Source organism: Saccostrea cucullata, unplaced genomic scaffold (assembly GCF_032062105.1).
Source record: "Saccostrea cucullata isolate Sc308-1 unplaced genomic scaffold, CSIRO_AGI_Scuc_v1 ctg1971, whole genome shotgun sequence".
Taxonomy (NCBI): Eukaryota; Metazoa; Mollusca; class Bivalvia; order Ostreida; family Ostreidae; genus Saccostrea; species Saccostrea cuccullata.
This window is the reverse complement of record NW_026937613.1, coordinates 1-72,089: the sequence shown is the minus strand read 5'-3', so window position 1 is coordinate 72,089 and position 72,089 is coordinate 1. Positions and strand designations below refer to the sequence as shown.

The 72,089-nt window shown below is 33.0% G+C and overlaps 3 protein-coding genes across 4 annotated transcripts; 1 reads left to right on the top strand and 2 right to left on the bottom strand.

Moving 5' to 3' along the window:
- Window positions 1–5,258: 5,258 nt before the first annotated feature.
- LOC134248492 (uncharacterized) lies at window positions 5,259–32,166 on the bottom strand. 2 transcript variants are annotated; one of them, XM_062730885.1, is made up of 12 exons: window positions 32,102–32,166; window positions 27,210–27,261; window positions 21,900–21,991; window positions 17,057–17,269; window positions 14,987–15,127; window positions 14,711–14,842; window positions 12,422–12,556; window positions 12,101–12,235; window positions 10,777–10,812; window positions 10,393–10,519; window positions 10,168–10,261; window positions 5,259–6,755 (listed from the first exon to the last, which is right to left on the bottom strand). In XM_062730885.1, the coding sequence occupies exons 1-12, from the start codon at window positions 32,133–32,135 to the stop codon at window positions 6,624–6,626; spliced, it is 1,323 nt and encodes a 440-aa protein (XP_062586869.1). In that variant the 5' UTR covers window positions 32,136–32,166; the 3' UTR covers window positions 5,259–6,623. The 2 variants fall into 2 exon arrangements, with proteins under 2 accessions (XP_062586869.1, XP_062586870.1); XM_062730886.1 differs by lacking the exon at window positions 32,102–32,166 and adding an exon at window positions 28,259–28,299.
- A 6,941-nt stretch (window positions 32,167–39,107) lies between these two features.
- LOC134248491 (glycoprotein-N-acetylgalactosamine 3-beta-galactosyltransferase 1-like) lies at window positions 39,108–58,833 on the top strand. The gene is made up of 7 exons (XM_062730884.1): window positions 39,108–39,138; window positions 41,358–41,469; window positions 42,607–42,704; window positions 43,071–43,103; window positions 51,688–51,744; window positions 56,509–57,176; window positions 57,488–58,833. The coding sequence occupies exons 2-7, from the start codon at window positions 41,456–41,458 to the stop codon at window positions 57,722–57,724; spliced, it is 1,107 nt and encodes a 368-aa protein (XP_062586868.1). The 5' UTR covers window positions 39,108–39,138; window positions 41,358–41,455; the 3' UTR covers window positions 57,725–58,833.
- Window positions 58,834–61,296: 2,463 nt separating this feature from the next.
- Window positions 61,297–69,053, bottom strand: LOC134248490 (E3 ubiquitin-protein ligase RNF168-like). Its single transcript, XM_062730883.1, is given in 5 exon segments — window positions 61,297–63,569; window positions 63,571–65,264; window positions 67,499–67,648; window positions 68,493–68,563; window positions 68,745–69,053. Coding segments are annotated over 5 exon segments (2,541 nt in total). The 5' UTR covers window positions 69,034–69,053; the 3' UTR covers window positions 61,297–63,232.
- Between the last annotated feature and the right edge of the window lie 3,036 nt (window positions 69,054–72,089).

Genomic DNA, 72,089 nt, shown 5'->3' with positions numbered 1-72,089 from the left:
TCTAACTTTTCGAATCAATATTGTGAGAATCAATATTGTGGAAAATGATCACCGTCGCAGGAGAAAGTAAATATAAATGTACAAACGCAGGAGTAAATAAGAGAAGTTAGCCATGGGTTTACAGCTGTAAGTCCTTCTGTTTGTCACATAGCTTTTATTATTTATTACACCTTTAGTCAGCAAAACACCCAGATATGAATAGTCCTGCATAAGGAAATACATGCTAAGAAAGTCCTGAATAATGCAAATATTCCTCAAAGGGGAAAGATATTCATCCTGAATAAGGATACGAATGCATGTTGTGCAGTGCTGATGCCATATTGTTTGTTGATTAATATGACAGACTTTCAATAAATTATGTATTAACTACAGTTTGTTTATGGATATATTTACAATACTTTAAGATATAAATTTGGGAATGGATCGAAAACTTTTTATGTTATTCTGTTTTCTCCACCCCTAATGATATACCTTAATATACAACAAATAATATTCATAATTTTTGATCGTTCCTAACACATGCAGTATCTTAACACTCCAGATTCTAATTTTGTAAACATACCTGTTGATATCATAGGAAGAACAGCCAAAATACAAAAGGAGAGAAGGAAGAAACCCTGAAAATTGTATAGAATACAATATCATTGCAAAATACAAAATTACGTTATACTTTCATACTTTTTTCATATATACATCTATACTTTAAAAAATCTAAAATTTCCAATGTTTAACCATAGGATCAAAATGCAAGGATCAATGTCCGACCGCGGAGAGAGATTTTGAACAGGTTGAGGGTATGAAGTGTGTCTTCCAAATTAGGCAAGATTTTGAGAAAAAATACAGGTAAAACACAGGTAAATATGTGTTGGTTAAGTGGAAATAGGGTACAGGTGGAGAACAAAAGAAATAAATTACAGGTAAGTTATAATCTGTTTTAACTATATCCTTAAAAAATAGTAACTCATATAAAAATATTTTGAAATACAGTGTAATTTGTACAATTAATTTTTTTATTTAATTATTATTAAATGTCTTCTTATTTTTAATTTACATTAAATAATTTTTAAAAATTCTTCAAATAATTATATTAAATTTTACATTGATGTAAAATAAAAACTTATTATAAATGCTTACATTAATTAGTTACTTTAATCCCGGAAATATATGATGAGCTAAATCTAATTTGCATACGTTGGTGTTCCACATTGAAAGAACTGACCGAGTATAAGTTTAATCTCAGTACTGTTAAAGGAACATATATTACATTACGGATTGGTTTTCAATTTTAGCTATTTTTTAGACTAACTTTTCTCTTTCGTCTGCTATCCGCCAAAGAATACGCTCAAAGGTCTTTGCTGCCACTTAAATATAAAACAACACTACAACATCTCGACACCAGTATCAGCCAGACGGCACAAGGTCGAGAGCTTATACGAATGTGATATGGAAAAGGGTGTTTTATTAATTCAATTACAAAGTTTACTTAATAATAAAATACAACACACATCAACTTGAGAATAATACAAAGCTTCTTTAAATGAGGCCATCTTTTAAGAATTGTTAGCTTGGCCCGACTCAATACACTATTACTGAGATATAGTTTATCTTATTAACAATTATTTTAAATAAAAAGAATGTGTACCAAAAACAAGTGTTCGTGGTGTACCATGAAAAACTTTGCTAAGAATAATTTGTTCTTGTTTAAAATGCATGTGTAAGAACAAAAAAGAACATCTCTTTACACTAGTTAACGATTATTTGTTAAGACATATATGGTGTATTATGAATTATGAAACTAATTTATTGTTTCATTACAGCATTTCAACCTGAACCAGTCAGTCGCTTTATATGGAGGTTATCAAATATGACGAGAATATGATCAAAAATGGCAAGCATATTCCTTTTACGAATCGTGTTCAGCGTTAAATGTGTATTTCTTAAAATTTAAAAAAAAAATATTGTGCTATGAAAATCATGCCCTGAAATAGAAAGGAATTTTCGGACTCTGACTTTGTTAAGATTTTCGGGTTTGTTTGAATATTTTTTTTTAATTATTCAATAACAAAACAGAAGAAACCCGGGGCACCCCTAGAAAACTCGAATCTTTAAAAATTGATAGAAGAGTCATAGCTCACATATTTTACATGGCTTCGAAGTTGATGTACCAGACTTGAATATCAGTCCGCCTATTATCATGCAATTATCATTTCAGTACTAATTTTGATAAAATTGATTCAGTGCAATATTACTATCTATAAAAAGAAACAAATTAATCTACTTACATTCTAAATATTTAAAAATTTCCATTTGTTTAAGAAAATGCGTGAAACAGGAAAATAAAGCTTCCTTATTTATATTATAGTTCTGTCGAACTCCGAAAACTTGTATGCTAGAAAGACTGCCTCAGAAAACTTAAAATTTGATCCTTGTTGCATGCTCATGAGTGTTTTCAAGTGCCTTACCATATATCAATCCTTATCGAGGCTAAGAGAAGAAATATTTTTAATTAGTATCTTAAGGATTTCAAAACACTTGTATTCCTTTTTGTGTTTTAGGTCACTTGAGTTATTTAATTGACCAATAGCTATCCATTATCGAATAAAGCATTTTCAGTTTCTTCTCCACGGAACCAATTTAAATCAATTTTTGCATACAATATCTATGCTCATTGTCTTTAGGACTGGAGCAAAACCATCAAAATGAATTAATGTTTAAAGATCTTCTTCACATTTTTTGAACATCAAGCAGTCAAATTATTGGCATGATCATAATAAGCATTGATTCTCTATCCAAATTGAAAAATTCATACATTTTGAGAGAGTTCTCTGGAGTTCTGGTGTGGCTCCGATGATCATATACTGCATTTGACGTGCGGGATTCTTTCATGAAGCATTTCACTTTGTGAATTGTTATAGGGAACAAGGGTGCCCTTTTCAAAATTGTGAATTGTATGGCCTCAGGTTAAGAGTTCTTAGTGTGGGTTGTTTATTAAGTGATTTTTTTTTTATTTAACTGTTTTCTTTGCTCCTAGGTATTTAGGAGATAAACCAAGTATTTCTTCGGAATAGCGGTAATGCCTCTGCCAAAAATGGTAATTTTTGGTCCCTGGGTTAGATGTTATGGTTTAAAGGCATAAATGTATTGATAGTATAGTAAAATTGCATTAATTTCTTTCATCTTTTTTTCCTGTATATACATCTGTTAAAAGAATAACTAAGTGCAAAGTTATATTCATCGAGGATTTCTCATCAAAATTATAAACATGACCACAGGATGCAGTCTAGGATTAAGGGGGTGGGTATTGAATGTAGAGTGAAAATGTGTTATTATTTCTTTTTTTAAGTTCGAAATTATTATCCAATTGCTGTTGATATTATGTACGAGTATTAAATCAGATTTGTGTTTGTCAAGCTTTGATTCAACATTTGTTTCATGATGTACCACACTTAGAAACTTATCTAGTTTTTCTGACATTGAAAAGTCAGTTCGTTTGGCCAAAACATTTGTTTCTGAATTACTTTTGCTGACTGTAGCCATTATTATGTGGTTTGTATTTTCAGGCTAAAAATACTGCAGTAAGCGCTTGCGACACTATTGCTCAGATCGTTGTTTTCTTCATATAATAATATAATACAATAAAATACAATACAATACGAAATTTGCCTGACGTTTTAGTTGTCTCACAAATACCGAATCAGTGTCTCGGTGTTCACAACCTTCAGTCGTGTTATGTATGTGGTCTTGTTGAGAATCGCTGCCACAACTACCTTTATCCTTTTATATTTAGGCATTATATGTACAACAGGAACTGTTTGGGTAGAAAGTTAACGATCACTTGTAAAGTATTTGTACCATATTCTATCGTTTATCCCGATAAAAAAAGCATTGGTATCTGCTACAAGTCGTCTGAAAATATAAAAGAAAAAAAGGAAAGGCAGTAACTATTCTAAATGGATGTTGTGGGTGAGTGTTGTAAAATAACAAGAGGGGAATTTTTAAACGACCCAGGTTGATTCTCGAAGATTGAAAAAAGTAAGGTGCAATCAAAGCATCCTCAGATGTTAATGTTAAAAGGGACAATATTGAACTAAAATATTTGACAGGAACGCTAATTCCTAAGAATGAAAAGTTAGACTAAGGTAAGGCATTTATACACTTCCTTCTATAACAGTAGCTAAATCAGATTGAAATAGCTTGGAATAATATCTCGAATGGAATGTTGACAATTAATCAATCTTTCAACGACACTTAACTTTTATTTTTGTTTTATAAAATAATGAAATCTGAGCAAACAAAGGTAGAAAACTACTGTGTACCCTTGAAACTTTGGTTATGGTTACTTATCTATGTATTTTACATATAAACATACAAACAAGAATGAATGAAATGGAAGACAAAAATCTTTTTTTTTTATGGGTCATGCACTTTTACTCGCTATTAATGTTTTATAATCTGCACTTAGATGACACATTGTTAGATAAGAATAAAGTGTACTAGTACACTTTCTAATGGGTGACTAGAATGACCGTTGACTTTTTTAAACGATCATTAGTTGAATGAAATAAAAAGAAGAAATGCTGTAATTTGTAGTTGATAGGGATAAAAAGAATTAAAACGGAAAAAACATCCCTTTAAGGTCATTGAAAGCTTTTATGGGCATATCAAGTTATGTCTATACAATTAATGTGCTTCATGTCAAATAAGCATTTTAAAACGACAAGAAAGATTCCAGATATCAGAAATGATTTAAGTACATACACTTAACAAAACTTCTAAGTGTTCAGATTAATTAATGTATTTTTTTTAGAAACAACATGATAGAATGGTATTGTATTTTTAAATTATTTTAACCAATAAGTCTTCTCAACAATTGTATATAAAAAATCAATTATCAGCGATAAAAACCAATATTTCGCGACGAACCTTAAAAACGATAAATTTATTTTTTGTGGCAAGTGTTTTGTGTAATCAGCATCTTTTTGTGATTTGTCATTTTCAATTTTTGAAAGCAGGAAAAACTAAAAAAAAAAAAACACACACACACAAAGCATTGGCGAAATGACCATTGAGAAAGGATGGAGAACCGTTGGAATGTTAATATCTGGATCATCCTTGAGCCACGTTTTACTCACTTTTATTTTAATGTTTATTTGTCCATGATATTACTTTTAAAAATTAATAACAGTTTTAAACCCCATTTAAACACATTTGTTCTATAGATCGTGAGTCATTTTCATCGCCAACTTGTCACAATGTGAAAGTTTTGGACAAAATTTCATTAAACCGGAATCAAACTTTGATGGTGTGAAAGTGATAAGAAATTGATGCTCGTGGCAGTCTTATATCATCTCAAACAGTTTGAATCTTCCTTAAAGAGGTACACGTGCGTGCAAAACTCCGAAAGATATTGACCAAAAGGTATCTGTGATGATGCACTGTCAAATCCTCGGATCTGAATCCCATTAAATACATTTGTAAGGAATTTCAAAGCCCCCTCTCGATTTTGTCTAAGAACAAAATTTAATCCTTCTGTTGTACAAAATGTTGAAGATAATAAGATATACACAAGTTCAAAATGTCATATTGCATCAAAAGCTAGTACTGTAAATGATGTTTTCTCCAATTTAAATATAATAACTCTTTAACATTTTTAGACAACAATTTAACATTTGACTTAAGTTTCAACCTGTTTTATGATCCTTAGGTCAGATCAATCATTTTATAGTCAAGCCTATCTGAAGAACAATATAACACGAGATACCCATAAAGTCAAGGCGATATAGCTTTTGTGAAGAATTTTAGTAATATTATCCTTATTTATGAAAGTAAAACATATATACAAATTAGTACTGACTTGAGCAAACAGATGCAACTTAACCTTATGTGATGACCTAATTGTGTGTTAATAGCAAATATTAGCAATACAACTTCGTCAAAAATAATACGCCATGTTATCATGATATTACGTTAATGAGAAAAGTACTGAGCGTACAAGTGCCTTTGTGATTTTCTTGGCTTCATAGACTTGCGTCAAAAAGTCTAAAAGGTGATTTGAAAAGAGACTGGAAAGGCATCACTTAATTATGAAAAAATAAATGGCATATTTACAGCAAACAAATTGGTTTAGCTTTATCAAATTTGAAGAAATGAAAATCATACCATAAAATGAATGAACTCGTCGAATGAATTCTCCATGTACTCTGTGACTCAAAGATTACCCAAAACTACGAAAAAAGGGGAATGTTTCCCCTAACATGCCTAATGATTTTCGACCGAAAATATTTTTACTCCCTACACTTGATCTCAAAATATATGCTTTATGCATTTAAAAGGTCTCTAAAGTAAGTCAATGAAAGACAACAAACAGTCTCATAAAATGCTTGACTCAGTCTAATCATAAGAATGTCTTTGCACGATAATTTACAACTTCTTTACTGCTTTTTCTATGAACAGTAATCAACAGGTGGTTCGCGCTCATCATTATCATTATCTTCAGAAGCATAAACATCTGGTGCCATATATCGTCTCCCTGTATTTAGATTACTGTAGTCACTCTCCTCCATTGTGAGATTTATGTTTTCATGGGCGTGGTCGTAAGTTTCATCAATGTCGGAATCTTCTTTTTAATGCAGATGATTATATACGTCATTATTTACGTCATGACTATTCGCCATCGAACTTTTGTTGGTGTACGTGTTTTCCGTTACTGGTAAATCCATAGAATGAGCAAACGGTGGCACATTTACAATTTTTCTCTGGAAAAGAAAATTGATGTTTATTGAAGCATATTTGCTATATGAAATATATAGAGATGACGGACAGTATTCAAGCTCAAAAGTCAATAAAACAATACAAATTAGGAGCGGAGCAAACACGGTCTTCCAAAACAATAGAAGTGGGATCAGGTGCCTTGGAGGAGTGAGTATCCCCTGGAACCGGTCACACCCGCCGTGTTCTACTTGTCATGATCGGGATATTAAGGAAAGAGCCATAGATGTCTTACCGACGACTCGGCCTACTCAAGTATTTAAAAGGAAATCACCTGTTTCTTTTCAAAGATACATGTACCTTTTCAATTCAAAATCAAACTACATGTATGTAATCATTTGTGAACCAGCGTTAAATTTTCATAGTTGCAAGTTTGTTGCATGACAGTAATTTTATTTGTCCAATATAAAACAGGCTAGCAGCTATGACTTTGGATCGTTAAAATAGTTTAAGACCCAAGATACTTTCAATGTGTAATGTTGTATTATATATCTCTTTTAAAAATTATTTCTGCATGTATTATAAGATAATAAAAGAAAACATAGGAAAATGCACACAGAGAAAAAAAAATAAAATCGTAATTAAGTAACACGCACTGTGAGACTCGAACTCACGATTATTATATCTTCAATCCAGCAATCATACCACTACGCCACGAAGTCTTGATAATCAAATGGATAAAATTAAGACAGATTGTTAAATTTTGAAATAATTTTACGAGAAAAATTAAATACATGTTTTCAACATTTTCAATATGAAGACCACCTTTAACCAAAATTATCTAAACGTAATGAAGTGCAGTCATTTCCAAATAAAATTATTCAGAAGTTGTTTTTCTGGTTAAGGATGGTATTTTCCTACAGTTTGTCATTGTTTAGGGGGGTACCTCAGTATTTACTATTTTCTCCATATAAACTGATCGATTTTTATAACTTTCATATGAGGGAATTATTAATAATTGAGAATTATTTTTGTGTGAGTTGCTTTAAGGCATGTATAAACTTACATTGTATGACAAAATTTTCGTTAAAAAAAGTATTTAGAAAATCACTACTAAAGTAGGCGAAAGTGGCTATCAAATGCGCTATGGCTCTTTCAGTGTGTAAATAATAGCCTAAAAATTAGTATGAAAAAGTCATTCAACATTTTACTCAATGGTAAATTGTATTTGCAAACAAGCTTAAGGTTATTGTATCGACCTTCGAACTTACGAAATGATGACATATAAAACGAGACTGTTGATATTCTTGGTTCATCGACTTGTTTGTCATTGTCAATAATTCCTCGTTTTAAAAATTTTGCATATATTTTCATTTATTTTCTTTTTTATTTACTTTTTAAATTCATTTATTGTTTTTTTAAGGTTTCTGGAATTAATTCTTACATGTGAAAAAAGAAACAGTCAATGGTCCAATTTATAATGCTATTTCCAGTTTATATTCTGAGACATTCTCTTGTGTATGTGTAAATGACTTTCGCACAAACTGGTTTGAATGTCCAAACGGTGTACGTCAAGGAGACAACTTGTCACCCACCTTATTCTCCCTTTTCATTAACGATTTAGCAACAGAAATTTCACAACTAAATACAGGAATTCCCTTTGGTGATCAAAAAATAGGCCTTTTATTGTATGCCGACGATATTGCCATTCTAAGGGAAAATGAATCAGATATGCATAAATTTCTTGATACTCTGTCCAACTGGTGTAAACGGTGGAGATTAAATGTGAATTGTGCCAAATCTAATGTCATGCACTTTAGGAAACGCCATGTACCTCAAAGTCTATACAAGTTCAAAATAGAAGAAGAAGAATTACAGTATGTTAATCAATATCGATATCTCGGTATTATCTTTCACGAGAAAGATGGACTTTAACATAGCGGCAGAAACTCTTGGTAAAGCAGGAGGAAGAGCATTGGGGTCAATGATTTCAAAAATTCATGATTATAAAGATGTTGGATTTCATACCTACGAAAAACTTTTTCAGTCTTGTGTGATCCCTATATTAGATTATTGTTCCGGGGTTTGGGGATTCAAAACATATCATTGTTTAGAAGTTGTACAAAATCGTGCTATTCGATATTTTTTAGGACTACATAGATACGCACCCGCAATCGCATTAAACAGCGAGGTTGGATGAATAACCCCGACATACAGGCGCTGGATCAACATGATTAGAAGATGGAATCGATGGAATTAATTGAAATGGACGATGACAGACTCGCCAAAAAGGTTTTCTTATGGAATTATCAAAATAGTGGAATATGGTGTTCCCAAATGAAATAAATCCTATACAAATTAAATATGCAAACCAATATTGATTACCTCCGAATATGTAATTTAAATCAAGTCAAATGTGAATTGTTTGCGCTTTGCGAAGAAGAATGGAAATTCAAAATAGTGTCGTTATCCAAATTGAGAACATTTGTGACCTTTAAAAATAATTTTGAAATGGAACCCTACATAACGATGGACATGAAAAAACAAGAACGTTCCACAATGGCTCAGTTTGGAATTGGTATCCTTCCGTTACGAATCGAAACAGGCCGATTTAGAAACGAACCACCACAAGAACGTTACTGTGTTCTATGTAATGACGAATCAGTAGAGGACGAAAAACATTTTTTATTTCATTGTAAAATCTACGGAAATATTAGAGAAACTTTTTTTCATAATGTTAATTTAAATAGAAATGTAGATCCATTTGAAAATTTAAACATTTTAATGAAAAATCATCAGAGACAAACCGCCAAGTTTTTAAATTTATGTTTTTCACTAAGACAAAAATATTTATATCAATCAAATTAATATAATGTCCATCATGCGCGCTATCTTTAAATGACTATAGTAATACTGTACATATATTAAAGTGACATATAGGTCCAATGGGCCGGGTGTGGTGAATATACGTTTATATTGTATTTACTTGTTGACTATACACATGTAACTATAATAAAATATTTACTTACTTACTTACAGTACAACACCAAAACTACTAAGAGGAAACTTTTTAAGTATTTACACTGTAAAAAAGACTTGTTCTTTGTCTGATCTAGGAAATATAGCAGTTTAAAGGCTATTTGACAGTACTCAAAAAAGTGTCAAAATTAGAAATAATCAGGAATAAGAAATAAAACTTTTAAAATTAAGTAAATGTGTTAGGAATCTTGCAACCCAAGGCTGCGTTAAACAGGTTATCTAAAAAAACTGGGCCCATTCAAGCTGATTTAAGTATATCTTTAAATGAAATGTTTATTTTACAACAAATTATCATTTTTATGAAGATTTTCTTTTGGCCAAAAAAGCACCAATAATGAATTCACAGGTTTTCAAAAAAAAAATGCTATTGTTACTATTTTGCAATTTACATTTATATAATATTTTACATATATTTCTCACCTCATTTGCACGTTGCACAGTAGAGTGGTTCTGATGTGCTTCTCTTTCAGTTTCATAAGAAGTGTTGTTAAAAAATGCAACCGTTTGGTCTTGTCTAAGATAAAAAATAAAATTTGTAATTTTATTTCGACCATCAATTAAGCAATTAAAATAAATGCTAATACACAGAAACAGATTAATATGTTAACATTTTAAATAAGCAAAAACATTGAAAAAGTTTGATACTTTTTTCCAGCCTTGGGTTTCCCATTTCGTATATTTTTGTAGATGATGACCCCAAGAACAGTTAGAACAATGCCTAAGATAAGGCCGCCAAAAACAGCTCCAACTGTCACACTGACAGCATTATCTTCTGCAGTGAAGAAAAAAAACTAATTGTAAGAAATTCCTATAATTCTGTTAAAACATGCCAAATTAAGTATTTCTTCTAAAAGAAAATTAGTTATAATATTGCAAATATATTTATATACACTGTATACACATATGATTTAAGCTATCGTTTACTTATAGCTGCTTCCCACACCTTTTTATACAAGTATTGCTTGAAGGCATTTCTGCACATCAGACTTAACATTATATGGAGAGTAAATACAAGAAGAATTCTATTACCTTTCTGGCCCTGGACACTTGCTTGAGATCTACCACCTGAGGGCGTTGTAAGCAATGATATATTTGTATTTAATATTGTTGAAATCAAATAAAAAGATTACAGCAGTAATTAGTGAAAATCATTATATACTGAAAGGAAAAAGAAACGCAGGGTAAACTTTTGAGGTGAATTAAATTTATTTTTTTTTAATTTTTTCGGTATTCCTATCTAACTTTTAAAAATATCTTCAAAAAGGCACAACCAAAATTCTATTTGATTTTGTCTAATAATTCACGAGTTATTGAAGCTCAAATGACGATACCCCCCAAAAGTGAAAATCGAAAACTCTCATTATCTTCTATGTCTCTTCTGCGCATTTGTCAAAGCCTTATTTCTCCTTTGCATGGAATTCATTAGAGAGCTTATCTTTCAAACCCTGGCTATATTGGGCATGAGTAACCATGCCAAAAAATTAGTCAAACTACGCGTGCATGCGCCAGTGAGAGGAACACAACAGAAAGTTGTCCGGCTCAAATAACCAAATTGCGGAATGTTCCTTTATTTTCCGTGTGAATGTAATGATTATAATAGTCTATTGTATAAATGGCGGTTTTTGTTGTAGTAAGGTGGCGATTTAAAAGATGTCAGGACGAATAACCCGCTCGTAACATGACTCTGTTTCGCGTTAACGTTATCGTCACGGTTGAATGAAAACAGTTCCAGGCCCTCTCTGACAACGGGTAACAAGTTTTATGGGGGAAATTTACAAGACACTGCTTCGTTAACCGTTGTTGCCTTTTTCATTAATTAGGCAATTCGAAAAGAAGATCCCATGGAACTTCCGTAAACTGTACAAAGAATGGAAGAAAATCATATCGTCTATAAATATTGAAAAACGATGTGCATACATCAGGTGCATCACATGGTGTAACAAGATTTGTTGACAAACTCGTCGTCATCAAATTACACGTGTTTTGGGCTTTTTAGCGTTTTCCCTATGTGACGTCATACATTTTACGGTTGAGTAATTCTGAACACTGATTTTGGTGATTAGTAATTAAATTTCTCATCTGACCAATTTTCGTAATTCTCGGTCATAGGGTAAAATTTTTTTTTTTTTGGAATATCATGCCACCCTGCGTTTCCTTTTCCTTTCATTATATATCCCATTCGCAAAAAATTTTTCGAAAAAGCTAATAATTAATACATGCAACAATATATGACTTTTATTCTAATTCAAAAAAAAAACAACAACAATAATTAAACTTACATTTATCTAATATGTAATGTAAAAGGCTTTAAAATTTGTTCAAATACTAGACGATTAAATTCAAATGTTCATACGGAAAGAGCATTCGGAGTCATTGTTAGATGAGACATAGCCTTCTCTACAGGTACATATGTTGTTCTCACAAACAGAGCCAAGTACCATAGAACACTGCTCATTTCGCTGGCACGATTCATGCAGACTTAAATCTCCTGATAAAGAAAAACTACATTGTAGTTAAAAAAAATATATAAAAATAAAAATGTTTCTTTCTTGTAAAAAATGATTTTTAAAAAAAGAATTGAAATCTTTTTAACTTATTTTATTTTCAAAGATTTATAAGTCGCGTACTATTGCAATATTATATTCCAAAAGCGTGGTTAAGAATATACTAGTACCCTTTAGACAATCGTTTCCGAAACCTATGAACCCAGATTTGCAAGCACAAATGCCGACTTGTCCTCTCACTAAACATGATTTAGATTCATCTCTACACTCCTCATCTGACGTACACAAACTATCTGAGATATCAGCTTCAAAAGAAATAATTTGCACATAAACAAGAAGGATACATTGAATGTTCTATTTATAAGACTGTTGAATTAAATATCACTCAAAAATGATTACAATTATTAAAGGTCATGTTACTGAATTGAAAATATCAATTTTAAAATATTAATTATATTGAAAGCCAACAATAAGTCCAACCTTTTACCTAAATTTATTTTATTATTTCTTCTTTATACTGCTTACACATGTATTTGCGCGTGAACGCTGGTTTGCTAAACTTCTAATGACTAAGAAAGAATTAAACTTTATGATAAATGTGTTGAAGTCGGCTATTTTATCTTCAAATTCGCCTACTTTTAGCAATTGATTGAGTATTTTTAGTTCCATAATTGTATATATTATCTTTGTTTATTTAAGCATAGTAACTGAGTATATTTGTCTCCATTATGACTTAATCACTATAAAAAAAACTGCAGAGAATTTAAATCCATTTTTACATAAAGGTTTTGAATAATAATAAAGTACAGCACAATAATGCTATAAGGATATTCTTCAGTCTTCTTCGGACCTTGTCGTAGGTCTTCATCCTAACGCACATTAGTTATTTAATTTGATTAGTTCTGTTGGTTTTCAGGATGTCAGATTTTAGCCTTATCAGTTGTACCTATTTTTAGTATTTATAAAGATTTCATGTTTCAATCTTACTAAATGAAATTCTTCTTTTGGTTATCGACGTCTCTCTCTCTCTCTCTCTCTCTCTCTCTCTCTCTCTCTCTCTCTCTCTCTCTCTCATTTAGAGAAAGGGGATACGGGGATATCCACACATTTAAAGCATTCAATCAAATACAACACTAGTTAAACTTCTGATTTATAGGAGTTTGAAGGTAAAAAAGAAATTCTTCATTTTGTGAATATTTTTGTTATTATTCGCCGACTTGTTTTAATTTTTTTCTATATTAGGACTGTTGTTCAAACAAGAGAATATTTTCTCCCCTAATCATCAAAGATAATATCTTAACATGTAAAGTATTTGTAATACAAACTAACCACTCTTTATTGCTTTATCAGTCGACTTATTCAATTGAACAATAATAATAAAATATTCATATACATGTACGTATAAAAGAAAATATGTACATTACATATGCATGACAGGTGAAGGGAAAGAGCTAGAGCCATCTTATACATAAAATGGCCCTGTATTTATTTCAATTAATAAACTATCACCCTCTTTCACACTTCATATATCAAAATAAAGTAGACACTTTGTACTTTCATTTTCTATAATAAAATTTTGTTTTTGAGAATCCACATATTGGAAAACAGGTTTGAGAAATTGCAATGTTCTTGAAATTTGCAGAAAACATGCGTATTTGACTACCTTCAGCAAAGAATTAAAAATATGAGCACAGCCCACGATCCAAAAAATAAAACATGTTTTATGATCCTCAGAAACAGAGCTTTCATTATGTATTTGCATATTTTGGATCAGAGCTTGTGCTCTACATGAAATATTGAAAAAAAAACGCTTCAATTTTAGGTGATTTTCAAAGGAATTTACAGGATATTAGGAAAATGACGCATTTTATGACGTCATAATGCATTGACTTGGTGGGAAATTACGTCACGGATAATAGATACATGGTAACCAACACTCCAAGTGATAAATACTGCATTTGCAACCTAAACCGAGCGGTTTTGATTTTTCAGAAATTTTCAGGGCCAAGTAATGCCCAAAGTGGCTTTGGCTCTTTATTGCATTCAAAACACCATAACACAGACAGGGTGCCAAGAGGTTCAAGTATGCTTTTTAGTTTGACGTCATAATCATTAAACGCCGAGGAAGTACAATGTCACAAGCGAAAATCAAAAAATCACGCTCAAATTGACCAGAAGCAGTTACGTTGGCTGATCCATTAATTGTAGCTCACACGGAGAATAATACATAGGTTTTTAAATCAAAATCACATTTGCAATTAAGGTAGAAAGTAAAAAAATGTACATATAAGCAATGAATTATTATTTTTTGAAATATATAGTCTCATAACTGCAACGGTGTGTGCAAACAAATTGAGTAACGCGCGTTACTCACTTTGTTTGCACACTCTTTTGTAGTTATGAGACTATATATTTCCAAAAATTAATGATTCATTTCTTAAATATTAAAGTGAACCTACATGATAAACAGACGGAATCATTGATTTGAAAGTATCCTTGTCTACAGACACATTTTTGGTTGTGACATATCAAACCAACTGTCCCTGTACACTGCACATTTCTCTGGCACATTTCGTTCAGTTGCAAATTTCCTGGTCAACACAATAAAAATATATTTTTTTAAATCTATATATTCAAATGTTTTATCTTATAAACTGTTCAATTATGATTGAAACTGGTGATTAAATGTAGATTTTTTAAAAACATATAAAATAATCATGCTGTTTATCATTTACCCTTGAAACATTTGTTTCCATATCTAAGATACCCATCTCTGCATACACAAACGCCGATTTGTTCTGTGGACGATTGCGAACATGACTTGGATAGATCTTCACAACTCTTACCTGATGTGCACAAATTTTTTCCGATGTCTTCTGAGAAAAGGAATCGTTTCATATATATAAAAAGGGAAACAAAAGAAACCAAGGATTTTTTTTCATATCATGTCACTAAAAATCTAACTTATTCACAGAAATAAACCCTTACATTATTGAATTCACATTTAAACTCCAAACAAGCGATAAATTGACTACGATTTCATTAATTCCTTCATTATACATACCGTAAATCTGGAAAATTTTGCTGTAGATAAATTTTTAGCAAATTTGCGAGTTCATTGCATTCGCAAAAATATTTTTCTTAAAAATAAATTACCAATAAGAAAATGTAAACAGATCAGTGGTAATTCGCAAAATTTTGAAACGTAAAAATTAATCAACACCATTTTGACTAGAATTCGCAAAATAAAATCGACGTAAAAATTTCCAGATTTACCGTATCTTATAATGCATAAGATGTATACATTATATCCTAGCATGGGATACGTGGATCTAAAACCCTCGGCCAGAAATGATGATTAGACATGTTAGATTTCTCAAATATTATTTTAATATAGTGTGTTTTTTGAATTTGTTCCTTTCATTTTTATTTTAGATCAGCAATTTATTACAATTATGAATGTTTGCACCATGACCACCAGATTATGTTGTTGTTGTTTTTTTTTTTTTTCGGAAACTCGCAAAACTGAAATCATGTGGAAACACAGATGTTGAAGCTTCCTATATGCAAGGACATCCTTAGGATGATATATGTACATGTAGTAATGATATCGATCGGCTATATCCCATGAAGGATCTCTTCACCCACGTTTTCGTTGATCACTAAAGTGTGGAGATATTGTATACTGATATTTTTCTTAAAAGAATTATTCTTTAACATAATTAATAATAATTGAATATTATAGAACTTTGTAAATGTTAACACTCAAACTATGTGGACTATGTACTTGTTTTTCTGTTCTTGGATTTCCTACGCTTTTTCTATTGAAATATTTGGTGGAGGTAAATCTTGCAAGACAACATTCTGAGATGTTTTTTTATTCCACAAAGCTAAAGCCAACTGCGTGCATTAAATATCTCTTTTTTTAAATAAATAAAAGCTTGATTATTTTCCTTGCATTTACATATAATGAGAACTATGCTAAACCTTAATTCTCAAACTGTTTTCCTCAAATAAAGTCTTTTGGGATCATATCACTGTGAGATTTTACTAGTTTCTTACATTTTAATTAGATTAATATTGTCATTAACTGTAATTAATTACCACTGTTTAAGAATAAAGTGTTCGGTTTGAAATGAAGTCAGATTTGAAGATTATAAAAGATTCAGCAAAAGAAGGATTGGTTGCAAAAAACAAATAAAGATATTATAAATGGACACCGTTTCGGGTCCCAGAATTTAGAAATGATTTTATTAGTAAAAACCTTTCTGAGTATCTAAGAAGCACTTTAAAAGTCGCTAAATAATTTTCAACGCTTTGGTATGGTAAAATGGAAACGAGGAGTTTGAGAGATTTTTTAGGTCTAATGCAAAATGACAATTTTAAATCTATTTTTAAACAAAGAGGAATTCGATTTACAACATCCTTCAGGTTTTCATTGACAGTATTTATGTTGTCTTTTGAAACCAATTTTCCAATAAGCTGTTGGACTTCTCATGGGATATGTTACATTTTAAGCAGATCTGGGTTTTTTTCTTCTAAACCTAGGGTATTTAATATGCTGACAAAAACACTGAACTCATTTCAAAGAGTATATTGTACGTAGATTCACAAAAATTACAACTGGACGACCAAGCATCTACCAGCATATCAAGTGATATATTACACTATCCTTAGCTCATCTCCTAACAATTGTTTTCTTACATTATGAATAAATTCAATTTATGTCACTACAGATGTGGTGGAAACAAAAATAGTCTTTGACATGTTTAAAATTCTATCACAACAGGGTATATAAAACTTACCGTTCTGTAAGCTAGTATTGCAAATAATTTTCCATGTTCTCTCGTATGGATAGGTATATGAACTAATACATCGATTGTCGATCGTCTGCAGATTTTTGCTTAAACCATCAAAAATAAGAGCCAAGGATTTAAGTCGATATTCATACGCATACCACTTTGGTTCTATCAAGTTATCAATTTTTACTTGACATTTCTGTAAACAGGTAAATCTGTCTGAAAAATAGAAAATGAGAACAATTTTAGTGATTAAATCCATACAGGCCACCAGTTCTAAATTGAACAATTATACCAAAAGTGTGTAAGAAAAGTCCCTCTTCTATATTATTATGGCATTACTTTTTACTGTTTTTGAGCAGCACATATATAACATTAAATCTTATGAATTTGGAATTAAAATGAAAGAAATAAAATACTTTCCGGTTTCAATTAAAATACAGCTTACTTACGAATATCCACTCTTGAGGCAGGAAGGATAACTATTTATTTTATTATTTAATTTAAAAAGTCTCAAAATGAAGATTGAAAGGAAATGAGTTGTTACTATAGGTTGATCCAAAAGTTCACGAAATTTCTTTCTAAAATTTTTCCGTGATTCGGGTAAAAGCAAATAATAGGCATATTTTTAAAATAGAGCCATTATATGCAACAATGCTGGAAAATTTCACCAATCTCATAAAAATTTTACCAATGAGGTCTCACGAGGTTTCTAACATGGACAGTTGTTAAAGCCGGAGGAGGTTTCGACGTAACGTCAAGTTAGATATGTCACGTTTTAAGAGCATCTATCTCACCCTCATGTCCAAAGCGACAAAGAAATTCTACGGATCAGTGCCTTTTCCATCCATTTCTTTCCTCAAGAATAATCTTGGTTTCCTCTCGCACCAACTAATCTTCATACTGATTATTACGATCATTTTAAAAATGTCCTCTGTCATTCCATATGATGTTGTGATTTTAGTAGCAATGCCAAGCATAGTGCGTTAGCGCTCCACGCTCATTACCGTTTAATTTGTCTACAAGGAGAAAAACGACCTTCCAAAAGGCGGCACACCTTAAATTAACCTCCATGGAAGTTCTACATGTATTTTCCCTAAATTTCTCGCGCCACTGGAAATTTAGTAAACTTTGCTTATGGCTTTTATGTCCAGCCTGTATCAGAAGTATATGCGTTTAAAACAGAGTGTTCCAGAGATTTTCACAAAACTTATAGTTTGACCGAATTTCGATGCTGTCTAAAAATGCCACGATGACCATGACCAAATCATCAACTGATACACTTAATAGTTAGTAAAACTTTCACACAGAGGTTAATGAAAGGTCGAGCTATCGTAATAATGACATTATTTTCGTTTTATATAGCGCGTTTTTATGCCCCCGTAAACGAAGTTTCGGGGGTATATAGTTTTTGTCGTGTCCGTCCGTCTGTCTGTTTGTTTCTCTGTCTGTATGTCTGTCTGTTTGTCTGTTTGTCCGCAAAAATTTTAACTTTGCCCATAACATATGATCTAGTGGAGCCATGACTTTCATATTTAACATGTGTATTTCGTGTGACAAGACCTTTCTTTGGGTTCCACCAAATTTGACCTTTTGGCCTTGACCTTGGAGTTTGACCTATTTCTAAAAAAATTTAACCTTGGCCATAACCTCTGAACTGTTAGGGCTTTCCTACTCTACATAAGTGTTCTATGTGGCAAGACCTTTCATTGGATACCAATTACCTTGACCTTTTGATCTTGATCTTATTGAAAAAACTTTTACATTGGCCTACTTTCAAATATCACAATTGTTTCCAGTGAGAATACCCTACTCTTGGTACCAATTAATTTTTGCTATGTTGCCATACGAGGGCATCAGTGTTTCACAAACACATCTAGTTACCTCACTTTTAGTCTTGAGAGTTGAAATGATACATGTAATAAACCGCATTTCCAAAAATCCGTTTCTATGGCAACTGCCAAAGTGTTATTTTCAGTAATATTTGAAATATTTTTTAATTGAAAAAATTCAACAAGTGTATATTATTCCATTTGTAATTTATACTCACTTTCACTAATAGATAAATAAAAATTGTAGAAATTCCGCGAAATTTTCGATCAACCCTCGTATTTATAATGTTTTGCAATGCCAGCTATGATAATCCTAGACTGTGATTTTTTTGTACTTGAAAACATGCGAGTTGAAGCAAATTTTGTGTAAGAAATCTTCGCAGAAATATTTGAATATTCTATTAAATGATAATTAAAGAAGGGTTATAAAGTTTCTCATTCACTTGACCCCTTGAGATAAATATCAAGAAGCAGTTCTGATTAAAATTCTACGTCATAAAATTACTTTTTTTTTCTTTTCTTTTTTTTTAACTACAAATACCTATCAGCTTATTAGGTTTGGTTGAAATATATTGAATTACACTTATTTAAGAAAAGAGAGGTCACTGTCAAAGGACAAGTTGGGGTAAAAATGTTGATGAATTTGGAAAGCTTACATAAGTGTGCATTTAGCATATGAATTTGACAAAATATCATGAATGGTCATTTAAAACTTAGATAAACATTAAGGTTTTATAAAGTGAGGCCAAGGTCAAAAGAAAAGTCAATGACAAAAGTTTTTTAAAAAATGATAACCCTCAGCAGTATATATGTGCAGATGAAGTTTGATGAATATATCTTGAATTGTTCATTCAAACCGATCTAAATCCTAATTTAAGGAAAGTGAGGTCAAGGTTAAACGGCTGGTAAAGGTCAAAAATGTTAACGCAGGTGAAAAGCTAACAACAATATGTATTTAGCATATGAATTTGATAAAATATCACGAATGCTTTATTTGAAACTTACATAAACACCAAGTTTTAAAAAAGATTAAGGTTAAAACAAAAATTTCAAGGTAAAAGAAAAGCAGCTGATAGCTCTCAGCAGTATGTGTTTCAGCATAAAAAGTTTGATAAATATATCTTGAATTGTTTGTTCAAAACTGATCTAGTCACTAATTCAAGAAAATTGAGATCAACGTCGAAGGGAAAGGTCAAGGTCAAAAAGTTTGATGAAGTAAAAGCTAACATCAGTATGTATCAGCATATGAAGTTTAATTACAGTTAGTTGAATGGCTTCTTCAAAATTAAGCTAAACACAAGTTTTAGAAAAAATGAGGTCAAGTTCAATGGAAAGGTCAAGGTAAAAAAAATATTGGTACAGTTTAATAGTTCTTATCAAAATCTATCAGCATATGAAGTTTGATAAAAATATCTTGAACAGTTTCTTTGAAACTGAGCTTTGAACTGAGTTTAAAAAGCGTAACGGAAGGACAGAAGGACGGAGAACGGACATGTCAAACTATATATGGCCTGACCATATTCATAGCGGGGCATAAAAATATATAAAGAGAGAGGGGAGAGAGAAAAACAAAGAATGACAAAGAGAGACAGAGAGAGAGAGATACACAGAGAGATAACAGAGAGAGAGAGACAAAGAGAAAGAGAGAGAGACAGAGAGACACAGAGAGAAACAAAGAGAGGCAGAAAGACAGATAGAGACAGAGAGAGAGAGACACAAAGAGAAAGACAGAGAGAGACATACAGACAGAGAGAAACAGAGACAGTGAGAGGCAACTCTGATTGATGCAAATTAACATCAGTTGTCTTCACAAAATATAGAGGTTTATTAGGTTAAATCATATACATAGTGTTTTCACGAAAAATCACGAAATTTTCAGTAAATGTTTATTTACCATATTTAAATGTACCTTAATGTATTTGGATAAAATGAGTCAAAATAAATACTTTATTATGCTTCAAGTTGCACAGGGTATGGATCCACGGCACACGATAAAAACAGGGTTTCATTGGATGAAACACGAGTATAACGCAATAAAAGTGTTGAATGGATAAGATCGGCGTAAAAACTATTCAATTTTTATACGTTATTTGTGGGTTTTTTGGAAAATTTCAAGACATTTGCTTGATTTTTTTGGCACTTCTTGAGCATTTGAAATGGGAAAGTGGTAAACACAACACATGAAAAATTGAGACGTTTAATGACGGTATGGCGCACTTTTCACTTGATTTAGATGTAGAAATGACACAAACCTTAGAAAATTTAAATGAACACAGAAGAAAAAATATATATAAATATCACTAGTTAAGCATACAAGTGAAACGGGAAATTCTTAGAGAGATCTTTTTGATCGAGTCTCCAGGTAGATCAAAACATATGGACAAACAAATATGGTATTAGTGAAAGACGCTGTCACTGTAGACCGTTGATTATGTAATTTCCTGTTTAGTTGAAAGATAGCAAAGCTACTGTTTATAGCTTACTAATAAATCTTTAGAAGGTCCAATGTGTGCGGGATATGGAATATTTGTTCCTGGACTGTTTATGCAAGAATAATAAGAAACTCTGGAATGTGCGTCAATGAAATTACTAAATTTAAGAGGGGCTTATCCATTCTTATTCAGAAAAGAAACGTGATGCTGCTTCACGCACTCTTACATTATTAAAATTTAATCACATGAATTATCCTAATTTGTGTATTTATGCATAACTGTATTTGAAATTTGTTATGTATATTGAAGAAAAATGTATAATTGAGTACTGAAAATTTTAGAACGCAGACATGGTTATTTTTCTAACTCTAAGACAACTTGTACACGATTTTACTGGATAGACATCCCTCGTATATACCTTAAAATTGAAAACTTTCTTTCGAAAGAAAACATTAAAGCTGATTTAAAATCGTATTGAACAGCAATGTTATGTTACAAGGAAAAACATATTTAAAGAAAAAGTTAACTTTTTAATTAGTCAATAGTTGTTCAACTGTTACTACATGTATAAATCAAATTAATTACCGGACTCAAGCTCTGATTTTGCAGTTCTTAATGTAAACGAACACGCTGTTCTACTCCAGGCAAAATCGATCGCCGCTTCAAGACAAGCATGACTACAATTGAAAGAAAATTTTTAATTATAACAATTTTTCACTTCTAAAGGCTGATTTATTCGATGTGTATATATGTTAAAAAATGGTCAAAAAGAAAATGAATAAAAGACTGAAATAATTATTCTAAAAGCAGCACAGACAACAATTCTAATTAAAGATCTTTTTTTCGAGAAGGCTATTTTCTTTTAACAATGTTGACATTATATCATCACATTTCAAGCAAAATATTAGCCAAATTCGAAATTTAGGGAGATATTAATATATAATTTTGTTACTTTGAGCGCATGATATGATTTATGAGTTTCTTGCACTGCTCAAATATAAATATAGCAATGAAATAATGATATTGAAATATTGCCAGAGACCCAGTCTCTCCTAACGAAATAGTAGAGAAAATCAGTCTTTACAAAAATCAGAAAGTTCTCTTAAAAACAAGTCGAAACTAAAAAAAAATGTACTTATTTATGTTTGCATGTTTGTATAAAATTTATTGGTTTGAATGTTTCAATACATGTTCTCAAGGCCTATCAAAATTACCCCCAGGGAAAAGTTCGTCACATTTTGTTCTTTTGTGTTCTCAGTAATTGATAGGAGCAAAAGTGCTGTAGATCACGGAATTATTGCGACACATTATTTTCACAAGATAGTCCTTAACTCTTTGTAACTGAGTGAGACAAAACTTTTACGAATTGTTGTTATTGCTTTATATTTATATTTCCAAATAATTTTCTCATAAACAACCATGGAAGAGCATAAAAATACTTATTGTTACATCATAATACCGCCCTTGACGTTAAACTATTCAGAGGAAACTGTTTTGCTCTAAAATTGACTTTTGAAATACGTAAATTTGAGACAACTCATTGGAAAAAATGTGTATATAAGAAATGAATTTAATTTTTGAATATTCATAAGGTGAATGAACTACAGCGCTTCACGCTGGCATCTTTACCATGAAGCGTGTTAGCGCTTCATAAAATATTCTGGCGTGAAGCGTCGTAGTTCAAAACATTATGAATCTTCAAAAATTCATTTCTTATATACTAGTATAATCTTACGGAAAACCATTATACGAGGGCTGTTCAATAAATAATGCCCTGAACTGTATGACATACAATATAGATATCATATGACATCAAGCTTGACGTTCTCAGATTATTGAATCTTTAATGAATTTATGACAGTTTATGTGACCACTTTTCATTACATAGTTTTATTGTGAGAAGATGGAAAACAAGGACTATTCAAGACACTGCATTAAAAATGAATGGTATTGATTGATTGTATATTGTATATTGTTTAACGCTAAGTTGGCAGTATTTCAGCCATATTTTAGCGAAAAATAAATGGTAACGTATCAGTAAACTAGAGAGAAAATAAATGCAACATTATAGCTGCTGTAATACTTGTTAAGAATCCCAAAGAAATATTCACTGAAATATGTAAAATTTAGACCAACCATTGTCTGTTTTATAGACACATGAGCAGGTGGATTTCAATCATGATAAAAATATAATGTGCATCAAAAATGGCCACCGTCCTTGCCCACAAAGAATTATAACAACTAATTTACTGTTTGCCAACTTTCAACAAATAATCACTGATAATGTATGATTGACTTTAAGATACATAGAAAATTTGATAGACATCATTTTGTGAGTAATTTTAAAGAAACGTTTGACAGTTAAAAAGCTTAGTACTCAAAAGTCACCCTATGTTTTGAAAAATGCGTGAAAACGACAGCGTGTAAGAATATCTTAACCATTATTTTAAAATATCAGTAATTGTAGTTATTCACGTTTATCTGAAATTCAAACAGATAATGAAACTTGAATCTATTGCTTAAAACCCTCAAAACAAAATTTACAATAAGATGTACTAGGTAAAAACAGCAAAGGTCTTAGAAGAGCAAAGAACTACATGAGCACAAAGACAGATTTATATGCAAATATCTTAAATATTAGTGGTCTTGTTGTTCAAATTTGTATTCGAGGAGGCAGTTTAAATTCCGGAGGAGCCTAGAAAGCAATTTTTTGCAAAAATATCGAAAGGTACGATGGCCGATATCAGCCTGTACATATTCCGACTGCTATTGAAATTTGTACATCTAAAATATACATTGACATGTACATTTTTCAATGACAGTGCACACTTTGTGCTCTTAATTTTGTCTGTACATGTACATTTTGCAATGACAGTGCACACTTTGTGCTCTTAATTTTTGTCTGTACATGTACAAAATGGCAAAAAGGCAAATGTCAAAACGTGAACGGTTGAAACGCATATGCTCTTAATTACAATTTCTGGTCGGTGAAAACCATTAAATATGAATAAAACTGTAAAACGGGGAAAAGTTGAACAATTATTATTAAAACAAGATTTGTTTTGTAAAATACAGTAAGGTAACACAATTCTGGGATGGAACTTAGACGTGGTATACACTTGTAAGATGTTTTAAGGGTAGCAAAGGTGGAAAAAACTTGAGAGCTTTTGTTTTTTAAAAAAGTATTGTGTTATGGTTAATTACTAAACACTTTATGAAACGCGTACTCATATAATGTCCTTAGCAACTTTCCTTTACTTTTGATAAAAAAAAAACTATATTGTCATCATGTTCTGGGTTGGATGGGGCAATTCATTGTGCAAGAAATGTCTGTGGAAGGTGATTTTAATCTATGGAAATTTCATTCTTTTCGTAAAAGAAGACAAATTTTAACTTTAGTTCTAATGTTCACAAGAATGTTTACATTTTCTTTCAATATTTTTCATCCTTTTTATTGAAAACTAATCTTCTCAGTGCCTTATCCAGTTTTATTCATGTTTAATCGTTTTTCGCCGACCAGGAATTGTAATTAGAATTATATGTGTTTCAAACGTTCACGTTTTGAAATTTGCCCTTTTGACATTTTGTACATGTACAGACAAAAGTTAAGAGCACAAAGTGTGCACTGTCATTGCAAAATGTACATGTACAGACAAAAGTTAAGAGCACAAAGTGTGCACTGTCATTGAAAAATGTACATGTCAATGTACATTTTACATGTACAAATTTCAATAGTAGTCGGAATATGTACAGGCTGATATCGGCCATCGTATAAAGGTTTATGAGAGGAAGGAAAAAGAATCAGGAATCCACTACATAAAATTTCTTTATGACAGGCGTCCAAACCCGCGTATCATGTAGAGTAAAGGAGTTTTGGGGATAATCAGAACGTTAATGTGTCTTCACATTAACAATATTCGCCAGATCTTTCGCCTTTTGACTTCTTTCATTTTCCAAACTTTCTTTCACCTATCAGGAAGACACAAGTTTAGGAAATCGTAGATCTGCCATATTCCAGTATACTGAGGGTGATACCCAAAATGAGTTCTAAAATCAATCAGAAATTGGATAAAATAATGCTATGGACATGTGTTTTAATTATAAATATTAAGTTAAATCATTAAGATTAATGACATGTGTTTTAATTAAAAATATTAAGTTAAATCATTAAGATTAAATCATTGAAAAGCGTCTTTTGTTTCTTTCCGAGCACCAAGGACAATATTGAACTGCCCTCGTACACGAGAATGAATTTCTTGCGAGCACACTGGCTCGCGTAATTGCGCGAAAATAAAGTTCTCGCAAATAAAACGTTATTTACAATACATCGAGATCATGGCAAGATAAATCGGATAAATTTCTTCGGTAAGTAAAGCAAGGGAATAAAATTGTATTGACTTGTATGTGGAGACAGGATAGACAGAAAATTGTCAATTTTCAGCATGACATGAAAACAATAATGAACCAATAAGAATATCTCGAGAACTTTATTTTTGTGCAATTACGCGAACCAGTGTGCTCACGAGAAATTCGTTCTCGTGTATAATGGTATTCCGTAAGATTATATTTATCTCTATAGAATTCATTTAAACTCATGAAAGAATATTTTAATTATTTTTGCAGTTATGTATCTTCTGAACGATCATACAGAAAAGAAAATATTGTTTGGTGTCAGAACAGACTAGATTAAACATGCAACGAGTTACGAAAGTGGCTTAAGCAGACAAATCACTTAAATAAGCGGAAAAGCATTGTTGGTTAACGATAAAAATAACCTTGGTTGTTGTTTAATGTCCGTCTAGAAAATTTTTCACTCATTTGGAGACGCCAGCACTTGCCAGAAGAGAGCTGCAAACTTTTTCCTATACTCGGCACTTACAGCAATTGAGCAGTGGGGATTTTATTACTTTTTTCGTGTCAGCATCCTCCCTGTGTCTGCGACATGGAACCTCGGTTTATAAATACGTTCTCATGCGAAGGACCAGTGGGTTGTGTTCCGCGACTTGAGGATCATCTCCTAGCTTACCGATTTTAGAGCAGAGGTTCTAATCACTGCGACACGTCGGCGACAATTTATCTTGGTAAATACCCTTTGGTTAAACAAATCTACAGGAGAGAGAGAATGTACAATTATCTTTACACCCCGGGTCACAAGATATTTTTATTCTTTTTTTTTTCATAGTACACATATGAAAAAATTTAAAAAAAAAAATGACATGGCATTAACAATTAAACGTGAATTCTTAGATTTTTCATATGGAATCAAATGTAAAGTGTACTAGAAGATAAATTTATGAAAAAAGATTTATAATAGTTAACTAGGGACCCGGAGTGTATATTCGGAGAGTGGGTGTCCTGTCCACAAGCACCTGTAGTATATTGATAACATTCGCTGAGGTGATTTTTGTAATCTTTTATTACGTATGTTTAAAGCAATGCAGCTCTGATTCTTAATTTTGATCTTAAAAGAGTTTTTACATAAACTTCTACACAGACAGCATTTTGTAATCAATATTAGATCGTTATGATGACTTTGTCAACAAATATAACATACTATTGCATGGTTTGTATTTTTGCTGACGTGTTTTAGACAGTTTGTTCGGCCTTTGCTATTAAATTATTTAAGAGGGCTGGGTTGTTGTGGCCATTTTAGACTATATTGATCTCCTTGATAGGGAGATCTCCATTTAAAGTTAATTACACAAAATCATCAAATTTTAAAACTGAAAAGTATAATCTTTGCGAATTTGTGAATTTTGAAAGCACTATATCTTCAATACCTTGTACTCAACCAAAAACCCACATTCTCCTTTGTCTAGTCTGGTGTTAATTGCTAAGTAAACAAAAATGAAGGTAGTATAATAAATGTATAGAATTTCGATTTCGCATACATACCTGACAAAGTCATCTGGACAACCATAATGTAGGATCATGGACATAAACAACCCTGGAATAAAATATGTGTTCCTTAAAAAAATTAAATCAACATATATAATATATATCTTATACAAAGAGAGGGAGAAACTTTTAAATGTTTAATGCGTATGATTTTGAAGAATATTATTGGGTGGTAGAGAAATTATATACTTTTTATGTATCACTCATCTCATTAAAAGATAAGCAATTGAATGTATACAATCATACAATATATTTTCAAGAACATCATGTGCTCTAAACACACAAAATTAGCTCAATATGTTATTGGTCGAAAATATACGAAAGTTAGCACGAAAAAAAAATAGTGCAGGATTAAATATGTAATAAAGAATTCAGTACTTTAACATGTTTAAAGAGTTCTTTGCTAAATATTAGACAAAAATCACAATGCAAAAGAAAAAAACAAATAGTGTTTAGTTGTACGTCTAAATACAGTTACTGATTAGAATAAACGTCTGCAAAATACTTTTCTTGTAAAATAGTATCAGTGCAATCATTCAGGTAAGAGATTAAATATGAGATTGTAAATGTACCTTATCTTGAAGACATAACCATGATAATAGTTGGGCGCAAATATGAAAGAATCCGTTAAACATGTAAAAGGTGTTTATAAAAATAACTACAATATCTATGTCACAGATATAAAAGCCCCTATATTTACTGACATGCGTAAGAGGGCTTGCACTAAATAGTTCTCAAAACGTACATTTTGGTCCCATTCAGATTTCTTACAAATCTCAATTGATGCATGATTAATGAGGTTATTTTCTTGAATGATATTTTTTGTGATATCTATATATGTTTAACATACGTAGGAATGTGAAAAGAAGAATCAGAATTAAGGACATTCTCAACATTTCATTATATGCGTTTTAAATATGTCATCGACATCTTAGTTCCCAGATTGACCTGTACTGATCCTTCGTCTAACAATTTGACAATTTTGTTAAAATTGTATTTAGATGTAATATAATCATTGACTAGCAGAAATAAAAGCATTTACCTACATTCAATTGCATACTTCCATTTCGTCATTTTAGCCAACAGAACTAAATTACTTCCTGTTTAAAAATTCCTTATTAATGTGGGTAACGTTAAGTGTACTTTAAATAAAAGATCATTTTCACTCTATTTAAATGCCTTCAACAAATGTGAAATTGTGATGGTTGCAACGTTCCGGTTTATCAAGGAATTTGCTTCAAATACGATTGACTATATTTTCATTTGTTTGAAAGTTGTGAATAGAGTTGATGTCTTTGGGTGATTATATTTAACATTCTAAGTCATATCTTACTCTAATTAATAGCTGAGTCATGTTATTAAATACTTATATATTGACAACGATTTTAACATTGAATTTAATCAAAAATAAAAATGATTTTAACATTGAATTTAATGGTTTAATTTCCTGTTGAACACAAAGGAATAAATGATTAAATGTTAATAATTTTTGAACTTTAAAGAGAACTTCAATTGTTCCATCGAAAAAAAATTGTTTATTTTGATTGTATTGATTAAATGATTGTTTGCTGTTTAACGTCCCTCTCGATAATATTTCACTCATATGGAGACGCCACCACTTGATGGTGGAGAGCTGCAAAATTTGTTATATACTCGGAACTCAGGCCCATTGAGCAGGGAGGGATCTTATTTTTACCCGCACCTCGTACTGCGACACGGAACTTCTGTTTATAGGGTCTAATCCGATCCAATACTTGATTCGAACCCGCGACGTAAGGAATTCCTATTTACTTCGCGATTCTAAGGAGAAAAAAAGAACTGCTAGTATACGGTAGTCATAAAACAAAAAGATTCTTCGAAAAGACCACGTAGATATGGGGAGAAAAAAAGCTTTCCATATCAAAAGTGTCAAAGGATGATTTTAAAAATATCGAAGTGCCTGGTAAGGAGGTATGTACAAAGCATAATTGGGTGAGGGAAATTTTAATTTGTTAAAATAAGGTTCCCTTCCAGCGGGGGGGGGGGGGGGGGGGGGGGGGGGGGGGGGGGGGGGGGTAATTCAGAAATTGAAATTAAAAATTATTTAATCATGAGCCCCCGAGGGTAGGGTGGGGACCAAAATTTAAATATAAAAAATATATCTTTTTAAAAGAATTTTCTTCTCAAGATTCGCTCGGCCAGAAAAACTGAAACTTATATACATTGTAGCAACCGCTATTAATATAAAACGCCGCTTAATGATATGATTAAGCTTTGCAATGTCATAAATCATTCCATTAGATAGTTGACATGCTCATCCGCTTAATAATATATTTCTTTCATTAAGAAGCGATTTAGCATTAGCGATTGAAAGGGTGAACCATTAATGCAATATTTTATGGCATTAAGTGTTACAGTTGCAAAACTTAATGAAATTTGTATCATTATGCGGCGTTATTTGGAGTTGAACTATGTTCAATCTCCCATGGTCATCACGTATTTAACATGCGCAGTAATTTGTGTTGATTATATAGAGACGAAAGCGAGGCTACTGTGTCGGCTGATTTACCCCGATGATATTCAACAGAAAACATGCATAAACATCCGCCACAAATAGTTCATGTCCTTTTCTCCTGAATTGATCTAATTTTCATAATTTGAAATGTAAGTAAATGTAAAAATGATAAAGTAATCTTATTTTGAATATTAGATTTCGTTCAAAGTAAAACTAAGTTATAAAGAACCTCAAAAGTTTTTCGTAATGGAACTCATTTTTTGTGTGGCGTCATACACTGAAAAAGATACGATCGACAACTCTACATACTAACGGCAAGCGGTAAATCGAGTAGTCCCGACGCCCGACGGTCCCGGATTTTTAGCAATTTCTTTTTTACCGGTGCACAGAATTTATTCAAACTTTTCATGAACATTTTCTTGGTTTTAAATGAATTCATTAATGCATAAAAACTTTAGGAAACATGCGTTTTCATTACTAAATCAACAGTATCACCTGCCAAAAGCGGTAAATCTAGTACTCTGTTATAAATGATAAAAACAAAAAACGGACACTGATGTTTTCGTAAAATCATTTCGTAAAAACAACAAAATGAAGGAAAACCTAATTTACATACCAGATAACTTGTACGCACACATATTCTCACATATACCACTGTTTTTATGTTTGGTCATTAAATATTTGTTTTAAACTTGGTATTGCTTTTTTCTTCACAATATTAAAAAAGATTAAGTTCTGACGTACTCCATGTATAATGTTCGTGTAATTGAAATACATTTATATTCACAGAGACGTTTTATATAACAAACCTGATAGCTCTTAAAAAGGATGCTGTGTTAAAATCCACATTTTATCAACATTGATATTATTCCTGCGAAACTGAAATTTTCATAACACATGGGTAAAGGTGCAAAGGAAAAATATCTAACAAATTTGAAGACTGTCAGCAGTGAATTATATAAATGATCAACCGCCTCTAATATGAATATAATGGCAGTGTCCATGTTTTGCAATGGGAAACCCAAAATATGTGTAGGATGGAAAAGTAATAGAAGGTGCACAACGGCAATATGAAATAAAGATTCTATGAAAATTTCGTTCAGTGGTGTAAGAGGAGTTGCGGATAAGAGATGGGTATACCTAAAGCGTAACAAACAGATAGACGGAAATCCAGATTAATAAATACCCTCCCGCTTTTCAAGCAGGGGGTATAAAAAAGGACTAATGTAGGCAGGCAACTATATGGCCCCTGCATTTTTTTTGCTATTCACTGTCTTTGAATGTCTTTCTCAAGATTTTTGCAACTCAAAAAATCTGAAACAGTTGTCTGTATTTGAAACAATAATATTGTTCACTCACTTAACCTCCCGATCAAAGATTTTATTTAACACCACGTTCAACTCCCATGAGTGCTTTCAGTACTTTGATATTATTAGTGGTTGTTACAATGCAAGCATCCTGGGATGGTGTAGATTCTAATTTGTTCTCATCATGGGGGGTACAGTGCGGCACCAATGAGTTCAGAATCTCATCTTACTTGCTTTCATGAACGCGTATGTTTCAAAATATTTACATTTCCACATTGTCATTTTCCGAAATAGAATTACAAATAGTACAAATATTTTATCTCTACATAAATTTACTTCGTCGTTTATGCAAATTATCATTTGTTTGACCACATCATGAAACCAAAAAAAAATAGACACAATCGTATTCCTCAACTGAACATTTTTTTCTTCGGACAGCCCTCACTGGCAACGATATCAATATGGTTTATACACCTTATGACAAAGAATTAAAAGAGAATTAAAATTTATAAACGGGATGTTTTCAACACTTGTAATATGTGTAAGAAAAATAAAGGATCTTTCTAGAAAAAATTGAGTGCAATCGATGGTGAGGTGAGGAAAGTGAAAATAATCAAAATCACATATTTGGGTTTAACACGATAATATGTAAACACGTCCCGTCTTGTAAATTTTACCTGACATTTGTATGTACACAGCATAAACCGACCAAGTGAAAGATTCACATTAAATAGTTCTATAATTTTAAGGGGTACAAGACTAATACTGTACATCCATTTGCCACTTAAGATTAATCATAAAATATCAATCCAATATCAAGGAGTGGGTTTTTTCGGAACATAATTAAGTGGTGGTGATAGCTCAACAACTTTAGCATAGACATCAAAATACATGTACGGATCAACAATGAGACTAGAATGCAAGACTTTTTAAATATATTGCTTGTGTTCCGTGATATGTGCAAGTAACATCGATTTCCAGACCGTTCATCAGTACGTGATCCTTCCTCTACACATCTGGCAATTTTGCTAAAATGGGAATTTATTCCAATATTAATTTAGAAGCAGATATAAAATATGTTTACTTACATTTTCTTAAGAATGCATAATTCCATGTTGCCATTTTCGAACAGACTATTTACTTCCTGTTTTATTTTTGTTATGAATGTAGATTTAGTGCCCCACTTAAAATATAACGTCTTTGTCCTATTTTCAAGTTTAAATACCTTTAACATGTTTAATACCTCGTGGAAAGTTCTTTATTATCACTAAATGTGCTCCAGATACACTACTACCATTCTGAAAGATGTGAATAGAGGTGACGTCTTGGATGATTATTTGTTTCAACAATCTATGTGTTATGTGACCTTTGACGATTATACTTAATTAATAGAAAATAATAATTTAACATTCAATGGTTACCTATTAAAGAAAACGTGACAAATATAGAAATTTTTCACATTTATGTGTAAATTAACTTTCTAAACATACAGACGATAACAAACTGTGATAGAGTTGACCAATCACCGTGTAAAATTGGCCCAGCAACTAGTACAAAAAACGCATGTCGTGATTCAGTTAATTAATGATACATTGTATTTGCCAACAATGTTATTGTATTGACCACATACTTTGCTTAATAATGACTCTTATCGATACTGTTCATATCCTTTTTTATGAATTTGTTGGTCAATAGATTGGCTCATTCTAAGTAATTGTTCGCATTAATTTAAAAAACCTTGAAAAGAAAACTGGAATCAACGTTTCATCTTTTTCTAATTTTATTTTTTGAAGATATATAAAAACGAATAGTTTTCCATTATAGATGAATTGAACAAGTCGTCTACAATTTCAAGTCAACACCCTTAAACATATTAACTAAATTAATACTTCCTTTTTTTCAATACATGTACTTAAATATCCTGTGGTTTGTAGAAATAGATTTACTTTTGTTATAAATCTTCATTCGGGAAAAATATGATTCGCTTTTTAAAGAAAATGTTTTATTACACATCCTTCCTTGTAGATAAAGTTTAAATGGAAACTCAACATCAACGTTAGAACAAATTTTAAAATATGATAAATTTACAATAGCAACTAATAGCAACTAATTTCAATTATACCGGTATTTTAATCAACTCTTTTGAATAATCTTTGATGTTATTGAATAATCAGTATATTCTTTTAAACAAAATAATTATAACTAATTTAAAATTAAGCTTTACAAAACATTTTACTGAAATATGTGCAGATAAAGAACAGTATTAATATTCGAGGTCAAAAGTCCGTATAACGTGATTGTAAAATAAATGCGGATCAAACGCAGACCTCCAAAACATCAGAGGTGGGATTAGGTGCCATGAGGAGTGAGTATCCCCTGCCGACCTGTCTCTCCCGTCGTGTGCTCCTTCTCATGATCTGGAAATATCGAGGAAAATCCGTGTACAACTTGTTTATTTTAATCTTATATTATAACTTATAGCATATTGAATTAATCAACAACTATGAAGAAACTCCATGCAAGATTTTAGAACATGTATAATTTATATTAAAAACAACTTGAAAAGTAAACTTCAAGAGGAGATTTAAAAAATTATATATGTGTTCCCCCATGAAGTAAAAATATGTATGTCAACTCATGCACAAAATCGTTTCCCTACAGTTCTAGGTCTCACTAAGAACATGTAAAGATGAAACGTTTAAAAATTAATCTTATGACTTTAGTTCCATCTCGTAAACTATAACACTGCCATTGTTATATTGGTGTGAATATTTGGACCATGAAAATTCACTTGTAAGACTTGAAAACTTCTTAGACTTAAATGAAAATCTCAAAACCCTAATGCGCATGTACAAATTTGGCAAATCGTTTGCAAAATAAAGGTGAGAAGCGAAGCATGTTACGAAGGGACAAGAACAAAACACTAATTTTCTGAAATAATAAAATCTTATTTTTTTCGGAAGCATTAAAGAATGAAAGAATGCCAAAGTGCCTCGCAACCTCTCCCACGAAAGTAAGAGATTTCAAGGTTCCGGAGGGTATTAAACCTTGGAATATCTCACGTGAAAAGTCAGGAAAATTTTGGATAAGTAATTTTTGGGTGATATAGTACAGACTGAAGACCAAGGAACACAGCTCATGGCTTTTAGAATACAAAGTGACACGGGAGAGAAATTATGGATTCCATACATTTAAGGTTGATGGAAATGTATTATATATAGACAACAATGGAAAAACCATTCAGAGAATGCCCCCCCCTGCATGGCAAGAAGTTTAGAAGATTCATTATCAACACAGGATATTGGAGAGCGCAAAGTGTCTACTCATCTCCTACTAGCGGAGATGTTCTAGTGGGACTCAGTGACGGAAAAGATGCGAAGTTGACAAATACAGCAAAACGGGGAAGAAGATTTTGGAAGTACAGAAAGACGACACAGGTAGGCAACTGTACAAGACGCCACGTTATATTACAGAGAACATCAATAGAGATATAGGCACATCAGATTTCTACAAACACGCCGTGGTTGTCGTGTATAAATCAGAAAACATCGGTTTTCCTACTCATGTCGAGAGCCCCTGGGTGACTTGTTGCCTAATGGAATTGCTAATGATATTCTTGGTCACATCATCGTTTGCAACGCCAGGCTCCAGTGTAACGATGTCCACCTCCTTGACATTGACGGTAACTTTCTGTCCCTGTTGATCACACCACATCATGGCGTATCCGCTCCCCGTGGTCTTTGTGTAGACAGCGATGACAATCTTTATGTAGGGGATATAGACAATCAATCCGTCAATGTTTATAAATACCCTCGAACAGTGAATCTGAACTAATGACTGCTTACTTAATGAACAAATTATAAAACCAAATTGCATGTAATTTGTCAGTTGTTATTACATTTAAGAACGATAATGAAAAGAAATACATGTGTAGCATAGGTATACATTTAACTCTCCGTATGTTTTAAGTGTAAAACAATGCTTAAAAGTCATTGACTTCAGATTTTGCAAAGTTAAACTTGATTTCACGTTCCAATACAGTAAAATGTAATAAAATTATTTTGGATTGTCAAAGTTGAAATACTATCCAAAAATACGCTGGGAAGAATTTAATACAAGCAGGCCTGGTTGCTGAATTTCTACAACTGTGTGCAGCCTGCTTTCCTCTTAAATTTAACAATATTTTACCAATGGCTTTTATTATATTTCAAAATAGATTGGAGAATGAGACTGCCTTTAAAAAATGGCTCAATGTTATAAAATGGTATGAAGGTGAATTTCTTGAATAATGAGGTTCCGATCTGCGTAAAAGTGCTTAATGTCTTGTTAAGTTGTTATAGCAAAGTTTTTTGCAAGGCTTGACTTTGGTGAAGAACAAAGATTTTTTTTATGTTGAGTACTAGTATTTGATAATCTGACTTACTGACTTAGGTCTATCAATTAGTGCGGAACATATGCGCCATCGCCGACAGTCCTCTAACGAGCGCCATTCCGGGCTGCTTTTACTGCCCAATGGAAAGGTCCAGCGCCTATCATTCTACCTTCATTTCATGTGGTTTTGGAAATTCCCAAGGTATAGATGAAGGACTCAATTTCTCTGATGAGCTTATCACCGACTATGACTGATCTTCATCAATTCTGGGTGGTTTTATTGATCTTGAGACTCGTTCTGATGTTTTTGCAAGGTGAGTTGTTTTGTCCTGCATCTGACTTTGGTTGTGCGAAAAGAGAGTCAGGTCATCAGCAGGGTCGAGATCGTCGAGTTACATCAGGAGTATCTCTTGCTTATACCATTGTTCCTGTTTGATAGTACTCATATTCCAGAGCCTCTCGGATACTCCAAAGTGCTTCATGTAGTATTTTCGACAGTATATGCAGGTTTTGGTCCAAGATGTCGTATGCTACATGTGTATCTTGTTATCATTGAAAATGGTATTGAGGGGGACGTCCAGTCAAGTGATTGTATAATGATGATGCGCAGATTGGCTCTCTGGTCAGCACGTGATCTATAAACTACAGTAGCTGCTGTCACTGAGATTTGGATCCACTGCATCTTTCAACTTCTCGAGAAGGATCATGTTGAGGAGCAGAATTCCCCGGTAGTTACTGCAGTCCCTTAGATATATCTCTTCTTTGACAGCTTATCTTAAGGTCAAGATCTAGTAAATAACTTGAGACTAACATTTTGGTGCTAGATCCATTATGACGTCATAATCACTTTCAACTTTCTTTTTCCCGTACTTTACGGCTCCAGTAGAATTATGTAGAAAATAAAGTATTTTCATGGAATTCAATTTGAAATCACCTGAAAAGTAGTCTGGATACCTATATTAAATTTGACATTATTTAAAAGAAGAGACCAAGAACATACAAATTACCGTTTTCTGAAAGACTGTAGGCAATCTGGATACATTTTGTTTGTGTGATATGGAAAAAACTCCCATATTCATGACTAATTTTCTTATTTTTTCATTGAAAATGACAGTTTAAAATATGGTTTTTCATCTTATTTTCCTACAAATTATGCCCCGAAACACCTTTTTTGACCAAGCTAAAGTTATAAAGCATCATTAAAGGAATTCATTTCTTGAATTTGATAAATCTGTAGGCACCCTTCATTTACTAGATCTTGACCTTAATACATTAATGCCTTGGGAGAGTTTTCTTTCTTCCTGAAAAGGCTGTTTAAATTGTTAGCGGCTGTCTGTATGAGCTCTGATGCGGATTTCCGCTGATATCTCCAAATGCTATGCCGCTATTCCATTCTAATTATGATAATTTCTCTCCTGATTTCTTTGTTGTCGTGTTGCAGTTGATCGAATGCTGAATCGGCTTGTATGTCTGCAGGTGTTTCTCGAGTTGGTCTTTTCAAAAGCTCTCCTTCGAAAATGTCCCTACCACGTCTTCAATTGTTCTTCTGTTGTTGCAAGAAGAGGGTTCCCATTCTTGTCCTTTACTGCTTGCCTGTCTGTTGAAACTTGAGGATCTTCTTTGGGACCATGTACAGTTCTCTGAAGTCTCCTTTTTCACCTTGTTTGGCAAATTGTCAATGTGAACTTGTTGATCTTTCCTGGTGCTTTTCTTCACTTCTTTTATATTTGTGGTTGTCTAGTCGTCTTAAGCTTTTGTCTTTGCTGCTCTTGTCTGGTTTGTGTTTAATGCTGCTTTCTTTCCTTCCTCAGATCCAGGTTACTTAAGGTATTTTTAAACATTCACTCATAGAGCCTTTCTTTAGCCGAGGACTTCTTTATGTGCAAATGTTTTTCAACACATTGAGTCTTAATGCTGTCATCAGAAGATTGTGTTCGAATGAAATGTATTTTTCTCTCATCATCCTGAAATGTTCTCTGTATAGGCAACTCGAAATTTCTTGTTGATGCAGATATGGTCAATCTGGTTCTCTGTAACATGGTCGTCGGGGTCTCCATGTTGCCTTGTGAATTCTTTGAGGATGGCAGATTATTCCTCTTAAGAAGTATAAAGTTATGCAAATCTTTCGTTCGTCTGTTCCTGTCCTTTGTGTGCTTATAATTTCATTGTGGCAAATATTGTCTGCTCTGATTGAAATTGCCCATAACATGCGCGGATCTAGAGGGGTCGGGGGGGGACCCCTCCCTCTGGAATGTGCAGAGTTAGTAAATGTTAGTAACAGATTATACGAAATCAAGTAAAAGTCCCCCTCCTCGAAAATGCAGGTCTATGTGAAATTTGTATGAAAGGACATAGGTTTGAAGTTTGAAATTAAAGTCAACGACCCCCCCCCCCCCCTCCCCTCCCCTTCCCCACACACACGAAAATAGATTTTCCACGAATTTACTTTCATTCTTTCTTTCTTTTCTTTTTCAGACACGTAGCAACGGGCTGCCCCCCCCCCCCCATTTTTATCCCAACATTACTTTTACTATTGGAAATGTTCATTGAAAGGCTGGTTGCGCCCCCCCCCCCCCAAACACACACACTTGATACTATAGGAAGTTGATATCCGGGAAATTTATTATTGAATGGGGGAAAATGGTACTGAAAAAAGTTAACATTGATAAAAAGTTGGCCTCTACACCCCCACCCCCCACCCCCCACCCCCCGAAATAGGATTTTGGAGTTTGGGCAGTTTTCCTTTTTTTTTTTTTGCTTGACAACTTTTTCAGTAAGTCCAAAAATTTTTTTCTCTCTGGCTGCCCCCCCCCCCACTTTCAAAAACGATGCTACGTGGCTGCTTCTTGCTTATCAAAAAATATCTGGGTTGAATTTTTTGGGGGGACTGAGGTGAAACCCCCTCCTGGAAAGAATTCCTGCATCCGCGCCTGCATAACAAATTTTTCTTCCCTGCTCTACTCTAGACCACAGGTGCTTAGGGACGGGCCCCCCTCCCCTCATGTGTTCCCTACTCCAAAAAAAGCATACCGTCTGATACTAAAACATCTCTAACGTTTAGTATCAGAGAATGGATTTTTATAAAAAGCTAGTTTTAGCTTAAATTTTGGATTTTTTAGTAGTAATACTTTGTGAAAATATCATAGAAAAATATTTTAATCAAAAAAGTCAAAGAACCCTTGGAGTACGGAACACGGAAGTGGGGGGGGGTCCCGTCCCCAAGAACCTGTGCTCTAGACTGTCTGTCAGTGTCTGATACTCTTCGTTGTAAGCGACATTAGCATGGTTAGTGGGGATAACACTGGATAGTGTTCTTTTTTATTTTCAAACTCAAAATGACTCTATGCCCTGTGTTTGAATTATGCTTAAATTCATTGATTATGGAGAAAAGCTAAAGACAGATCATGGTCACCGCATAAAATGGCATAGCATAAAAAATCTTCTGTATGCAGTGTATAGATCACACGAAGGGTTTGTTGGGAAACAACTAGCAGAAACTGGAATCGAGTTATTTTAAGAACAAATTGACTAGCATCCACCCACTTCCGGAAAATCGATGAAAATGAAAGAAGGAAGATGTAACGTTATTTCGCAGTGTGAAAGACAAAATCTCTCTCTCTCTCTCTCTCTCTCTCTCTCTCTCTCTCTCTCTCTCTCTCTCTCTCTCTCTCTCTCTCTCTCTCTCTCTCTCTCTCTCTCTCTCTCTCTCTCTCAGATATTGTATGAGTGTACAATTAAGTTATACAATGAAGGCGTAAGTTATGAGAATCTTGGCAATATCGTCATTTTTATATAGTCAACTCAACTCGAGCTGAGCTGCTCGTAACCACGACAACTAAAAAAACTAACTTTGTAATCCTTAATCAGGTCCAGTACAATCACTAGATTTAGCTACGTAGCTTGATTTACCTACATAGCTTTATTTACCTACCTGAGGTAGCTTGATTTAGCTACCAAATCAATTTATTTTTATAAAAAAGCATTTTTCTCAGGGTGTGCAGAAAATATCATTTTGATGCAGTGATCATTTTCAACTTTGAACTCATCTGAAAACAATTCATGAAAAATTCCCTCTTGAAGAAATGTCTTTTTCTGCACAATTGCAATCAAAGTTCTGAAAGTTTTGGGGCTATGTATGACAGTTAAAACAGTTACTCCTTGAATGAAATGACAAAGAAGTCCAGTTCCGATTAACACGATAATAGGTCTGTAATTATTTAGCACTATGTGAAGTAATCATACTCAGTCATGCCTCACCGCACCTCACCGTATGGTCAGATAACCAAACAATGGAATTACACGTTTTGCTCTAAATTGACCGAACGCAGCAATGTTTAAACTATCTCTGCTTTGAATTGTTTTTTTAAGCCTCCCTCGTATAAAGAATAATAGTCATTTAACTGCGATTTTTTGTCTCTTTTTCATAAAAAGAAAACTTTTGAAAACTTACCTTGAAATAGCTAAATAAAGCTACCTGAGGTAGGTTAATAAAGCTACGTAGGTAATTCTACCTACGTAGCTAAATCTAGTGATTGTACTGGACCTGTTAATCTTTTAATATGAAGTCGTCATTGTACCAAGCATTTAATAGCCCAATTTTTTCTGTCATCTGAATCTGGTAGGCCTAGCAAATTGCCAGCCATACATTGTACATGTATGAATTAAAATTATTCAAACCATGGGTACGCCTAGCTGCAGAACCGTATCTCTGTGGAAAAAATATATATTTACAGACCAGAGTGCCACCCATTGTAAAAACTGTATATTGATTAGGCCTGAAATAAAAATAAGTTTGTTTGCAGTTGCCTATCGACCCACTGAAAATGCACCCGACACAAACTTTTTTTTAGCCATTTCGTAATTTTAAAAAATTTTTTTTTCAATTTTTCATAATATTGAAACTGTTTCATTTTCAAATTTTGACTCTTGTTTTTTTTCAATCAGTGGTTTATAACAAGAGTTGGGCTTATTCATATCTAGTATGTCTGAAAACCTCTTTTATTTGTTATCTAACAAAAATCCAATTTTTTTCAAAAAAAAAATGCCTACCTACCGACCCAGTCTAAAAATTATAGGTCGGCAACTGCAAACAATGATTTTTTTTAAGCTTGGCCTTATTGTGCACAAAAATTTGTGCTAAAGTCTGGATTAATTCTTCAAATTTCTTAATTTCTTACCTCAATCGTAAAAAGACATTTATCAAGTACTCTCGTAGTTGACATCTGCTCGAAGCATGTTGGACCGAATTATATCTTTTAAACCAAAATGACTGTATAAATAGAAATTTTTTTCAATGGTTCCAGGACCAGGAGGGAATGTTTTGTTGTGGAAACAGTGAAAGAATATGTTTGGACAACCCGGCTAATACCATTTGGAGATGATAGCTTAAAAACATGGAGATATAAATTGAGAAACAGCACACTTTTTTGTGCACCATAGATATACAGTTTTTACAATGGGTGGCACTATAGCTCTCTTGTCTGTCAATATATTTTTTCGGAGAGCTACAGTTCTGCAGCTAGGGTACCCTGTAAGTCTGAATACAGGATCCTAAGGATATAACATCAATTTTTCGACACTCTTCATTGCTTTTCATGATTAATCTTAAAAAAAAAAAGATGTTATACCGAATTCACTGCAATAAGTCAGTCATCAGCTGAATAACATGATAAACAATCTTTGAATGCTTTATTTTTTTATTTAATGTAATTATTTATACAAAGGGGGTGTTAATTAAATTGTTTTGTTAAATACAAAGATAGATTAACATGTTTTAACTTGACTGTACTCTATAGGGAGATACCGGTAGCTCAACACACAAAAGTCTCTGTAAATGTTAACTTTCTTGTCAGTACTTCTATTGATCTTTTCCAGGTCCATATGGGTCTCCCTAAATCATCTGTTTTCCCATATGAAATCCTCATCAAGATTGTGTTAATTAATTATTTATTTTTATTTTTATGACCATGCAAGATGAACCATGGAGAACAAAAAAAAATGTTGCTTGGCATTCAACTTCACTGTTTTGATTGAGAAAAAAGAAAAGAGATATGTCCAATGCACATAAATAGATGAAACTTTGCAGGTGAGACTTAATACAAAAGTTAATTATGGAAAGAAGGGAGCCAGAGCACACATGTTCTTTAGATTACTCAGATTAGAAACTTACATGACAGATGTGAATATACTGTATACAGGGAAATTTTCGCCCCCGTTTTATTTTCGCTCCCTTCGCCCTACCCTCATCTGGGGGAATTTAAAACGGGGCGAATTCAAAAAGTACAATATGAATTCTTAAACAAAGCTATGACTGGGCAAACTTTAAACGGGGCAAAATTGTTTGTTAGTGTGAAAGGGCTAAAATAAGTCGGGGTGAAAATAACGCTGTATACAGTATTGAAAAAAATTGACTTAAATCCATCAAAGTTTTCATTCACCATATTTGTATAATACCTACATGTAAATGACATAGCTTCAACACTGTGTACTGGTAATCAGGTTTACAGTATAACCATGCATGTCAAGAGATACAATTTTAAATCTTACTTCTCTAAAATTTATTATCTATTGAGGTATTATATTTCACCTCCTATGATGATTCTATTCAACACATCATCTGATTGATTCTAGGTTATCACATGACCAGGCCATAAAACTTTATATTTCCCTGTCGTCAGCATGCCTTTCATCATATTTAACCTCCTCAGATACGTAGTGCATTTTTCAACAATATTTATTACTCACGATCAAAGACTCCAAAAGTAGATGACACCACAATAGCCTGGTTCACGTCACAAATTGTTTTATCAGTGTGTACTGTGTCCAAAGCTTTCAGAAATTTTACATTTAAATTGAAAGTGAATTTGAGAGTGGTGTAGCTAGGATTGAAAGATTATGTACCATATTTTTTATGTTTTATTTGTTTCAGTATAATAAATAATTTATTGCATGAATGTTGAGGAAACATGAAGATTTATTCAGCCAAGAAATATATTGCATTCAACTGGGGCAAAGCCCTCAAAGGAAATTAATTTTTCTTTGCTGAATAAATCTTCATATTTCCCTCACGGTCATGCAATAAATGTATAGAAAAAAATACAACATGTAAGAAAAATAAGGCTCAGTTACAGTGAGGACTTTATGTTTTGGACACAGCAGTAGTGAGAGTGCAATGTACACTTGAAGAAAGAATGTTTTATGAATTTTTTTTCTCCATTTTTAGAATGATGATAAGGTGCAAAAACCCTCTTCGTGACTTACCACAGTCAAAAATAGGAGGCCTGCTAGCCTCATTCATTTTTATCTTCCTTATATACAAAGGTATGTGTAAATAAGTCACTTCAGATCAGAAGATTGTATGTTTAATTGTAATTCAGGTATTGCATCCTTTTGCAGTTTTATGGCTGCATATTTCATTGTTTACTTATATTTAAGTGTACACTAGCTACTCTAATTGAATATGTTGCCTGGAGAAAACATTTCTTTAAAAAAAAATTATTTTAAGTTTTGAGGCATCAGAATTTGGTTTACACCACTAAAACAAGAAAAATAAAATTTTTTTAAAAAATGAGGGAAAAAAGCTAGCCCTTAGATAAAGATATCTCTCCTATTTTAGAGTTAAACATTACATTCAACTGTTTATACAAATTATTTGTGATGAAGTTTGTTTATTTGAATAATTTACAGGTTTTCTAGAAGAAGATAACAAAGAAACCTTAAGTAAGTAGTTATTTTTGTTCGATCGATGATATTTTTCTTTCATGGATAGTGTTATGACATATATTTCAATAGTTATGTTCCCCAAACGAAGTTTGGGAACATATTGTTTTTACTCTGTTTCTTATTAAGGTCTTCCGACTTCCTTCGGAAGACCTTATTGTTTTCCTTCTGTTTTTTATTATTAAGGTCTTCCGTCTCCAACGGAAGACCTTCTTGTTATTCTTCGGTTTCTTTTTCCCTATTCTTACCGATTTTGTGCACGCGATTTCTCGTAAACTACTGGGCCGATTCTCAAGACATGAAACTTTCACATCTGATAGGTACTGATCTGAACTTTATTGGAAATTTTTTTTGTTGATGACGTCACTTCCGGTCGTGAGTTATCTAAAATTTCCTGATTTTAAAATGCAATTTTGTCTGAACTTATTAGCGAAAACTGCTCAAGATATGAACAGGAGACTTATTTGAGATGATAGTTTATGACTTATAGCTTTGCAGAATCACCTTTCCGTGTGTCATCAATACTTCCGGTCGCTACCGGAAGTGAATTTAAAAAACGCAATTTTTCAACTTTTATTTTTTAATATTTTTGTTTTTGATGTGAATAGAGACCCTCTTGTAGAAACCAAATATGTAATTTGTTTGAAAATCGAAAAAGCCAATCTCGAGATATTTGCATTTAAAAACGCGAAGTGGCGATCCCATTGGCTAAATGGTTAGCGCGTTGGATTGTCACGCGGGCGACCCGGGTTCGATCCCCCGTGTGACCAAAAAATTTTATCATTTTTTCTGTTTGATTTTTCGATATTTTTTAATTTTAGACCATTTGCAACAATATATTACAAACTTTTAAGCATATCTTGCGTAATTAGGGGTCACAAGGGGTCAGAATGTCAAATCTTAAACGCTTTATATCTCGAAAAGGTGGAATATTTTGATAAGCAATATTGAACAAAAGATGGCCAGAATAATGTTCTAAACAATATGCATACTTTGAATTTTTGTAAAACGGCCCCATTAAGGACTTGTAGGAGTGACCCCTAAATATTTCCATTTAGCATATCTCCACAACGAATAGAAATCTCTGAATAAGTATTGAACAAAAAATCTTCCAAATCACAAGACCTTTCATTTGATCTCAAGAAAAAAAGGCTGATCCCTCAAATTAAGGACTCAGAGGGGCCAAGAGTCTTTTATCTATAACTCTCTAATGATCAAGATTTTCTAATACATTACTGAAGCAAAAGTATTTATCTTAAAGATTTGCAACAATATATGATACAATTTTGATCATATGTTACGTAAATAGGGGTCACAAGGGGCCAGAATGTCAAAACTTTGACGCTTTATATCTCGAAAAGGGGGAATATTTTGATAAGCAATATTGAACAAAAGATGGCCAGAATAATGTTCTAAACAATATGCATACTTTGAATTTTTGTAAAACGGCCCCATTAAGGACTTGTAGGAGTGACCCCTAAATATTTCCATTTAGCATATCTCCACGACGAATAGAAATCTCTGAATAAGTATTGAACAAAAAATCTTCAACATCACAAGACCTTTCATTTGATCTCAAGAAAAAAAGGCTGACCCCTCAAATAAAGGGCACAGAGGGGCCAAAAGTCTTTTATGTATAATTCTCTAATGATCAAGATTTTGTAATACATTACTGAAGCAAAAGTATTTATCTTAAGGATTTGCAACAATATATGATACAATTTTGATCATATGTTACGTAAATAGGGGTCACAAGGGGCCAGAATGTCAAATCTTTGACGCTTTATATCTCGAAAAGGGGGAATATTTTGATAAGCAATATTGAACAAAAGATGGCCAGAATAATGTTCTAAACAATATGCATACTTTGAATTTTTGTAAAACGGCTCCATTAAGGACTTGTAGGAGTGACCCCTAAATATTTCCATTTAGCATATCTCCACAACGAATAGAAATCTCTGAATATGTATTTTAAAAAAAATCTTCCGAATCACAAAACCTTTCATTTGATATCAAGAAAAAAAGGCTGATCCCTCAAATTAAGGGCTCAGAGGGGCCAAGAGTCTTTTATCTATAACTCTCTAATGATCAAGATTTTGTAATACATTACTGAAGCAAAAGTATTTATTTTAAGGATTTGCAACAATATATGATACAATTTTGATCATATGTTACGTAATTAGGTGTCACAAGGGGCCAGAATGTCAAATCTTTGACGCTTTATATCTGAAAAAGGGGGAATATTTTGATCAGCAATATTGAACAAAAGATGGCCAGAATAATGTTCTAAACAATATGCATACTTTGAATTTTTGTAAAACGGCCCCATTAAGGATTTGTAGGAGTGGCCCCTAAATATTTCCTTTTAGAACATGTGCACAACGATTAGAAATCTCTGAATAAGTGTTGAACAAAAATTCTTAAAAATGACAAAACCTTTCATTTGATATCAAGACAAAGGGGCTGACCCCTCAAATTGAGGGCTCAGAGGGACCAAAAGTCTTTTATCTATAACTCTCTAATGAACAATATTTTGTCATACATTACTGAAGCAAAAGTGTTTATCTTAACGATTTGCAACAATATATGATACAATTTTGATCATATGTTGCGTAATAAGGGGTCACAAGGGGGCAGAATGTCAAATCTTTGACGCTTTATATCTCGAAAAGGGGGAATATTTTAATAAGCAATATTGAACATAAGATGGCCAGAATAATGTACTAAACAATATGCATACTTTGAATTTTTGTAAAACGGCCCCATTAAGGACTTGTAGGAGTGGCCCCTAATTATTTCCATTTAGCATATCTCCACAACGAATAGAAATCTCTGAATAAGTGTTGAACAAAAAAACTTAAAAATCAAAAGACCTTTCATTTGATATCAAGAAAATGGGGCTGACCCCTCAAAATAGGGGCTCAGAAGGGCCAAAAGTCTTTTATCTATAACTCTTTAATGATCAATATTTTGTTCCACATTACTGGAGCAAAATTATTCATCATAACGATTTGTATCAAAATATGATACAATTTTGATTATATGTTACGTAATTAGGGGTTGCAAGGGACAAAATGCTTTTTTTTTATGCTTTACGTCTCAAAAAGGGGATGTGTTTTTATAAGCTTTATTGAACAAAAGATGTTCAGAATACCCTGATAAAAATGAGAAATTTTAAATTTCCTAAAAGAAAACTTAAAGTCATTCTCTTTTAACGATTATCTCAGTCAAAATCACATCTCATCTTATCTAGAAATTCAATGGAAGACCTACTCGTTGCTCGCAACGAGATCTCATCTAGTTATTATTATTATTCTATTTTCATAGTACAGCCGATATCTCAGCTATGAGTGGACAGATTTCAAAGATTTTTGCAGGGAAGATGCATCATAAAAATATCTCCAGACGTGTTTTTCATTTTTTCAATATTTACTTCCGTTCGTGATTTTTGGGGATTTTTGTTTTTTTTTAAAGGCATTTTGTCCAGCAGTTTTCTCAAGAACAGCTTAAGATATGAAAGTGAAACTCACTGAGGTGATAGAACATCGAACTCCATTATGGGAACGACCTTTATTTGTCGTCGTCGGCACTTCCGGTCGCTAACGGAAGTGTATTCAAAAAGTCCCATTTCTAAACTTTTTTGTTTTTCAATATTTTTTGTTAGGATTTACAGGGTTTATAGTGTGTCTTATGAGAATTCTAAATATGTGTTCAGTATCTTGATGCGTGCATGTATTGAAAAGATATGACCGAACCAAACTTTGTCCTACTGTCGGGGGTTCGAATCCCGCTGTGGCCGTTCCAAAATTTTTTTCTTTGTTTATGTCTTTTTTCAATTGCAAATGACTTTTATCTCTTTTATAACACGTATGGAAGATTCTGCTGATTTTTAAAAGCTATTTCTTGAGATATTTTGAGGAATACTTGTAATAATCATGAGGTATGTTGAGAGGCTGCTGTAAATGAACGTAAACGAAAAAAATACATTCTGAATGGGATGACGTAGCATAGAATTCTAACGAAAATCGGTCGGAAGACCTGCTTGTTGCACCAGCAACAAGAACGCATCTAGTTATTATTATTATTATTATTTTTCTTCTCGGGAAAAATATTATAAATGTACATAAAATGACATTGTCAACATGCCATTTTGCGTGCACGTGCTTGCAAGAGCACGCACGTGCAACACGTGAAATGACCTATATAATGGATATAGCCGTAACTTTTCTATTTTTTTATGAAATCTTTTGAAATTTATAATGTAAGGATATATTAGTAGCGTAGACAAGATGGCATGGTCAAAATAGCAAGATGTCACGCGCATGCACGTGCGCTTTGCTCTGATTGGCTGAAACTAAGGTCTCAATATCTTTCTTGTTTTTTCTGATAATCCTTTGAAATTTTGAACATAGTCATACATTATAAAGATCTACAGTATGATAAATAAGAATTATCATGAAAGCACGCGCATGCACGTGTTCTGCAATCTGATTGGTTGAAACTTTAAACGCCTGTAACTTTCTTGGTTCTTAATTAAACGGTATGAAATTTAGGATATGAAGGACATACATGTACGTGCGCATGCGCAAAAGGAATAATATACTTGAAAAATGGTAACATTTATATTGGATTAATTTCTTTCGATTCTCAGTATATAAAGATATGTAAATCATTTAGCCAACATGCCATGATCATCTTGCATATGTATGAACGTGCGCGTGCATGCAAAACGTTAAATGATATATAGTTGATATCATTGTAACTTCTTCCATTTTTAAATCAAATCCTTCAATACTGAGCAACTAAAAAAAAGAAATCTTACAGGAATAAGGCACAAAAAGGAATGTGGGGAGCGTTTGGGGAACATGTGTAACGGATCTCCGTTACAATTAACACTAGTTTGCATTGTTTTAAGATTCGATGAAAAGTGCTTGTCGAGTGTAAATATATTTATCAAATATTCTCTGATCCACTCTGGCTTCCCCATCCTCATCAAAATACAGTCAGACATTGATATCTATTGATATCTTGAACTGCATGTTAATGGGAAAATTGATATTTTTGAGACCTCAAGATGAAGACAATACAACATAATTTTTTTTAAAATGGTTCAAACTTCAGTTCCTTTATGATGTATCTATGATATTCATGCAAGATCTGTGTTCAAGATACCAAAGTTCAACTGTATTTAATTTGAATTAGGAACACACATGATCTGCTTATCCAAGATATTGGTATATCAGTATATATTTATCATTGACCAAAACATTGGTAACACAATAACTCATGCATGTATTATTCAGCATAGCTCTTTAAAGTTCATACAAGTTTAGTATGTACATAGACTCTATTGTAAAATTCCTCATATGGCAAAAACTTTAAAAATCTGTAAAAACACTTATTTTTAGCCCAAGTTATTTTTTAGCTAATTTGGCTAATTTTTGCACTTGCTAAAGTTTGACTAACTTGTACTTACTGGTAAAACTCTAGTGGCCTATCTTAAAATTGCTGTAATCAGTTAAAGGCAATGCTTGCTGCTAAATTTTGAGTTTGCTTATTATTTTTTGTGTTTATTTAATGTGTAAATTCCAACAATATCTACTTCTAAAAATTTAACAGCAATAACTGCGGCTTATGCTGAAAATCTAATCAGTGAATTATAGATTGTATTTTCAGCTCTACTGATCAGAGACCAGAAGAGCTTATGCGATAGTAAGGTGTCCGTCATCTGTCTGTCTAGCTGTCCGTCTGCCTGTAATCAATTTTTCAAAATGCCACTCCTCCTAAGGTTTTGATCTGATTTCAATATAATTTGGCACACAAGTAGACTACACTAAGATACATAATTCTGTTGACTGCTGCCTGTTGCAAAGTTTCAAATGTAAGTGCTACAGTAACTTTTCTTTTGTTATACGGTTAGACCAGTAGAGCTACAGACTCATCAGAGACTTCTGATTTCTATTAGGTCTGATGTTAATCACAGTGTGAAAAAAATGGGAAAAGGGTAACAGTTAATTCATTCAGTAAACCATATTTTTAGTATTTGAATATTTAAATGTCTATTGTGTTGTGTTTTTTTTTTCTTTGAGTTGAAGTTTAATTATTTTTTCATATGTTTCAGCTTTTGTATCTCATTCACATGGTAATGCTTATCTCCCTAAATAATACCACTAGGCATCATGTTGTTGTATTTAAAATCTCAATGATTTACTCAATAACAGCCTCTTTATGGATTCTTAGTTGTAATTTCACACAAAAAACTAACACAGTTGTAAATATTTCTGTTGATTAATTACAGCAATACACTACTGTAACACTAAAAAATCCTCATAGTAAAGTTGTATAGATGTATCTTTTGAAGGCTGATTGCTGATATAGCTGATATAGAGAATTGCTACATGTACTTAAGACTTTCAGGTTTGCAATTAGCCATATGTGGGTAAACCACCCACTTCTTCCCATTCAGTCTATGATTGGAGTAATTTTGTCACCCCTGATTACATTATCTTTTATGGTCCAGATTTATTTTTGAAATGGCATCTTGAGTGATATAACCCTCTATTTTATAGAGAATTGTAGTTATTAAAAATAATGTCCATGTTTATGCTGACTGCAATATACACAGGTTTTTGGTAAATCCCTGTTCAGTATAACCAAATCTGACTGTACTTCAGTTTATAGAACTCATTATACAGTGTAAGCTCCAATATGAGTGCTCTATATACAGTGGCTGGAACGTTATTGTTGACAAACCAATCGTGTAGAATCGTTCGTGCATCGTGCGCGATCGTTCATGTAACGTGCGAGATAGTGCGTGTAACAGACTCAATCGTTTGCGGTTCTAATCATGCGTGAACGTGCGTTTAGAAATGTGTAAATTTCGTTTTGTATGTTTTTATCGGAATGTTATCTGTAAAACAAGTATTTCGTTTATATTTTATTTTCTAATCCAAATAAAAAGAATGAAGTGCAGAACGAACTAACCTACGCTTGTAAACAAGCAATATAGTAAGTCGTACAAAATTATGTTCTCGTCAAATAGCGTGACTTATCGTGATAAACCGTACTAAGAGTTTTACTATATTTTCTGGAGATCATTCTTGTTTGCTGCTAATTGTGGTAAGATATTTTATTTTAAATTTTCAAGTAATCAAAAAGAAATGTTTTTACAAATAAATAAATATTTTCAAAGCTTACATAAATGTTTAGTCGGCGAATGTACATGCACATCACGCACATGATTTCGGGGTTTTGTTTAACAGTGTTTATCTCTGTAGCTTACTTTTAATCAATTTTTAAAGTAAAACAATAATTTGCAATGTCGTTTTTCATGTTTTAGAGATTCATAAACATTTTGAAGTAATGAAAACATATACACTGTAGATATAACTTTTAAGTTAACCCATTCCATGCTGCCATTTTTTTCCCAATCGTAGCCCCCCTTCTACATATTATGAAATCCAATTCAATCAAATTTTACGGTCCACATACTACTTTCTTCTGATAGAACAAAAAACTGTTTTCTTATGTCGGAGAATTATCTAAATAATTATTTAAATATTATCTAAAATAATAAAAAAAAAAATCTTACATGTATTTAGTACCAGAAATACTCATTTCCGTTTTTTTTTTTTCAAAGTCGATGATATAATATATTTATTGATAATTCTTTGAATCTAAAATCAATATAAAGCCGAATTTCGTTTTCGAAATATCGATTCCTAAATAATTTGAACTAATTTGCGTGAAGAATCGTGCGTTTGCGTTAGCAATCGTTTAAGATCGAGTAACGTGTAGAATCGTGAACGTGAAGGATCGTTCGTGTATCAGGTTTAATCGTGCGTTAATCATGCGGAATCGTGCGTGTAACGTGATCGTTCGTGTAAGTTGTCAACAATAATGTTCCAGCCACTGTACCTCTTTGTGTGACTTCACTCTCTCCACAGTAGAATTCTGTCTCTATATAGCAGCATGTGTTATTCTACCATGAAGATAATGTGTTCCTCTTTCCATATATTCACTTAATTGGTAGCACTGGACAACTCAAGATAAATGTATGTTGTTTTATAATGTGAAGATTTCAGAAATCATGGCAAAAGTAATGACTTTTAGATCACCTAGGCCAAATTTAAGACTTATATGAATTTTTCTGATCAAAAAAGTCCAGTGGTTACAATGTAAAGCTAACATCATGTCAAACAAGCAGTTTTGAAACCTTTACACTGTTACTGTTAACTTTGATTGCACTTGGTTTACAAAGGTCATAAAAAGTCTAAATTTCATTTTTATACGGATAAGCTTAGGATTTTTAGCACTAAGATAACCACTTTTTCAAATTCACATGAATTCAAATGAAATTTTACAATATACATGTATGAAGGTTATGTAAGGTGAAGTTATTGATTTTTAACACCTCATAACTTAATGAGAGTAGTGGTCAAGATATAATTACAATGTAGATACAGTTATTTAAGTCTTTGAGTTTTATTTTAAAATGTTTGTACATGCATAAACAGTGATGATTTCCTTCACATTTTGAGGATTTCTTGTGTATTTTGCTAACGATCATGTTCTTTTTTTTCAGAATATTTGGAAATTGTGAAGAGATTTTTCCTTAATGTAAAGCAGAAAGATAAAATATGTAAGTACATTTATAGCAAATAAGTGTACATAAAGACCCCATGCAATCAAAGAGCAAGGGCCACCTAGGGCAGTTTCTGGCCAAAAGTTGAATCATTTTTAGCTCACCTGAGCTTTTCTGATCATCTGTTGTCGGTCGTCTGTCTATCTAATAGTCTGTCTGTAAACTTTTCACATTTTCAACTTCTTCTCAAAAACCACTGGTCCAATTTTAAATAAACTTGGTACAAAGCATCCTGGGTAAATGGAAGTTTAAAATTTTAAAATGAAGGTCCCAGACACCTTGCAAGGGGAGATAATCAAGAAAAGATGAAAATAGGGTGGGTCATTCAAAAATCTACTTCTCAAAAACCACTGGGCCAGAAAAATTGAAACTTGTATTGTGTAGATTCTAAATTGTTCAGTTCATGACCCTTCGGGGGTAGGGCGGGGCCACAATAGGTAATCCAAGTTTTACATCAATATATAGGAAAAATCTTTTTTAAAAACTTCTCAAGAACCATTGGGCAAGAAAAGCTGAAACATGGATGTGGAAGCATCCTTGGGTAGTATATTTTCTAAATTGTTCAAATTATCTTGACACCTGGGCTTAAGATTGTCAACAACAGGTATTAAAAAGGGGAAAATCTGGTGAAGAAAAGCATGGGTTATGTTACCAAGGTGAGTATTGTGGCCCATGGGCCTCTTGTTTCATAATTTTATATAGAGCACAACCTCTAATCTAAATGAAAATACAAAACAAAAGATTTAATTGTTTCTGAAGATCATGAAACATGCTTTAATTTTTGGATTAAAGGCTATCCTATGCTTGTATTTTGATTCTATGCTGTGGGCAGTCAAATAAGCCTGTTTTCTGCAATATTCAGGAACATTACATTTTCATAAAGATTGTTTTCAAATAGCTGGATTCTCAAATAAAAAATTTTTAATTGGAATTCTGTGCATAAAATGAAACTAGCTCTTAAGATGCAAGTTTTCACAATCATATAGCCATCAAAACTTCCCATGGTACTCGATATTTTATGGCCATAATATTTTGTACCCCCCTCCCTGTAAAATTAAAAGGGCAGGGGACTCGATATTTTATGGCCATAATATTTTGAACCTCCCTCCCTGTAAAATTAAATGGGAAGGGGGCTCGATATTTTATTGCCATAATATTTTGACCCCCCCACCCTGTAAAATGAAATGGATAGGGGACTCGATATTTTATGGCCATAATATTTTGAACCCCCCTCCCTCTTAAATTAAAAGGACAGGGGGGTTCAATATTTTATGGCCATAATATTTTGAACCCCTTCCCTGTAAAATTAAATGAGTAGGGGGACTTAATATTTTATGGCCATAATATTTTGAACCCCTTCCCTGTAAAATTAAATGAGTAGGGTGACTAGATATTTTATGGCCATAGTATTTTGAACCCTCCTCCCCCTTAAATTAAAAGGACAGGGGGGTTCAATATTTTATGGCCATAATATTTTGAACCCCACTCCCTCTTAAATTAAAAGGACAGGGGGGGGGGGGGTCAATATTTTATGGCCATAATATTTTGAACCCCCCTCCCTCTTAAATCAAGAGGGCAGGGGAACTCAATATTTTATGGCCATAATATTTTGAACCGCCTTCTACATGAATTGAAAGGGCAGGGGGACTCAATATTTTATGGCCATAATATTTTGACCCCCCCTCTCTGTAAAATTAAAAGGGCAGGGGACTCAATATTTTATGGCCATAATATTTTGAACCCCCCTCCCTGTAAAATTAAATGGGAAGGGGGCTCGATATTTTATTGCCATAATATTTTGAACCCTGCACCCTGTAAAATTAAATGGATGGGGGACTCGATATTTTATGGCCATAATATCAAATGGATAGGGAACTCGATATTTTATGGCCATAATATTTTGAACCCCCTCCCTCTTAAATTAAAAGGACAGGGGGAAACAATATTTTATGGCCGTAATATTTTGAACCCCTTCCCTGTGAAATTAAATGAGTAGGGGGACATAATATTTTATGGCCATAATATTTTGAACCCACCTCCCTCTTAAATTAAAAGGACAGGGGGTTCAATACACTGGACAAAATTGCTAACGCACCACCTAAAAAAATTAAAATTTATACTCTAAAAACTTGTTTTAGATGTATTTAATGTTTAAATAGGTGGCCTTAGTTATAAAATAGACATTTAAATGCCCAAACGGATAAATGGATGCGATGTTAACTGAAGCGTAGCTGGTCTTTAGAAATGCTTAAAAATCGTGCTCACGCTTTTTGGAAGAATAAATCGTTACTTTCTTTTTTGTGTTCTTATTATTGTTGCATGCAATCATAAAAACTCACAAAAAAAACCGACGGGTTATGCGGCGTTTGACCACAGAAGAGCGTGGCAGGGCAGTTGGTATGGTCTCTGCAGGGTGTTCCTTTAGAGAGGTAAGTTAAAACCTAAATAATTTAACGATTGCCGATGATATTGTCTAAAACATGATGCAGCAAGCTTATTAAATGACAAAAACATCTTTCTAGGTAGCCACAGTGTTAAATAGGCACCACACATCAATTGCAAGGTTGTACCGGAAATTCGTGCAAACCGGAAGTGTGGGGGACCGAGCAAGAATTCCAAAGCGCCGGGTAACTACTAGGGGACAAGACAGACACATCGCATTATCTCACCTGAGAGACAGAGGCATCACAGCTGTTGCAACATCAACGATGATCATTGGTAACCATCACGCAACATCAGTGCGCAAACAGTGCGAAATCGGCTTAAAGAGGTTGGTTTGCGGGCAAGACGGCCATTTGTTGGTGTTGTATTGACTCAAAGACATCGACAGATCCGATTGCAGTGGGCAAGACGACATTTGAGATTTACTCGTGCTGATTGGGCAAATGTCTTATTTACCGACGAGACAAGGTTCAATTTACAGCGTTCAGATGGAAGATTGAGAGTCTATCGCAGGAGAGGCGAAAGGTACAGTGCACCTTGTGTGAAAGAGAAGGGACAGTTTGGAGGAGGGTCTGTAATGATCTGGGCGGGGATTTCTTTACATACAAAGACTCAGGCCATAATGGTGAATCAAAATTTGAATGCTCAGAGATATCAGGATCTCATCATCCGTCCTTGCCTAATACCACATTTGCGAGCAAATCGCGGGATGATCTTTATGCAGGACAATGCTCCGTGTCATACTGCAAGGACGAAAAGAGAAATGCTGCAGAGGAACAACATCAGGGTTTTAGAATGGCCGCCGTGTAGTCCAGATCTTAACCCAATTGAGAATTTGTGGGACGAGGTGGATAGGCGAATTCGACGACTTCCTGCTCAATGAAATCTTGCAGAACTACAAAGGGACATTTTGAATGAGTGGAACAATGTGCCACAACGATTTTTACATAATTACATTAATTCAATGAGGCAAAGATGCCTAGCTGTTATCCGAGCAAATGGAGGCCATACCAGATATTGAAGTGTGAATCTCATAATTGGGGGTACCAATGTTTCATAAACTGTGCTCAGCGCAACTGTTCAATAACTTTGCATCAAATCATGTTTTATTTTTTGTATTATAAACTATTAAAATAATATACAAATAAGATTTTGTTGCGTTCAAATTTAAAACAAACAAAGAAATAGTAAGTGGTGCGTTAGCAATTTTGTCTAGTGTATTTTATGGCCATAATATTTTGAACCCCACTCCCTCTTAAATTAAAAGGACAGGGGGGTTCAATATTTTATGGCCATAATATTTTGAACCCCCCTCCCTCTTAAATCAAGAGGGCAGGGGGACTCAATATTTTATGGCCATAATACTTTGAACCCCTTTCCTCATGAATTAAAAGGGCAGGGGGACTCAATATTTTATGGCCATAATATTTTGAACCCCCCTCCCTGTAAAATTAAATGGGAAGGGGGCTCGATATTTTATTGCCATAATATTTTGAACCCCGCACCCTGTAAAATTAAATGGATGGGGGACTCGATATTTTATGGCCATAATATCAAATGGATATGGGAATCGATATTTTATGGCCATAATATTTTGGACCCCCCTCCGTCTTGAATTAAAAGGACAGGGGGAAACAATATTTTATGGCCATAATATTTTGAACCCCTTCCCTGTGAAATTAAATGAGTAGGGGGACTTAATATTTTATGGCCATAATATTTTGAACCCCTTCCCTGTAAAATTAAATGAGTAGGGGGACTAGATATTTTATGGCCATAATATTTTGAACCCCCCTCCCTTTTAAATTAAAAGGACAGGGGGGTTCAATATTTTATGGCCATAATATTTTGAACCCCACTCCCTCTTAAATTAAAAGGACAGGGGGGTTCAATATTTTATGGCCATAATACTTTGAACCCCCTCCCTCATGAATTAAAAGGGCAGGGGGACTCAATATTTTATGGCCGTAATATTTTGAACCCCCCTCTCTGTAAAATTAAAAGGGCAGGGGACTCGATATTTTATGGCCATAATATTTTGAACCCACCCCTCCCTGTAAAGTTAAAAGGGCAGGGGACTCAATATATTATGGCCATAATATTTTGAACCCCGGGTTCAATATTTTATAGGGGGATCAATATTTCGCAGTGATATTTTGAACCCGGGTTCAATAAATTATATGACACCGGTACTTTAAATGAATTCAAAGTACACTAATCTAGAAATTTCAAGTTAGTCTATTTTTTTTTAAGTTCTTTCAACTTTTTATGAGTATCTAATATGTATAATAAATGATATGAACACTTCTGTACTTCCAGATCTTGACAGAGAAAAGTCCTATCTTGACGAGAAAGCCAAAAAGTTGAGAATTCTCTGCTACACCATGACAGTGCCAGCTAACATGCAGACAAAGGCGGTAGCCGTGAACAACACATGGGGAGCCCGATGTACGAAACTAATTTTTGTGACTCCCGAGCCTAGCTCTACTTTATACACAATGCAGGTGGATGTTAAGGAGGGAAGAAGCTACCTTACAGACAAAACTGTAAAAACACTCATAGCAATTTACAAAACTTATAGAAATGATTATGATTGGTTTTTCAAATGTGACGATGATGTATTTATTATCATGGAAAACTTGCGCCTTCTTTTGGCCAAGCATGAATCTCATGTACCAGTTTATCTGGGGCACCAGTTTAGACTGTTGACAAAGCAGGGATATTTGTCTGGGGGTGCGGGATATGCTATAAATAGAAAGGCCCTGGAGATGATTAACGAGGAAGGTTTTCAGGTGTCCGGGAAATGTGAGGTCTCAGGGAAGGACGAGGATTTGGATATCGGGAGGTGTTTCGGAAACCTCGGCGTAAAAATTTATTCCACTGTTGATACACAGGGACGACAAGCATTCCATCCATTTGGCTTTCAGAGGGCTTTCTATGGACATAAAGGAGGGGAGATTTACTACGTCTCAAGGCCCTATAACACGGTAAATACAAGACAATATTTTTTTGCCAATTTTAGTATGTGGTTATTAAGTGTTTTATGTTTCTAGGGTATTGAAAATCTTATTACTAAGTAAGAAAGATTAAAAAAAAAAAACAAACAAATTATATGGCAAAGTATGCTGATTAATTACTCACTGCTTATTGTAAAATAAAAAAAATTGTCATTTCCCCTTTTTTTGAAACATAAAAATCGGTTTCATGTGAAAAAATATCTTACTGGTAAAGGTTTCCCTATATAAGTTTATTTACTGAAAAAATATGACTAAGAGATTTTCTTTCTTTAAATATCCAGGGCCCTGATTGTTGCAGTGAGTTCACCGTGTCTTTCCACTACGTTACTCCAGAGGAAATGTACCTAATGGAATTTTTATTGTATCACACGAGAATCTATGGCCGACATTCAGTCGCGAAGGACAAGGAAATCTTCACGAACAAGGAGGCCGTTATTCCTGATAAGGCCCCAAATGAAGTACTCCTCACCCCCAAATTTATCTGGCATCATCTTTTTAGATATTCAAGATTTGAGTAGATTTTTTTTTTTTTTACATTTTTATAACCTGAAGGTCAGATGATACAAACAATAAAGTAATGCATGGTTTGGTATGTAAATTTAGACTTATACTAGTTGTAAAGATAAATATTACAAATCTATCAAACATTCAGAAATTGTAGATTTTCTATGATTTGAAATTTCTTTTGAAAATTTCTTTTATGAAAAAAGTGTGTATCATATGGCCTTAATTAAAATTGCTTCTTTATAAAAGTTTATCAATATCCTTTCAGGAGTTAAGCTGGCACTTAGTCATTAGAGATATCACATGCCAGAAATATTAATTTTTTTTATACAAGGAAATATTGCAGGGTATATTCATGGTAGTCCTGATATATTTTTATCAAGATTCACTTGTATGTTTTTTTTCTTCCTTTTTTTAATGCAAGGATGCAAGGAAATTCAAAGGCTATTTTTGATTTTCTGATATGAGAAACTTTGAATGAAAATTTAAGAGATGTAAGTACAATGTACTTTTTTTTTTATTTTATACAAATGCTGGTTTACTAAGTCTATGTTTAAACTTAGATATTGTTGCTTTATATTATACAAATTTTAACTCTACAGTCTCTACCCATCTATTTATTAAGGTCTCTGTTTTGTAGATCACGTTTTTTTATACCTAATTTGTATATAATATATGCATGTTTATATACTTCAGAATTTTATTAGTGAATGCATATTTTTCTCAGTAAAAGCTTGGGGCCCTTTAGATTATAGTGAAGGTTTTAAGTGGGTTTTAAGGAAGTTCTAAACACTTATAACGTGTTTCTAATTAGTTTGAGAAAACTGTATCCCATAAAGGTGTACCTACTGATCTATTTCATTTTCAACATAAGGTATCTGCCTTAGCAGAAAAAAAAATATTCATGAAAGACTAGGGCTGTGTATTGAGCCACAAATTTCGATACGATACGATACAATATTTCTTAAGGCGATATGCGATATATTGGATTCTAAAACAAATCCATCAGAAAAGGTTTATAAATCATTTTAATGCATAAATTTCATAAAAATTAAGTATTTTATTACCCATTTTAAAGTTCTTGTCTCATTGTCATTACAAATAACACTTCAAATTAAAAACTTTTAATGACAGCAAAATCAATATGTTCAAATAAAATTCTCTTTGTATTTTGTAATAATTAAAATAACTGTGTTATTTCCTTACAAATTATATAATCATTGAACAGTTTTATTTCAAAAAAGTGAAATATAATCTTTAGTGATTGGAATTCCCATCTTTTTAACAGAATTAGAAGAAAAACGGTGTGTCCAATACGTATTGGAAGTTATTTTTCGATACGATATTTTTCTTGAATATCGATACGTATCGATATATTGATACAGCCCTATGAAAGACAGTAAAGTATTATTGTGAACAGAAATCACTGTTCTTTACTTACATTGTGATTGTACATGCAAATTTTATTTTCAGCTACTTTATCCATAGGCGTACATAATGTTAAAGAATTATCCATTTCAAATTGTGTTATTTACTGTGAGATGATCTTTATCTAATTTATTTTATATCTATGATCGATTAGCTAGGGGGTGTCCACACTGTGGCTCGAACCTACAACCCTCAGATTTAAAATCCAGCACTCAACCGACTGAGCTAAAGGGTTAACCCATTAGCTAGTGCTAAATGTAGTAGGAGCGTGGCCTCACTATTTACAATACACCACCTGGCCACTTTAAACTCTGTTACATATCAATGGGCAGATCACTCTAAGTTCTCTAAAGGTTCACTTGTAGCAGCCTTATATATACTAAAATTATTCTAGCCACAAGCTTGTATGAATCCTCTACCACACCATAGGATTCCTCACTCTGTTTTTTAGACTTTTTTCCTAGAGGTTTGCTTATAATGAGCTTATTTTTTGTATCTTGTTGAGTTGCAGTCACTTTTGGATATATATATATCAAGATTTTTTGACTGCATTGCTTATGCCCCAACATTCCCAGAATACGCTTTTGGTATTTCAAGCCCAGTAGAACCTTTTGCTACCATACTTTTCTGTACATATACCGCATATATATTTACATTTATCTACCTGTCTTTGTCTGACATATCTCTATTTTTTCATTTTCTTATACACACACACTGGGTACCTGTTTCAAGTCTTTTTAATAGTGATTTCATTTGATCTCTATAATTTTCTCAAGTTCTCATTCATTTAGCATGTTTAGATACCTAAGAAGGAATTTCTATCTATTGTGTTTCATAAAAATATGTTGCCAAAAAGTGAAAAAACTGAATGACTTGCACATTAAGGTATTGATCTACATAATGAACAATGTATGTCATTAATACTGTGTTTTAGTTTGTTGAAAAGTATTGTTTTCATGAAATCCTTTGAAAAAATATGAGTGGATCTCATTTATGTGTTGTTTTTCCTTCTTTCATATTACTGTTTCATAGTATATACTGTATACATGTGTACCAATTAAACCATGCATAGAAATGTATGAGTTTGTAAATACAGGGCTATTAAAGCTATACAGATGTTTATTGTTTAACACTAGTACATTTAGTGTAGCACACGAAAAAAATGTTCAACTTGGCATTAAAAATGAATGAGTCCTGTCTTTGTCCCTGGCGTGATCATGTTTTTGTGATTTTGATATTTTAGGTATTATTATAACATGTTAATACTATGAATATTATCTACATTGTCAATAAAATAAGAGAAAAAGAAATCTTGGATCTTTTTTTATATTTAAAAACTATACATTTGAGTTAGCACTAGAATATTTGACTCAGTTATTATAGTTATTGAAATAGTTTATGAAATATTCAATATTTGAAATTGGTCATAAGAGGCTTTTCTTTGCCATAGACTTTGGTTATGACTAATTGTGTATCTTGGCCCTGTTCTAAGGTCATTTGGATGAGGTCAAGGTCAAATTCCTGTCTGGGTCATATGTATGGAAGGACAACAGTGCAAGTGCTTTTACCTGACAGAATGAGTAAGGAAATTAAAAGTTAAGTAAAATGGGTATTTTGTAAATTAAAGTTCCAAACTTCTTTAAGTGTACCCTTTGGCAAAGGCTAGTTCTAGTTTTAGACGGTACCAGTATATTCCTGTCAAGTAAACATGTGGCAGGGGTTTAGTGTGCAATTGTTGCACACACATTTTTTTCCAGTTGTAATGACGTATGCATTAACAATAAGATGCAGTATTCTGAGCCAGTGCTATTTTTTTTTAGAATCTCATTAAAAATATTCAGAGCTGGAATTGGACATATTACTTGAGTGTGCAATATGACCTGTCCAATTATTTTCTTGTTTGTTTTTCTCCAGAGTCAGGACTCCAACTTCATCAAACCATATATACTGTAAATGTATTATATTTAGCAATGTCTTGTGCTCATTTAGCTTTCTACTTGATTAAGTGGTTGCTGGGTTCAGCCAAAGCCCCTAAAAAGAATACACAGCCAAATGTAATACATTTACAGTAACATGGTTCCTATCTACTACATTATGAAAACACTTACAATCAGCAGCTTTTGTTTTCCTAAAAAAAAAATACACATAAACTAGAATCTCGAATTTTAAAATCATTTTTAATTTAATCATTACAAAAAGTTGCCAACAATTTAATAAGCATAACAGTACATCTGTACAATGTATATTACAAGTCAACAGAGTAAGTCTCAGTAACAAGAACACAAAAATGGCCGCCATTAAACAGGAGATATACATCATGGGGGAACCTTGCGTAAGCAGGGAAAATATATTGAAGCAGATCGCATATGATATTGCTGGTTTTCTGTATATGTGACAAAGGAAAACATACACAAAATATTTTTAAAACTTGGAAAAATTAAAACTTACAGTTCACAGAGAAAAAAAAATACAGTCCTAAAGGAAAGTATATTTCAAATTTATTGCTGATAAAGAATAAAACAAAAATTGTTTAAAAAAAAAAAAAGAAAAGATTTTTCATTCAACATTAAACTACATTTTCAGAGAAACTACTTAAGTAATGAAATTACTACGGGCTTTATGGAACTGTGTACCAGTTGTCTAGTTTTGGATATCCAGTTCATGCTTTAAGCAATTACAATTAAATTAAGATCAAAGATATGGTCTCCATTTTACAAAATAACTTGCAGCTTGGACCAAAATGTAAATACTTTTATAAAATTAGTTTTCAACAGTTGCATATCAAATTTCATGGTTTTACATTCAATTAAATCTTTGGTTATAGTTGAAATATTCTTTAAAAAGGCCTCATGTTTCAGCATGGATGAAGTAAATTCTTTTGAATGAATATGGACTTTTAAAAATCCTAGATCCTATTACTTTGCCAAAATATAATGAATTTATTCAATATAAATATTTATCCTACAAACACTGACTACTTTTGAAGTATACACAGATTTCTCTATACCTGCTATACAGGATCATATACAAACATGTAATTTGTTGCCCTACATTATATATTTCATATTTTGACATCACATAATATTTACAAAAAAAATAAGTAGAATACATTACTTTTCATTTTGCATAAAATTGTGAAGCATCATATGGACATGAACATGCTTTAGGGAGACTTTCCTCCAACTTAAAGCCTTAGCTTTAACATCTATCATACATTTACTGTAAACCAACTTTTATTCGCGTGTGAGAAATTTTCGTGAAGTTCGCGAGAGCCTCTTCATCGCGAATATTTCTCACCACGAACTGGTCATTAAAGTGTATTTGTCTATTAACTACAGATCCAAAAAGACTTGATCGCGAAAATTAATTGTCGCGAACTAGTTTATCCCTTGTAAATCGTGAAATAAAGTTGTCGCGAATAAAAGTTGGTTTACAGTACGAATTTCTATGGTTTCATGCCTTCTTTTTTTCTTCAAGACCAATTTAGCATTTTCTGGTATTTCTTTCAAATTAAGTAAAACAGACACCTTTTTATTATAAAAGTAAAGTCTTATAAATTATACTTCGCTTTGCTTATCTCAATGATAATAAAGGCATTTCTGTCAACAAATTCCAGAAACCTGTCACAAATGTAGGTATGTAAGGTACTAAACTTCTAAATTTTGATGTCTACTCGAGTTTAATGATTTACTTTACTACCATTTCCTATGAGAAAAAAATAAAAATATCAATGTAGAATAACTTGACCATCTTTCTAAGATACATGATGATGTTTTATTGTCAATAGGGACATAAAGCATAAAGGCAAAGAGGGGCAAGAAAACTATGTACCTGGTAGATTGTAGAGTGAACATAATTAAAACAACCCATTATTCAATGGTTATCAATCACTTCAATGATCAATCACTGATCAACTTAAAACATTAAATAAATGGAAAATTAAACCAAAGTGAAAATGCATCATTTAGATCAATATGTTTATCTTTATAAAAAAAAAAAAGAATGCCTCTTTCTTTGACCTGATATGGCCCTCATAACAGACAAATAAATCAGGCTGTGTAATTGCACAGTTCATCTTTTTCAGGGTGAAATGATCAGATGGAGAGCTTCGGTTTCCGTCGGAAGTTGTATTCCTCTGAGGTCCCCTTCAGCTTGAAAAACTGAAAACCAGTTTTCACCTCCATCTCGTACTGCTTAGCGAGTTCTTCAGCTAGTTTTCTGTCCATCATTTCCTGTGTTTCCCTGTCCAATCTCTCCCCACCACTGACTCTGAAATCGGCCTCTTCATCCAATAACTGGTTATTTTTAATGGCGTCCTTCACCCGTTTTAAGTTTGACTGCGAGCAGAAGTTAAGGATAGGATTTTTGGCCTGCGAATGCTGGACTGACTTAAGTTTGGCTTTAGATGTCGTCTGCTTCAGTTTGGATCTACTTCTCTGTCACTTTCCTTCTTTTCTTAGGTTTTTCATTGTTAACGGATGTAGCTGTCCTTTTCTTTGAATGCGGTTTAGGGGCATCTCTTGTCTCTACATTCTGTTCATCCAACAAACCACTACAAACACTACTGTCCTTTGAACTTTCATCCAAGTCCAAGTGTTGTCTCTTGTGCACTGCACTCACAAACGTCCACATGGGGTCTGGGTTGTACGGTTTTCTCTCACGTTTTGGATATGTCTTGACCTTTTTGTTTTGTTTCGCCTTTCTTCGTGGACCATCCCCTAATGCTGTCACACTGTCTGATTGTCCTTGCGTAACTTTACGAACTGGTTCCCCATCCACATCGTCCCTACCACTGGGCTCCAAGTGATAATTGTTCTGTCCGCTACACTCCGCGGATTGTTTAATCCAGTCTGTGATAGTCCGCTGAGGGCTTTTTAATGCCACTCTTGCCTTCCCAGATAATTTCTGCACCTTTTTCTGTCGCACACTAGTGTCCTGTTCACTTTTACTTTTTGTTAGAATTGGTGATTGCTTTCCCGCTACTGTGGTTGTCTCACTATTTATTCTTTGCGGATTGTTTTCCTTCATGGGTGGAATGTCAAAGTCATCATCGTTAAATGTGGGTTCCAATGGAATGACAAGCTTTTTCAGTTTGTATTTGTTTGTATTGGATTTCTCTTCCACACTTCTGGAATCTTCCTTGCTCTCATTCAGAGAAGAATCTTCCGGATTGTCTGCCTCCAGATTAATCACCATGGCTGAGTAATCATGATCACCGCTAGCTTTGTCAGTCCCACTATAATCATGATCACGCGTCAAGGTCACCACCTTGGATTTCTTGGTGTCTTTTTTAGTCTCTGTGCTTGTAGACTTGGACAACTTATTGACAATGGTCTTCCGCTCTTCCTCCAACTCAGATAATCTTCTCTGCATGATTGGACTGGAAGCATCCAAATCAGAAAGAGTCCGGACTGGAGATCCGAAGTCCGTTTTACTCAAGTTTCTTGGCGTGGTACGGATAAGTGGTGCCTCGACAACCTTTCCGCTGGGAAGTTTACGAGGCGGGGTGAGAGGACAAACTCTGATTGGTCGAAAGTGACTGATCTCCTGACTAATGCTGTCCGTACTCTCAGAACTCTGACATCTCTCTATCACCTCAACAGAGTCTTTGTCAAATATTTCCCCATCAGAGCGATCACTTATATTTTCTATGGCAGTCTCCAGTGATGGAAGACCAAGAGAGACATATTTTGATGGAAGATCTTCATCGTCATCATCATCCTCAGCATTTTCCATTTCACTGGTGCTGGTGCAGCTTCTTGAGGAAAGTCCAGCAGACGACAAGTTCCTAGAAACCATGTCTCTCCCCTGGGTCGACTTCTCTGTGGAATCATTACATTTATAAAGAAATGGGGAGGCACCACTATGTTCCTTCCCTTTCTTCTGTTTAGAAGCCTTCTCTGTAGGACTATAACACTTGTAAGGGTACGGCGAAGATGCCTTTCTGCTGGCCGCGTCTGCTGCTTTCAGCTTTTCTGCTTCTCTCATTTTTCGGAGCAGGGAATCAATGGTTGATGGGGGTCTGCTACTAGAGGCACTACAGGAGGATGTACTGGACGTACTGCGAGTCTGGCGATGTGCCGCATCATCTCCAGCCAGCAAAACAGAATCATCACCATTGATACTCTGAAAATAAAATATTCTCCATCAAAACATGAACTTCACGCAAATATTGTATTTAGTTTAGCAAACCTTTAATCTGACAAATTTTAATCAACAAAAAATATTTTTAAATTGTTTATGTTCTAAATGTAACATTATCATGATTATGAAAAAAGTCAACTTTATATTTAAAGTTTGCAAAAAAAAAGAAAATTTCGAAAAAAAAAAAAAATGTAAAAATAAGCATAACCTTTAATCATAAGGAAATCTATAAGAAAGTAAAACTTAAGGATGTACAACACACCTACCTGAAAAAAATCCTGTTGTTTAATTTTCGTTATTTTTGTATATTTAGTACATGACTATATCTACTGCATGTATGCACATTTTGGACAAAATCGTTCGAGTGGTTTTTGGACAGGAACTTCCAAAAGTTACCCCTCTTTAGTTGTTTACAAGGAGAGAAAATTTTTAATCAATGAACTACTTAAACCTTGATTTTCAAAAAATCCAGGTTAGATATAAATGTCAAATTTCATTGACTTATTCCTTTAACCATTTAACACAAAAGCATAGTCATCTTTTTGATATACATATTATCAAAACAATTTTTACAGACCTTAAACTGAAAAACTATGAATTATCTAAGCCTTGAAAATTGTGTATTTTTCAAATTCAACATTTTTTAATGAAAAAACCTGTCGTTTAATTTTGGTAAAAAACTTTCTTTAGGTAGCTGGTAGTAAAAATAATGTTTATATTTTTTTGTATAATTTTTGTACGAACAGTTTTGATTTAATAGCGGAAAACAACCCCCTCCCCCTTTCTCAATAAATCAGGTTCCCGCGCGTCTTTCAGACGGGGGTCGATCACTTTGCTATGAATCTACAAATACACATTTAAATAAAATCTAATTGGAATATTGCTTTTGCTTCAAAAATATATTAACTTACAAATTTAAAAGTTCTCATCTGTAAAGCATATTTAAATGTAGACTTTTAGGCAATTTTTAATACCCCTACCACCCCCACCCCTTCCTTTTTTGCGTCGCAGACCATTATAGCGTTTGACAAAACGTCGTTTACAGTGCAAATATACTAGTATTTCGTCATTTGAATCCCGGAGGTATGTATTAGTTTTTAAATTCATGAATGCAGAATAAATATTGACTAATGTTTTTATATGTATCAGGAAAAAATTACTGAAGGATTTTAGTGTTTAGTCCATATATGTATGTGTTATGCATTCCATATCACAAGAAACCTGGATACGAAGTCAAGTTATGTTGAACTTGAATATGTTGATTTTTAATTTTATTTCTTTAATATTATTTATTTTAAAAAATGGAGTGTGTTCAAGTCTCCCGGCCTGTGATATAAATGGAATAATTGTAGTTTCTTTCATGTCATTATTTTAAACGAGACAGTATCACTATGTGGGAAATTTACACCTTTCTTTTGGGAAAAAAGGTACCTTTTTTGCATTGGGAACGGGGCCGATATAATCGGCCCCAGATTTAGAGAATCGAGAGCCCTGTCTACAGTATTCAATTCTCGGATTTATAAGGTCTTGCTCTAAATGTATCTGATTCTGTGGAAACCGTGAATAAAGGGAGGAAAATAAACATCTCCTACATTTTCAGAGTTGTTCCTCTTTGATCAGTAAGGATCTGAGAACAACATTGATTTTACATTGTAAAAAGTTTTTGTTTGTTTATTGTTGTTTTATTTAATTAAAGAAGAAAAACAATTATATTTATATCGTAAATGCACAAATTGTAATGAGGACCATTAATCGGAATGTTATATAGACAATTGTACATAATGAGAATTTCGGCAATGTAAAATAAAATTTTCCGAATAAAAAAAATGCTGCGCTTTGATCAAGAATACAATTTATTATATACGAAATGAAATGAAATAAACATTACGGGATGGTATTTCATGTCTTGCTTTTTACGGAGTTTAATCGGGTTAATTAAAAAATACTTATTGATTGCGTATGGTACGCATAATCACAGCCAAGTCCCACATACCATTTTTCTTTTATGATTGATATACATCGGGATCGTTTTACTCGTCATTTTGATGCTGTATTTTTGACGTTAAATTTGACGTCACGTCAAACGTTCAATTGAAATCCCTAGAGTTATCTCCCCCAGTGTGTTGTACGTCTTTAAAAGCATAATTAGAATATATTGTGAACTTCAATTAGGATTCAGTTTAAGATTTATCATTTTCTTTGGATAAAATCCTGACCTGGTTGACCTCTTCACTGATCTCCTTAGCTAGTTCCCTGTCCCTGGTTTCTAGTTCCCTCCTCCTGGCTTCCTCTTCCTCCAGCTGCCTAATCAGGGCCTCGCTTGCCTCTTGTTCTTTTTTCCTCTCTTCCTCCCTCTGGGCCTCCAGCTGAAAAATAAAATGAAGGATTAATTGACTGATCTGTCATAGCATATGATATGCTTATCAATATAATCCTTTTAAGATGCGTGTTTATAGCTAACATGTTTACAACAAATTGATGCTTATACTTATAATGAAGTGATTTTCATTCCTCATGACTTCAAGCTATATATTGGAAACTTATTAAATAAATGAATTATGCTTAAATAAATGAGGCAAAAGTGTATGTCCCTTGCACTTCGTTAAAAACAAGCTTCACTGTATATAAATTTCAATGATTTTTCTATTGCTAATGTTTGCAACGCATATCCTTTGTTGTTGATACTGATCAGAAAAAAAGTACAATGTACAGTGGAGCCTCATTTATCCAGACGCTTTGGTTCCTAGTCAATCTGTACAGATATCTGAAGCGTCCGGATACCTGAATCACCAGTTAAACAAAACAATATAACATTTAAAAATTCCGTCCCGATGAAAAATCGTCCGGTTACTGAAGCATCCGGATATCTGGGATCCGGATATCTGAAGGTCCACTGTATACTCCTCTGGCTCAAATAATTACATGTGTGTGACAGCTGCCAAATCTGAAGCTTTGTTGACTGTATTTTTTTATCGAAAAATCATTAAATTGATTTATTAAACTCCAAGATAATTATATTATATACTTTTTTTGATTAGACTGTAAAAAATTTTAAATTTCAAACAGGTAACATATACAAGTGATAGGGTTTGTCATGTATTTTGACATGTCACCTAATAAATAGACATGTTGTATGAAAAGCATGGTAAAATGTTTACTTTTCTTACGGGTATGTTCATTATTGAATAAAGAATTTAAATATAATCAAACCCTTTTCATCTGTTCTTCATATTCTTTCCGTATTTCCCCCGGCTCAGCAATACTGATCAGAGGTTGGAACACTGAAAAAAAAATATAGATAGATAAATTCGAAAACAAACTTTTTTTTTAATTAAAAAGGATCAATTTATGCCTTAAATTTTTGTTTTTGTAACTGTTGTAAACTCTGTTTAAAGTCCAATTTAAGTCTTTAACAATTTTTTTTAAAAAATTAACCGATGACAACTCTACTAAAATTCTAACCAGGCTCATCAATGCTGTCATCCAGCCCTTTCTGTCGTTTTTCCACTTTCTCCGGAAAGAGCTGCTGAATTTGATTCCACAGCTTTTTGTTCACCAAGGTGCCATTTTTAGCTCCCCTTCTGGCCCACACGGCGATTCGGACTCGACACATGGGACATGCCAGGCTAGCTTCCTCCACATTCTGCTTGAAGCAGGGGTAACACAGGGTGTGCTTGCACGGCATCGTGACGGGCTCCACCAATATACACATGCATATTGGGCACATGCAGTCTTCCGCTGCAAGAGTCATTGTGACACGTCACCTTAGAAAAAAAGAAGAAACTTTTTAGAAATGAAGTTAATTAGAATACTTCAAATAGTATGATTAGGTTTGATCATCACCAGATTAAATTTTTACAAGTCTTTTTACATTAAGTAACTTTTATTAAAAAACAATGATGGATTTGTTTTCTTACATCAAAATGTATGACTCAAAAATAACTGTACTGAGACAAAATTATACATCAAAACTTGAAGAAGGCAGATCGTTTCACTCTTACTCTTATTCTATGTAACCAACACTGATAACTTCTAGGGGTAACATACTGTGATATATTACACATTTGATTTGTTATTTGTGATATATAAATCAAATTGTGAATGGTTCATACTTTTGTTTATCAAAACAGAAGATGAAAAAAGGTTAGGATCAATTGCTTAGCTCACAACACATCAGTTATTCATTTCAAGTTAAGTCGAGGACAAACCAATAATGATCGGACATCGGTTAATTTTCACAATTGATCATCAGTTGGAATCGGTTACTGCTTCCGATGAGATTTTTCCCGATTATAATCGGATGTCATAGTTTGGTATATAAAATGCAGACTGTTGCATTTATTTAATATTATTTCCTGAACATGAATATATAAAATACATGTATGTAATTTATTGTTTTCTTTGTTGTTTTGCTTATTTCACACTTTCTACATGAATGCATGGTTTTAACTTAACTAAAATTTCCACTAGCCACATGGGCTCCTAAAGTTTTTAATTTAGGAGCCTACAGCTAAATCTGTTAAGGCACAATCTCTGTGAATTTTGAACCCTTTGAATACATCACTTGGTCAATTAAAGTCTAGATATAATTTAATATAAAATACACTTGTGCATTTGTTTAAAATGAAAATTGAAGTTAAAATTACTTTGTGAAATAAATTTTGCATAAATATTTCATCAAAGGAAATGAAATTGAATTTAATTAACAATTTTACTATCCTTTTTTGCAAGATTATATACTTAATCACCTTTTCCTGGTCATTGGACTACCGTATAATCCCTATTAACCGCCCCTGCCCCTATAAGCGCCCCCTTATGTATTTTTTAATTGTCAGGAAATAAGGGCCCCCTGTACAATTATTAAAATCAACTAGAATCGTATCAAAAAATTGGATAAAGTGAAAATAAAACTTGTCTATTATCCAATTTCTCAGTGGAAAATGAATAATTTAGCATAATTTGGGTGGATTATCCTCACTTTAAGAAAAGCTATAAATTACTTTAGTGGTTCTTTGTATTTATTTTTTTTCTAAAGATTTTTTAAGTTAAAATATGACATTAAATATCATAAAGAGAATACAAAAATTACCGCCCCCTTTTCACAATTTTCTAAGCGCCCAGGGCGGTTAATAGGGATTATACGGTATATATTATAGTAGCTAACGGATGACACCATCACATGAATAAGATTTTTTTTTAGGCCAGGTAAAATTAATCTTTAGATTCTCATCCTAATTTGCAAAAAAATTAGGGCGGGTGGGCGGATTTTATTTTTTATTTTTTATAATTGTTAAATTGTAAGTATCAACAAAACATGGACTCTTCGTACACATTTTTTCATTATGTTAATGCCAATATGAATAGATTTTATTTTTTTCATATTCTTTTAAATATCTTAAAGAAAATTCTTGCTTAAATTATTAGATATTTATTGTTAATTAACAAATTATCAAGTACACATATACGTACGGCACACACAAAACAAAATGAGGTGTGGTTCTGATATCAATAAATTTTGTATGCATGACGTCTCAACAGGTTTGATATTTAACATTTTCTTAGCACTAAACATTCTCTAAAGCCTGCCTACGATGTTTTATTTTTTTTCAAATCAAAATCACACACAGTTGGAGATCGTTTAAACTTGACCAGGTGTCATTTTCCAAAATCTTTAAAAACGTGCTCATGAATGCCAGTGATGGTATCTAGATGTGTTTATGCTATTATTTTTTCTCTGCCTTCTCTATACTGACAAATAATCTTTTCCTTATATATTTAAACTGATTTTATTGCCGATTTTTCTCCATTCTTCACAAGGCTCTTTTGCTATAAATAGCGACACGCGACTTTGAATACAGACGGGAGATAACTCTTAAACTTCACCCAAATTCTTACTGAATAAAAATACATGAAAATGCCTTTAATAACACCCAAAAATCAAAATAAAAAACCCCGGGGCGGGACATTTTGAGAGGGGCGGGCGGGGATGAGAATCTAAAGATTAATTTTATCTGGCCTTAGTTTAAATATTTTTTAAACTTATCTGGAATAAGTAGAAGCCTAATAACATTTTCATTTCATAAGACTGAGTAGTTGGAAATAATTTAATTGAATATCTACCACGTATAACCGATACACAGAGGAATGGAGGAAATTCGGATTAGAAAAAAAAAAGACGATCATTTTTAAGATTTCGCAAATCATGTAGTACTAGTAAATGGATTAGATGAAGGGTATTTACGAACAATAGGACCATGTTACTTTTATCTATTTAATTGATTGGAAGTTTTAAAGCAAAAAACATGGGGAAAGCGTCTGTTTTCAGTAAAGGGACTGGAATGGTCCTGCAGATTTTTAATTCGCCACGTGGGCGAGCAAGTTATAAATTTTATGACGCTACACTTAAACTTACTCGCGGTTTCTAAGCACCTTTGCTTCGTGCTAGTTAGCAAGTATCAGAAGCACACGCCAATTTTCTTTCATTAAGAAGAAATAAATTTTAAACTGGAAATAGATAATTCTGGAATGTACTCTATTAGAAGTATGTTTCCGATGATCGGTTATGAAAAATTATAATCGATCATCTGAATCGGTAGCATTTTTTCGTAGACAATCGATGTTTTCCGATTATCAGTACAACACTACAAACCAATATTGCAATATTGATTGTCATATGCCATCAAAAATAGTAGTTTACCTCAATTTATTTGCAATCTTCGCCCTAGATAGAATGTTCTATCATTAAAATGACATAGTCCTACGGACCCGGTTTAACGATAGAACTCGTTCCGTGTATTCGTAATGTAG

Bases quoted from the DNA above. Each gene is read 5' to 3' on its own strand.
- LOC134248492 (XM_062730885.1), bottom strand. From the start codon at position 32,135: ATGGCAACATGGAATTATGCATTCTTAAGAAAAT. The intron at 21,992-27,209 runs GTATGTATGCGA...TTTCAATTGTAG, and splicing joins TGTCCAGATGACTTTGTCAG to TCATGCTTGTCTTGAAGCGG. The intron at 10,813-12,100 runs GTATGAACATTT...CAACGCCCTCAG, and splicing joins TGACTCCGAATGCTCTTTCC to GTGGTAGATCTCAAGCAAGT.
- LOC134248491 (XM_062730884.1), top strand. The intron at 42,705-43,070 runs GTATGTGTAAAT...AATAATTTACAG, and splicing joins TATCTTCCTTATATACAAAG to GTTTTCTAGAAGAAGATAAC. The intron at 51,745-56,508 runs GTAAGTACATTT...CTGTACTTCCAG, and splicing joins AAAGCAGAAAGATAAAATAT to ATCTTGACAGAGAAAAGTCC.